This window comes from Mixophyes fleayi, chromosome 12 (assembly GCF_038048845.1).
Source record: "Mixophyes fleayi isolate aMixFle1 chromosome 12, aMixFle1.hap1, whole genome shotgun sequence".
Taxonomy (NCBI): Eukaryota; Metazoa; Chordata; class Amphibia; order Anura; family Limnodynastidae; genus Mixophyes; species Mixophyes fleayi.
Genome location: NC_134413.1, coordinates 75327265 through 75398933, shown reverse-complemented (window position 1 = coordinate 75398933; position 71669 = coordinate 75327265). Strand labels below are relative to the sequence as shown.

Genomic DNA, 71669 nt, shown 5'->3' with positions numbered 1-71669 from the left:
ACTCTTCCACTGAAAGAAAAAACTTTCCCCTACAGGTCATTATGTAGGTTTAAAACCCATAAATCCTAAAGTCAGGTTTGCTAATAAAATGCCCAGTTTGGCTCCTTTTCTCACTTGTCGTCAGGGGGGAAACTGTTTTAAACTTGCAACAGCCGTACACACCCCACCTCCGGGTTATTCGGCCTGGCGTTAATAGCATTGCAAATCCACAGCTTGGAAATCTAAGATGGGATAGGAAATGTCAGGTGTCCCAAGGCTGCTACCTGTCTAATCGGAGGAGGGTGCCAAATTGTAACGCACACCACTCTGCCGTCCCAAAGCTCCCACTAGACTCGCCGACAGGTTTCCTCCCCGACCCTCTCTCTTTCCACTCTAGTAATATGATCTCTCTGTTACATAATGCTGGTATGTTTGTGATTGCTGGCTTACATAACGCTGATATGTGTTAACCCGCCGTACACTGCCAAGCTGCCCTGTAATGCCGTATCCATTCCCCCTGCGCCGGGATTGCTGTATAACACGTGTTTGTGCACTGTGCAATCCTCTGCGTACATCTGTGACTGCAACAGGGAGAGTGATTAAAGCCTAGGAAAATCTGCAGAACTCGTGAGCAGTGTGTGTGTTATAGACACAGGAGGGCTGAATCATTTAAGCCAGGGGGAAAATGAGTCAGAGGCAGTGATAGACGTTCAACTGCAATGTTCTTATGGAAATACATTTCCTACAAGGCTCAGCCGGCAAGTAGCAGACATGAAGGGAAGTAACCCCTCCCGAAATCATGTCTTTTACTCCCAGATCTCTACCAGCACTGCTCAGAGTCCCTTGTCTGATGTTTGACACAATGCAGACGAAGCCGGGGCTACTAAGGATAATTTGCTGGGGAAGTAACATAGGGCCGTCTTGATTGTAATTCCTGGGGCAAGGGCTTGCGCAGTATTGTTGTAACAAAGGAAATACAAATTGTAGTGGTGTCTGCTTATTCCATGGTAGTTAATATAGGGGATGTAAGTGCTCAGACTATTACATTTTTAAACTTTCGATGGCCTGGGCTGAAATCTCGGTCTCACAAGTAGATAGGTTAGAATTGCATTTCATTGGGAGTGAGACTAAATAATGTAGAATCTTGGAACCAGCAGGGAGGATGTGCATCCAGTGACATCAATAATATTGGCTTCCCTTTGGGTACCAGCAGTGATATTTTAGGCACTCTGGGACTTTACTGTATATGTTTTTGGGGTTTTTTGTACCAGAAGTCACACTTAAGTTGCTAAATAAGATTACGAAGACACCACGTGGCAGCTACAAAGATAGAAATCGAGCTGTGCGTTGAATGTGCGGAACTGACGGCTTTTTTTGTTTCCTCATCTTAGGTTGTCGATTCACTCATGGAAGATACAGAGTCCTCCGACTTCTTGTCCTCTTACGACTCCCTCTACTCCGGCAGCAGCGCCACCACTGACCGGGGAGAGAGCTACATAGACTTTGACGTCGTCTTTTCCGATGGCTTGGACGAGGCCAGCAAGGCGGAGGAGGACTTCGAGAACGTGAGCATGATCCCCAATTCTCGGCTGAGCAGCGCCGACCACCCGGTCTTGATACGCCTGGAGAACGAGTACCAAGCCAGGAGGACCTTTTGGCATCAGCGTCCGGGACAGTATTGCCGGTACCTTCAAGAGGTGGAGGGCAGGATTGCTTGCCCGAACCAGAACCTCCTCACCAGCGGGGGGTCTGAGCTCAGTAGCCGAAAGCAAGACAAGCCGCTGGAGCGCTTTGCTTGCACCGAGGACGCTAAGCCGGAGTCCCCTCAAGGGCTGAAACGGCAGCGGACACCTGAGACAGAGTTGTCTGCAAATTGGTGGGTGGAGAACGAGGAGCAGAACCTAGCGGTGTCCGAAGGAGACCGGATATTCGCTCAAAAGGTACGTCTAGCATTGGGTATCTTGTCTGCCGACATTAATATTGTGGCTTACCCATCCTGTCTCACGTAGCAGCTGATTATTATTATTGTATTACTGGCGTTGTGTATACAGAAAGAAAGTGACATATTAGTGGAAATCCTAAGTGCTTTGTATTTATTGCTGCTTGTAGGGCAGTTTCAGTATCGAGGCAAGTCAGTGAGTTGGCAGTGTGCAGTGAGCAACTTCTAAACGAGATGGTTTTTGCACCTCAATTATTACAGCTCCCCCTCCGTTTGTGTCCGCCTCTGGTTTATGATATAATAGACTATGCAATAAACAATGTAAGGCCTGGTGACTGGCTCTCTGTAGATAAATGTCAGCTTTAGTGATAGTCTTGCTGTGACTTGCAGCTGGGTTGTGTCCTTACCTCCCGGTATTATATTAATCCACCAGCCTGATATAACAGCAACGTGTTAGTGATCCTCTGACGTTTTCCATCTAAGCCACGGATGATTCTAATAGAGACCTGCCAACTTTTTTTTTTTTATTATTTTAAAGGTCATTTTATTAATACACTGACTTTTAAGGGTAACACCTAGCAATCAGTTCTGACAAGTGACATCTCTTGTAAGAAACCGTTATGTTTCATTTAGTTATTTTTTTAACTTTTTGCCTAGAAATGGCTATAATGGCTTTGCAGACAGAGACTGCGGAGTTTTGTCGTCGTTACATTAAATAAATTGTTAATAATTTGACTTTAAATTCTGCCTCATTCTTACAGTGTCGTGAACTTCAGGGATTCATAAAACCGCTGACCGAGCTTTTGAACGGACTGAAACGGGGGAGATACGAAAGAGGTAATTATTGACCCATACGTTGTAGATTTGATCCCGACGGGAAATGTTGTTGTTCAATTGATTCCAGGATATGAAATATCTGAATATGCTTATGTAGCTGTCGCCTATACACATCTACCAGGAGATAGGAAAGACGTCATAATGACTATTTGGCACCAATGTGATCCAACAGCTCAAAGGCTGAATGCGATGCAGATGTCAATTCGGCCAATCACATTTGTGGCCGGTTTTGGGACAGATTGTTATTTGTTGATCTGGCCTGACCACCAGGTCTGTGTGTTGGCATCTTACACTACTGACCTAAAGCAACCAATCAAAGGTTCTCCTTTTAGACTCTTGCGCAAAACATGCAACGGAGTCCGCTACGTGCAACGCTGTCTGTTGTACAGGTAAATGTAAAACGGTTTTAATGAACCACCATCGTATCACTAGCTTTTATTTTTGTGTATCGAGGTGACGTCTTTAGTTCTATGTGCAGAAAATGAATAAGCCAATTTTCTCTTTACCAGTACGGGAACGTGTCGCTGTTATAATAACTCTGGGTCTGCATGTCAGCTTTGATATCCGACCCATTTTTATTACCAAAAAAACCAAACAATATAGCGAGTTATTTCCTTGTTCTGCGTCCTGGAACAAGGTCACGTTATACTGCTGATTCCGGCGGGAATTGTATTTCAGAATAGCCCATAATAAAGAGGTTATGTCTAGAGGAGAAGATTTATACACCATGCGGGCGCAGTGTTACATTATTAACGCGGAGGGCTGCGCTACAGAGAGACGGAGAACGCAGTCTGTTCAGCAGATGGGGTGGAAGCTGGAAGTCTCTTCCTGTAGACAAAATTTGTAATATAGAAAACTAAAGAAACTACCCCTAGACAGGCTTTGGTGAGTTTATGGTGCTAAGTAGCATTGTACATACCCCGGGTAGCATGCTAAGCGCTGCCACCACCAACCTCCGCTCTAAATCATACTTTGTGCCAATTCAGACATAGACAGACTCTTGTGACCTCATTACACTCTGAGGTTTAGTTCATAGCTCGCTAGTACCTGGGATGTATATGGTCCTGCTACAAAGCACATCCAGATATTGCAAACTCCTTTCTAAGATGAAATCCCATTTCAGATTTTACTTCTATGAGGTCTGTTGTTATCCCAGTTATTTGTGTAATTAAAGGTTGACGTTTTGGTCATCCAATGTTTTGTCAAATGTGAGATTTCCCTCCTGGTTGTATGGATGCAAAGCTTAGCACATCATCTTACAGGAATTTCTTGTGCTGTGGTTACAGGACTAAGCAGTTTCCAACAGAGTGTAGCGATGGATCGGATACAGAGGATTGTTGGTGTTCTCCAGAAGCCAGAGATGGGGTGAGTGTCTTCAAAAAATAGTACTACACTGTCCTACACTCCATCACATACCTGCCCTCCTCCACCACCTCTACACTGTAGTCCTCGTCACATGCCTGCCCTCCTCCACCACCTCTACACTGTAGTCCTCGTCACATGCCTGCCCTCCTCCACCACCTCTACACTGTCTAGTCCTCGTCACATGCCTGCCCTCCTCCACCACCTCTACACTGTCTAGTCCTCGTCACATGCCTGCCCTCCTCCACCACCTCTACACTGTCTAGTCCTTGTCACATGCCTGCCCTCCTCCACCACCTCTACACTGTCTAGTCCTCGTCACATGCCTGCCCTCCTCCACCACCTCTACACTGTCTAGTCCTCGTCACATGCCTGCCCTCCTCCACCACCTCTACACTGTCTAGTCCTCGTCACATGCCTGCCCTCCTCCACCACCCCTACACTGTCTATATCGACCCCACTCCTCATTACATACCTGCTGCCTACTGTGTCATAAACATCCTAATATGAATTTATTTTATTTCCAGCGAACGATATCTGGGAACTTTGCTGCAAGTGGAAATGATGCTAAAGATTTGGTTCCCTAGTGTCACCAGCTCCTCATCCTCTCCTTCTTCAGATGACGACATGGAAGAACCTCAGAATAAAGTGGCCAAGGTAAGGACAGCAGTTTGAGCTTGGTTGCTACTTGGCCAAACTAGGTGACATTTTAATCCATACTTTTCAGTGGAAATATGGATAGTTCATTGATCGAATCACAGATTCACAAAGATTTTCATAGACTTTTGGGCGTATGTGTTTGATACGTTGGTTATGAAATGAGATTGCAGGTATTTTGTCTTTCATACGATTATTTAAAGAAATAATTATTGTCCCTTTTGTACGCTCTACAGCATTCAGATGTTGGCTCTACAGAGCAGGAAAGCTGCCGATTGAAGGAAACTCCTTTGTCGAGTAACCAGTCGGTCAGTAGACCGTCGGAGGGTCCTGCTGTTGACCCGATGAAAACCGATTGCATCTGTTGCAATGAAAGGATTCAGGTTTTGGCTAAGTTGCCAACCATGAACTTGACCTGGATGCGCACCACCGCCCCCATCTGTAACACTGCCCTCAGCCAGGTGGACCTCAGTCAACTCGGCAGAGCGCTCGACCAGGACTTGCTTGGGCAGAACCCCAGCAGTTGCGGCATCATTTTCTTGGTGCAGAACGGCCAGGCCTCCCGTTCTCAACCTCTGTCTGTAGTGCAGGCGGGAAAACTTGTCGTCCCTCATCCTTGCAAAGAGAGGAAACCGGAGCGTCCCCTTCGCAGCCAGAGCGCACCGGCTGTTGTCCTCTGCGACAGACACCGTCTTGAGACCCAGACCCATTCACGTTCTCTCCCTAACCTCCCAACGTGTACTCAAAGACCCGTAGGAGAGAACACTTAGACTGCCAGAACGGGGTCTCCCAGTCGGTAAGAACACTCTCCGTCAACATCATCCATATACCGCCCAGTCTTGGAAACGGGGAAGGATCCGCTCTTCGAGACGAGGGGGAAAACAGGAGCGCAGGACACGACGCGTTTCGCTGTTTTATGTAAGGCATCTTCCATCGAGGCTCTAACATTTTATCCTGCAACATTGAGGCTCAGAGTTGGATTCCAAAGACATGCTGAAATCGGGATGGCCGATCCTTGTCCAATAAAAATACATCTTGAAGACAAGCAATATTTAATATACCCCTAAGACCTACAGTCTTCACAAGAACATTTCCCTCAACTGTCGTCTAGTTAACGTCGGACAATAATCTGTTTTTATATCTCCTTTGTTTTTTTTAACTGGTAAAAATATTGCTAAATCCTAAGAGGACAGGTTTATAGAAATGACGGAACGCATTCTATTTCACGTCCTATCTCAAACAGAATGTTGAGCCCCACTTTTTTCGGAAAGGGTGGGCTCCCAAAATTCGTAACCCTCCCCATGCACCACTGCATACGTCTAGCCGTGATGGAGCACATATTTAAAGGACTTGGACTAGTTCTATCACGGCGGCTCTTTACCCGTTGCTTGGATCCCTCAGGTGAGGTGGACAACCTAACTCCTGCACAATTCTCCAGAGGCCGAAAGAATAAAAATTTGCTGTTTCTACATATGGCTAATGATTGTTTAACAAGAGAGGGGGCACCGTTAAGTGGGGATCATTCTTTAATGCCCTCATTTCTTGGCCAAGTCGGACGTTCTTTAATAGCAACGATGTGTTTGGTCCTTAGTTGGACGGGTTTGCAGTGTGATATAATTTTTTTATTTTTTTTTTGCTGTTAAGTTTTTCCAGAAACTTTGAGAACGTTTTTTTAATAACATTTTGGTCAATAAATTATCAATTTAAAATAGAAAAATGTTTGTGCGACTGATTATTTTTACCATAAGAATGCTTGTTTGGTTTTTTTTATCACACACGAGAATCTCCTGCCACGATAGGACAGATTATTCATTTCATATTAAAGGACTGTTAAACTCCCAATTTTGGGAAATGTAATCTAAACTTTATAATGCAGCTGCGTTAAACGTTAGAGTATTTCTCACTTCCCATCACGAAAGACAAAAGCCGACTGCCAGTGGTTCCCAGACTGGGTGCCCCGACAATCTCACAGAGGTGCCAGGGCCCGGTGGTAAGCAAGCCGGGGGAATACTTGGTAATTATTTTGGATCACTGGTGCCTTGATCCGAGAAAGTTTGCCTTAATCAATGGCTACAAACCTGCTAATCTAGGGGAGAAAAAAATCTCAAACCGTCAAGCATAGCACAACAGTTAAATGTGCCTGCTGTGGCATCACCCACCCTGAACCTACATATGAATCCACCAATCTGTAGCTTGTATAAAGCAGTTATGTTACCCAGAAGACAGAGCTAATCATTTGCGCTCCCAAGTAAGCCATCACAATACTTCACTATCCTCTTCCAAGGTGGCAGCTGTCAGCAAAGGAATGGGACAGACTGTATATCATACACTTCAAATAATATACCCAAAATAAACGTGGGGTTTTTTTATTTAAAGGGTAACTCCACCCCAAACTGAAAATGTAGTTTTATGTGACGTTAATGAGAAATAAAATGAAAATTATAAACGTGCCCCCACCCCTATCTGTGTGTCCATGAAGGTGTGGGTGGGGGGTGCTTTGTTTTATTTACATTTTTAGTTTTAGGCAGAGCTCTTCTTTCACTTGGTAATACCCGTTGCTTTGATACAACTTCATTTCTAATAGTGGCTTTACGTGCTCTTTACCGTTACATGGTTGCTAATGAAAGGAAACCACAGACTGATAGTTATATAGTGGAAGGAGCAGGGTCGCCCAGCAGCACAGAGTATATCAGGAGATGAGTGATGTGTTAGTGAGGACAGGGCTGCATGTGACAGGGGCAGTGACATGATGTGAGGAGGGGAATGGAGGCAGCAGGAAGCCACATACTGAGTGTTATATAGTGGAAGGAGCAGGGTCCCCAGCAGCACAGAGTATATCAGGAGATGAATGAAGTAGAGATTGCCTTGTGTTTGTATCTGTGGATTATGCTTTACAGTGTACAGTATTATCATTTCTATCCAAAAGCCTGTGACTGTAACATGTTAGTGTACCTTCAGTGGAGGTAGCCATTTTGTAGTTAAATGCACATCACAGGCTTTAAATATCTGAGGTGAGGATGATGTAGGGATAATTATAAAACGTAAGCTATGATGGGGATTATCAAATCAATGTTATGGCTATGCCATTCTTATTAAACATTTATTACGGGTACTTACAGATCGTAAATTATATTATGGGGGCAGTAATGTTTGATTGCTAACGGGCAACACTTATTTCATAATGTGGGCACTACAAGTTCCAGCATAACTGTGGGTGCAAGGAACCCTCTCGCACATTTTTTGACCCCCTCCCCCTGTAATGTCAAAAAATAATTTTGTCCCCATAAGATCATTTTTTATAGTTTTCCCAATCAATGAAAAATGATTGTCTTCATAATTAGTGTATCGTCGGCTGAAAACACTAGTGTGCTAGTGTGTACCCAACTTTAGACCTTTTATTACCTAAATAAAGTAAGATTATTTTGTATTTGTGAACCTCAGACGACAATGGCTACCACTAGGAAGAGATCTAACGGAACCACGTTCTCTGTCCATCTGTTCTGTATCCACAATTGATGCAATTAACCAGAGTACGCACCGAAACTTTTAAACCCTGATGCGTCAATCATAAGGTCCTTATCTCATTCGTCAATAATGTCATTAAATGTTTCCCAAAATTCACTGCTGGGGTAATCCAGTACTCTCCCCCCGCTGTGTCGTTTTATAGCCTCTGATTTCGGGTGTGGGGTGGGTGCATCTCTTTGAAACTCACCACCCAGGTCGTACTAAAATGCGGGTGCAGACATAGTAGCGTGGTACAATCCCCTGATTAAATAAACAGTCATCTGTTTTCTCACGTGTATTTCTTGGTTTCCTTATAAGCACATTTGGTGAGTAATCCCAAGAGCTGACACTCTCTGATTAGTCTGTCTCTCGTTCTCAGTACCAGGGGCAGTCGGCCCACCCTTCTCTAGACCACATTAGCGCAGGTCACCTCTCCGTCCACGCTCTCTTTGCTTTCCACTGGCCGAAGGACTCGTAAACTTCTGTATATCACTCCGCTTAAGCATCCGTGCTCGTGACGCTCAACTACTTTGCCAAGTCGGCCTGACCTCTCGCAGCAATGTCGCGATGGCGGCTGCGCCAGGGAAGAGGGTGGATAGATGGCGACAGAAGGACATATAGAGAGAGGAGAAACAGAGATAGAAATACGATAAATAGAAAAGATAATAGATGAGAGTAAAAAATTGGTGGTGCTAATTGTTTTACTTGTGGACAACTTTTTAAAAGTGATTGAGGGGTGCTCACGTTAACCCCCCCAGTATGACTGAAATTCCATGCATAGATATTAGTGGCTGAGGCAGCATAAATTTTGCGGGTGCAAAGTCACCCAGAGGAAATCCTCCTTTAATGTCGTTCGATATATTTCCTAGTAGGCAGAGAACCCGTCTTAGCTAAGAAGAAAGGCAGGCGGTTGTCTAGTAAAGGTTACGTGTCTGTTGACAGCCAGCTCCGTGCCAAGTTTCTGTACAGCGGCTTGGCGTGTTCTCCGGGAACAGGCTGCCGTTCCACGTGCTTTATGTACAGAACACAAAGTGACAACCACGCATGGAACAGAGGCGTGACGACTGCCACTCACAGCTGTACCTTTCTAAGTCCATGTGAGCCAGCATTCCTCCGTCCTCATAGGACAGCGTTCAGCGCACGGTGCGTTATAAAAATGCCAGAACTCGCTGGTCCACTTTGCAACCTGCATTTGTGCTATACTTTTATGCTCTTTTTTTTTATTTATTTTTTTACGTCTGTGTATTTCGTTGCTACGTCTTGTATCTTTTAAAGGGAAGTGACCCCAATCCGTAGAGGTGGAAAATTAATTTGTGTTCATATGTAGTTTTTATGCGTTAAAGGGCTGAATGCAGCTACGGTCCTGACATGTCAAAAAATGTGAAAAATGTATAGAACATCCTTCAGCTTTATCCTTAATTTACCTGTGTAAACAACCCGTTCGTTATCAGTGAGTTAAAATCTTGACATGTTTTACTGACATTTAAAAGGCATCGCCTTTACTGAAATTTTTGTAAATGTAATTTGCCCACATGTACGGAAAGTACTTCAACCCCCCCACCTCTGTTTATTTGAAGCCAAGAGCCGGCCGCCTTGAACCCGTTCATGTTTACGCAACGCGGCCGCCCATAGCTATCGATAGAGCGCCAAGGACTAAATACAAGACGTCTGTTTATTGTGTTACACAGCACGTTCCAAAAACTGATATATTTTTTCTCTATTTCCAGGTGGGTCTTGCAGTATTATATTATTAAAAGGAACAAACACAGGCAAATCCCCCCCAGCACACTGCTATAGCCAGCAACAGATCTGCTATTTCTACTGTAGATAAAAATGCACCCTCTCATGCACCTGCTATAGCCTATAAATTGATTTGAGCAGCTTCCACTTCTGTATTTGTCTGAGAGGCATGTTGGTGTCAGTAGCTGAGGGGGAGTACTGACATTGGATTGCTATTTGGAGGTCTCTTTGGTAAGTTAGCTCTCAATTTAAAAATACATATGTATGGCCCAAATATATAGATTGTTTAGAGTAGGACCACCCTATTAGCAAAAGCGCTGTGGAGCGGCGGGTGGCTTCAACATACATTTGCAAATGTGTGCAACTGAGACTTTTGCATTTTTATCTACAGTAGAAATAGCAGATCTGTTGCTGGCTATAGCAGTGTGCTGGGGGGATCTCTCTGTGTTTGTTCCTTTTAGGATAACCCCACCCTTTCACACACCTGCTATAGCCTATAAATTGATTTGAGCAGCTTCCACTTCTGTATTTGTCTGAGAGGCATGTTGGTTTCAGTAGCTGAGGGGGAGTGCTGACATTGGATTGCTATTTGGAGGCTTCTGGGGTACCTCTTTGGTAAGTTAGCTCTCAGAGGCATGTTGGTGTAATATTAGTATTATATTGTTCTCAGATCTTATCTAATGTCTGTTTGTTCTCCCCATCTCAATGCTGGCTGAATCCCAACGTTGGTCTCCGAAGCCAGCAGCAGCCGGATGGGTGAGGTGCTCACCTCTCACGGGGCGTGTGTGGAAGGCTGTCATTGTCCCCATGTGTTTCTGTGTACACTGTACAATCACATTGCTCCTGCACAGATTGGTTGTATGATTGTGCTCAGACACCTGAGAGTAGGTGTACAATGTACGGGGCACAAGGATGTGCTGATAGGGCGCTCCCACAACAGGGGCAAGAGAACAAGGTACTCTCATACAATAATGATCATAGCAGGTAGTCTCATGCAGTAATGCTCTTATCCGGTAGTCTCACAAAATAATGTTCATACCAGGTATCTCACACAATAGTGGTCATACCTGGGTACTCTAGCACAATAATGTTCATACCAGGTACTCTTATGGTCGATTCCCAAACCTATCTGTTTGCAGTCCATTTGGTTTTCCATCCACACATACTGTTAGGTTCAATGTCTACAGATAAAAATGGACCCTAGTGTGTGTGTGTGCGTTTGTGTGTGTAGTAGGGAATATAGATTGTAAGCTCCAGTGGGCAGGGACTTATGTGAATGAGTACATTTTCTCTGTACAGAGCTGTGTAGTATGATTAGCGCTATATAAATTATAATAAATACAAAGTACGCACACACCAGGTCACGTTTACAAGGCTTCATAAACATTTGCAGATAAATCCACTCAATAGTAAAAAATAATTGTAGTATGAATCAGAAAAATTAGATTAAAAATTACATTTTGGTTTCAGAGACTTCTATAGATTGGGCTAGTACATTGCCTCTGGGATTAATGAAAAGGCTAAATAACTCATTGTTACACCGGATACTTTAACAAGTAGGTTATTTAAGAGTTAATAATGCTGTGGCAGCTTAAATACCCCATCCCTTAAACTAGGGGGGTTAGACTCATGGGGGTAAATCTATCAAGCTGCAGGTTCGAAAAAGTGGAGATGTTGCCCATAGCAACCAATCAGATTCTAATGATCATTTATCTTGTACATTCTAGAACACGGTAGCTAGAATCTGGTTGCTATGGGCAACACCTCCACTTTTCCTTTTTGGAAAGTTTAGGAGGACCCATTTGGGAGGCTGTTTAATCACAGGAACGTCATTTTCCTGCATTTTACGTCCTTTTTTTCACTTAGAAAAACAATTAAAAAGAATTAGATAATATCCTGTGATAAAAGCAATAACCATACAGACTGTTGTCTTGTAGTTTGTGTTCATTGTTTTATTGGGAAGAATCTGAAACCACATAATATTAATTTTCAAAGTTTTCTGTTAACATGGCAACAAAAAAAAAAAAAGGTTAAAAAAACTGTAGTACCACTTTTAACCACCAGGTGACCTAGAACCTTTTCATTCAAAGGGGCGCATTCAATTAAGGCAGCGACTGCCCATATAAAGTGCCAATACGGTACTTTGCGCTTAATTGAATGTGCCCCAAATAATCTCGTTATTGCCCAATGAAGTTAGTAGACTGTGGTCAGGGGCAAATGCAGGATCTGTAGAGGGGGGTTTCCACACTACGCCACCAGTGGGCGTGACCAGCATACATGGGGGCGTGGCTATAATTTTAGACAGTACTTGGCTGCTCTCCAACTCTTCCTATCCCCATAATATACATGGGCAATGCTGCGTGCACTACTGTTAGGTGCAGCTCTCCCTTTTCAAGCAGAGCCCTGTGAAGCAGGGGCAGGGTCCAGCCACCTCAATTATACAGTGCCCCAGGCTTGGAGGGGGTTGTCCAGGCACTAGGAACCCCCCCCCCCCCCCCCCTGGTTTGCCTATGGTACTAAGATATGATATCTACATACCAAACTAATAGTATATGTATGATATGCATATAGATAACATATTTTTGAAGTGCGCTAAACACATTAAATTAATCTTGAGTATAATCATGAAATAGTGTCTAATTTCAGGGCCTGATTATCCAAAAGACCGCAGCCCAGAATGCAAGGCTTTTTCTTGGGGAGGGGGGGGCGGGGTGCAAACTTGTGATAGGGAGAGGTATAAACTGTAATATATTTTAAACTATTAGAGATTAGTGGTTCTACAAAGTAAAACAGATACATTAAATTATCTCTTACAAGTGTTTATGAAACAATATGTAGCAATCTTTGCTAATCTGCTGCTTTCTTAAGCACAGACAGGGATTTTGTCAGCGGTACCTGTGCTAATTGAAGTCTTGTGTAATTGGAGTCTCCCCCCTGTGTATTTATAGCATGCTTGCATTAAAAATATAAGCAATAGCAGAATTGGTGGGAGCCGTAGTGAAAACTGTTATGTTTTTTTAACACACAGTCAGGAGAGTACTACTGCCCTCTAGTGGTCAACACAAAAACAAGTTGAAACAATGGACCCGATCAACCTTGGAACGCAGTGTGGACGCAACTTGTACTTAAAAGAAACGTCTGTATTCAAAGAGAAGCGTTTCTCGAGATACGTTTCCATTTTAATCTGGGTGTAAGTACGTTACAGACACAGCATGTATGTATGTATGTATGCAGCCACAGTGCGGGAGAATGGCCTGGTCTCCCTGGAGTCCGGAAGACCTACCCGGAATTCTGGTGTATCACAGACAAGTATGAGCATAGCTCAGACATTGAAACAGAAAACTCCTTTGTTAGCTGCTAAGCACCGGATACGTTTTATTGCCTCAATGGAATTAACCACTAGTCATGTTAAAAAAAAACGCCATTATCCAATTTAAAGGGGCGTGGGAACCTTGATAAGAGTCTAACAGCCGACATACCTGTTTAACACATAATATTTACTAACATCATACCCCCCCCCCCCACCCCAGTATGTACCCCACTAGCCTTAAAACCTCTTATGGCCCCCAAAACTCTCCTCACAGAGTCATATTATAGCTGAATAATGATTAGAGACTATGTAATGTAGTTATTTAAAGTACCTGCGTCTACTGAATTGTTATTGGTCAATCCTCAAACAACAAACATTGATTGGCTGGACAGACCCTCCTGTACTAAAATCCCCATCCCATAAGTTTTCCCTTAAAATTCTAAACTAGACCTCTGCCCGAGCCTGTTGGTGATAACGTGGCCAATAGGGGAATTCTCTAACACGTACGATGGACTTGTCCCACGATATCTCTATTCTGCCATAAGGTCGACAGGATCTTAAATTCCTTGGTAAAGGCTTCAATACCTAAGTACCCACAGACTTTTCTCCTCTCTTACTCACTCAGAACCCCCTAATTTAAACATTCCATAAAATTGACGTCGCATATACTAGTAGCGGCAGAGTTGACTATTGCAGCCTACCAGGAGCAATCAAATCCATTGTCTTTTTATGTCCTAAATAGCCCATCCTTTCCATAACGTCCTTGTGCCACCTTCACTAACAACCCGCCACCCCTTGCTGTCCTGCAAACATCCCCCCCAAACCTTTTATTTTACTCATAACATCTGTAGTTTATGTTAGTCACCGCTACTGGCCAAATTCAATGAACCTGTTGTTTGATGCATGCGCATTGATGTTACTAAAATAACCTGGACCAAGTAAGGTTACCCGTTGTCGTTTGTCTCTGTTTAAGACAAATTAAAAAAATTCTAAATAAAAGGTGATTGTATATTATAATAGTCCCTTTCTATTCATCCATCGCGAGCAGGGATTCCAAGTCAGCAGCATGCTTATTGCTATGAATGTAATAGTATATATTACCTTGTGTAATATAGGCAACAACTTCAGGCATCAAAGAAATGTTAATTTTATTACTTTTGGGTTTTTTCTTTTTTTTGGTGGTTATTTTTTTCCTCTCTTTCCCATTTGACCAGTCAATACTGTGGAGCAGAGTCCAGGGTTTCTAAGTTGAGGAATATTGATTTACGTATGAGGTGTTGGAGGGTGACGTGGTTTACGTGATGTATGTACCATGTTTACCTACTACTCCGGTAGACTCCTGAATTTCATGGAGTCTCCCCAGGCTTCCGGGAGAGCAGAAGACCCTCCTGCAAAGCGGGCGGAGCTTGACGCAAATCACTTGCCCCTTGGTACTTCCCTCTGAGATCTCCCAGAGGGGAAGTCTATGAAATAGGCAAGTATTAAACCTCCCAATGTGTCGGTCCCGGGCAACAGGACAGGGGTTATGGCCACTGCGCAATAGGGGCGTGATCAAGCCCACCAGAGGGCTGCCTAGTGCTGTAAAGCCATGCCCATTTTTCCACAACACGCCTGTCATGAACACGCTCCCAGCTGTCTTTTTTTTTTAACATTCAGATTACTACTTACATGAATTGCATTCTGGCCAAGGGCTATAGGCTTGGAAGATGGACAGCTTATCAATGTGAATTGATTTCCCAAAAAGTCTGACCCCTGCCCCTTCCCAACACATGTTTTTTAAGCAAAATCAAATGAGACTGTCTTCACAGGGGCAGGGTAAACGCTAATAGGGGGGCAGGGATGTCCCCTGGGTGTCACTATAGTTTGCCCACAAATATTCCCTAAGTCTTGACCTTTGGTTAATTCTTCACAGATATATCCCAGAGACATAACTCCCCCTTCAATAAACCGGTCATAATCTCCCGCACATTTAAATACCAAACATGATGGAATTATGACAATGTGACAAACCTTTTCCAAAGATGTGTGGTTTTAGCTGTTCCCGGATAATGCCAGTATCTGTCATTCACCACCCTGGTGTGATTTATGCTCCTCAGTATGCAAAGCAAAACAGATTTCCCAAAATATGAACTATGAAGACATTTTCTTTGAAGTTCATATTTCTATATACTTGTATAGGCCTTCACATGCTTTCGTTGGCTGCAAGAATCTCACCTAGGCATATGGCTCTCTCTCTAATTCACACTTAATGGTTTTATGGTGTTTACACTACCTATTGAAAGGAAGTCAATTAGGAAGTGGAATACATGCTAAAACACAAAGGATGTCTGTGATCTACATATCTTAAGCAGGTCTCCTCACAAAAGGGTTTGCTTAACCTAATTACCTCTAACTGGGCTACTTGTTTCCTTTTTAAAAACATTTGGTCAAACATTTATCTGGGTTGAAAATCAGGTTCATTTATGTATCCATGCAATGTTTTATTTGGGCCCTGACATTCATTGTTCTATTTCATCATATCAGATTTACGGTCTCATCCTGACAACACCCATTACTTTGCCCTCTACAAAAATGTCTCCTTTATGACCAACTTGGAATGTTGGCATGTCTATAAAGAGACTGGGGATTGGGCAAAACTCGACTCAGCAGGGCAGATACCCCCCTGCCCCTCAGCCCAGCCTGCCACTGGGCATTAGGCTGGCATGGGCTATGTGTGTTGCTGTATATGGATAATGTTTTTCTTTTTGCAATATCAGACCCCGATAATTTTTAACTTTTTGTTGTACAACGCTACTCCCAATGGGTCAAGACACCCTTCTTTGGATACAATGTGAAATAAAAAAAAAATGCAAAAAAAGTTTAGGAGATTGTTACATGAAAATAAACAGATTACACAATAACTTCTGGAGGAATAACGTTACAAATATAACCGTGATATCGCTAACATTGTCTTTTTAATTGAACACAAGTACGAGGAATTATGTATCAGGAAACGTCTTAAAATCAGTGCAAATTGTTTGATATTCCGAGAGCCTGAAATGTGCAATTGCAATTAAAAAATGGTCATGAAAGCGTGGCAGCGAAGCGCCATATTTAAGTTTAAAGTCAGAGGACAATACCAGCCAATGTATCTCTTCATCGACGATCTTAATAGGAGTAGTTGCACACAGTGACCACAAGAGGTCACCAGAGAGTCATAGCATGTCACTGTACATAACAGTTGTAAAACAACAATACGTTCCCCCTACACTAATCCGTATAGCACATAAAGTGAAGAAAAAAAAAAAAAAGGCCTAATCCAAAACAATCATTGGCAAAATAAGTATGCATAAAATTGATCTCCAGACTTTACTGGTTAGTGCATATCCTACTGCACCTTTTGCTAAACATAAATTTACATAATTAGCGTAAATACAACAGGCAAAAGGGAGCTTTGTGTTGTGTCCTGGGACAAAAAAAAAAATACTAAGGCTATAAAACATACAAAAAAATAAAAACGCAAACACACACACATAGACAGAGGCTGGCAACAGCAATCAATGTATTTAGTAAAAGGGCGAATACGAGTAAATATAGTGTTTATAGCCTGCAGACGTCGCTGTTGCTGTCTAGAGAAAGAATTGATGGCTAAGGGGCTGATTTGCATAAGGGCTTTTGTTCGTTTTAGCTAAAACATCAAAGGGTCACGGCGGCTATCGCCGAAGATAATCTCGGCGTAAATTTCCCTGGAGATAGTTTCCCCAGGAAGAAGTCTATTTAACAACAAGTATCGCGACAGTACAAGTGCCATCGAAATACTTCTTCTGTTATGAACATCTTAGAGTGGAAGTAAGAGATGATTGTTAATTATTAAAAAAATAATAATAATTATGAAAAAAACGTGAGACATGCTGTAAATTAAAGATGTTCTATAAGTTTGTGGATAACTTTTCAATGACGATGGCCGAACCTTTGTTATAAATCAACCTCAACTGTCTGACTTGTGCAAATCCATTTAAAAGAACAATGCAAACCATTTATGTACACAGAAGAATTTATCCGTCTCTCCTATACTGCAAGTCAACTAAAATAAATCCTAATTAAAGAAGATCAGCATTCAAATTTGCAAAGCAAAAAAAAAAATCTATTGATCAGTAAATCAAACTTAATTTCAATAGCAAATTCAAAAGTGCAGAATGATAACAGCCAAATTGAACATCTTGTTTGTAGGCCTTATGGAGGGTTAAGAAGGGAACAAAGTTACATGTATGTGTTCTTCGTACGGCGCCCCGACTTCTGCTTCTAAACAAAGCGTCATGGAGGCAGCTGACGCGGTGAGGACTGAACTCTGCGGAAGGAACAGGATTTGGCAGAGTTGTTTGCAAACTGCATCGTGGTTCGTGCTTAGTCGATCTTACTGTCCATAGTTGATTCAAGAGGCGATGATCGTTTGTTGTGTCAAGTCGAAGAGCGGTTCTGGATTGTAAATTACTCATTTTCCAAATATAAGAAGGATTTCAAATTGGTGAAAGGCCACCAGGGGTATTACGATCATGAGTTGGATCGGCACCGAAGTTGGAACTCTCATTCATCTCTTGACCATGGAATTCCGCAAAGTACGTTTCCCGGTGGCCCGGTTGTCCTCAGTTGTCTCTCAGGCTCCGCTCGCAGTAGAGCGTTGGATGGTGGACTCCTGACGGTTAGATGTTTTGGCAGCAGGCTCTTTTGGTTTCCGTAGCTTGGCCTTGAGATTGGTTTGCGGGAACGTCGCTGGATAAGACCACGGTGCTCTCCTTTGGTACCACTCCTTTGCTCTTCAGAATCTTCTTGTGGATGTCTAGGAAATAAGAAGGGTTAGGTCAACCTTTCAATTTATCAGAGGGCGCACTGACTACGGCGCACTGACGTAATGTCATGCCCGCCACCGATGAAGTCCCAACATCCCTTGCCGTAAGACAATTTCCCCAAGATGTTGCATTGCGAGAGGCTTAGCACACAATTAGATTGACAGGAGGCTCTGGGAGAGGATAAAAGGGGTTCTAGGGAGGCAAAGACCAACAATGGCATCTCTACTGAACGGGGAACTCTGAAAGCGGACACTTAGTAGGCACAAACACATTAACGGTCCTATCTCATTACACGGTTCTCGACTTCTCACCTCTGAGAATGGTTTCAAACGCCAGTTCCACGTTGGTTGAGTCGAGCGCTGACGTTTCCATGAAGAGTAATCCATTAGTGTCTGTAATAGTGAAGGTACAGAAATTCATGAGAAGGAACTGGTTTCCTCATTCAGAATACGGATTAATTCTACTCTCATAGTATGGCCTAGCGACACAGCAAAACGGTGCCTGAGATCTGGTAGGACAACTATGGGATCATTTTGTAACGGTGAAACCCTTAAACTTCACGATGACTGTGATTGTGATGTAGAATCCTAAATTATTTTACAAGTTTAGAGTCCTAAATTGTTCTGTACGCTACGGACAGAGGGAACGCAGAGGATATTACAAGTCTGCCCTCCACCGTCCACGGTGCTAGAATAATTTAGGACTCTAAACTTTATGATCACCCCGCTTAAATAAATATAAAGCACCCGTTGCATACCGTACTCCCAGTATTTCTCTAATGATCGTGTCAGCGCCCCCTAGTGGTTACCTGCATACATCTTGGCTTCATCCGTAGGTACCTCCCGAGCTTCCTCCGTCAAGTCGCACTTGTTTCCAACCAGCATGACGACGATGCTGGCGTCCGCGTGGTCATACAGCTCCTTCAACCACCGGTCCACGCTCTCGTACGACTGGTGCTTGGTGATGTCATAGACCAAGAGAGCGCCAACGGCCCCCCTGTAGTACCTGAAAATAGGGCCCCCAAAGTCGTGAGACGTCTTCTCAGAGCACATGTCACCTACACACATTAGCGGCAGTCATTTCATGGGCTGTATCAAGGTTGGTGAGAAGGATGGCGCTAGCAAGTCTGCTTGCAGAGCTCCCCATGCAGTACAGTGCCATTGCTTGCCTTATTATAGCAGCAATCCTTTTATCTCCTCCCAAAGCTCTGCTGTCAATCAAATTGAGGCGTGATAAGCCTCTCACAGTACAATAGAGCGGGACCGTGGCCTATTGGGAGAGGCAGCAGATAGCTCCATGAGTTTGCTTGCACAAGGGGATAATATATAACTATGTTTAGTATATACTGTACATTATCCTGTACTAGGCTTTATTAGATTCAGAAAATGTTTGATTTTTAGCATTAATGTCCCTTTAACACTTATCAGTAATTGAAGTCAATCTAATCTGGCCAACCAAATTGTTCACAAACAAAAGAATTGGATTGGTTGCTGTTTTGCAGTCACAATTTTAAAACCAATTTTTTTTTTTTTAATAGCCCAGATCAAAATCTTGGTGTGTGAGGGAATTCTAGTCAGCTTCTGGATGAAGTATCTGAACAGAGATTGATTAGATAATTTTAAATGTGTTCATTCCAGGGGTATCGACATTGGTTATCAATCTGATCAGGAAGGTATGGGGGAGGGACATCTTGTATAAATGGTGCCGTGTGATTGGCTAGATGTGGCTTTGGGCCAATCATATCCCACCTCCTCCCAAGGTGTCATGAACCAATTAGAATTTACACTGGGGGGCCGGAGATACTTTTTTTAAAAGTGACAGGTCTGTGTCAAAGACCCAACGCATTCTCTATTTATATTTCAGAATAAAAATGTGTCTTTACAATGAGACTTACGCTGATGTAATGGCTCGATACCGCTCCAATCCGGCTGTGTCCCAAATCTGTGCCTTCACCAAATGACCGTCCAGCATCAGCGTGCGGGTGGAGAACTCCACCCCTATCGTGGTACGACTGTCATGGTTGAACTCGTTCCGGGTAAAGCGGGAGAGGAGGTTGGTTTTACCCACCCCGGATTCTCCGATCTCAACCACTGTGGGGAAAAAAAACACACAAAGTCGGCAGATGGTTAAAAACCACAGAAATCATTAACTGGTGCTATATAAATAACTAATAATAATATAATAATCCTAAACATTGTCAAACCCAACAAAAATATAATTAATTTGACAGTAATTCTGTATGTGACCAGCAGGTAGCACTGTTGACATTTAAACAACCAGGTGTAAGGGAATATGTGCTGTTACCCTTAGCAACCAATCAGATTCTAGCTCACTCGTTTATAGTATACTAGAAAATGAATGCAAACATTTGATTGGTGGGTATGGTTTACAGCAGCTTTTTATAATTGCCCCAGTCTTTGAGCTGTAGACCACACCCATTAGGGTTGCCCATTCCCATGATTGAAGTATTTAGTAATTGCATACAGCAGCAAGTGTTTTATCTGCTTAATGTGCAATAACTGGTGATTATTGTGTTATTTATCCAGCAGATACAGCGTTGTTTTATGTTTAATGGGAATATTCAGACGCTGGTTGAGTCACCTGTGAACCAGCAGGTTATTCATTAATAATCTATATTCTGAAGCCCCACCTGAATCTTGCAGACAATAAGGCAGATATGTGTCATTCTATATAGAGTCTCCCACACAGGTTTAGTTTGTGCTGTGACATGTTTTAAGACACACACACACCCCTCTGTCTTATTCCCTCAATCATCTGTCATGAACCGGGGTAGCCTCCCAACCGGGCCAAGGGAACCTGTGAGGAAGTATGATGTGTGGCAGAAAATGCTGGGATTTGTAGTTCTACATCCGTGGCAGAGCCTCAGGTTAGCTCTTATCTGCTCCCAGCCAAAGCGTGGCTCCCCAGGGCGTTCTGGAACTATGACAAGGCATTCTGGGATATGTAGTCCAACAAACAGCTTCAGAACCTCTGTGTAGCTCTCTGATCCCAACATTTAATTCTTAGTGGCCGATGCAATTCGGCCACGTTAGTGTAGGAATAACGCGGCCCCGAGCATTAAAATGACCCTACTAACGGCGACACTGCGCACTTTTATCGTAGTAACGGTAATGGCGCCAATTGAATCGGCCCCTTACGGTCTGTTCTGATACAGGATGAACTGCGAGTTCGTTTAAAGTGTTTAGAATACGGTGAAACTATATTGCGAGCCGTTCGGGTGCCTTTGAGGGTCAGAGAACCTATTGTGTTCGGTCTTCAAAACTGGTTACACACGGATGAAGCTGGCAGCCCAAATAACTTTATCTGCACTTATCTTTACAGGACAAAGTTTATAGGTAAAGTTGAGTTTGTAGGTAAATTTCGTCAGCAAACTCGGGATTCTGATCACAATCTGGGAGCTGGGAGAGTAGGTCGTGTGTCGCTGTGCCTCATACTGCAGAAAATTATCACTATTTACACTTAAATATAGGAGACCAGAGGGTATATTTACTAAGGCAAAAACCAGATGGGCGTTGTCTTTAATAAAATTGTCATTTTAATAAATGGCGGCAAAGCGCAGAGAAAATTAAATATAGTCCAGGTTTCTATTCTGCAACAGGTACATCGTCTCACGCTACAAACCAGCTCAGGATAGATCTGTTAAATCCAAGATGAAAAAAAAATAATACAACATTTACCTGCAACAACAGAAGGGCTAGGTGTGGCAAATGATCGGCTATTTAATTGTGTGCTTTAGGTGTTTATACAGTTTATCCACTTCTAGACGGGCGTCACATGTGTCCTACTAACCCGGGATACTTGATTGAGTTTACCGAGCATAGTTTTGTTTATAACACACATCTATGCGGCTTTAGGCTTAAAGGGCGAGCAATGAGTCGCAGAGTTCGATTCCCAGCCATGGCCTTATCGGTGTGGAGTTTGTATGTTCTACCCGTGTTTAGATGGGGATGTTATTGTTTCCTCCCACAAAAACATACAAGTAGGTTCATTGACTGCTGACAAAAATTAACCCTAGTCTGTCTGGGTTCGGTTTTATTAAACCACTTTCCGCTCTGTTGTTCCCATAAAGGAAAACGTAACAAAGACTGTTGTAGCTATCACCAGACTTTACGCACATTACCGGTTCAGGACCTCAAATGTTTTATTTCCACGTGCACACAGAAAGCATCCCCAGCTACCGTGCCCTGCGCCATCACAAAGATGGCGTGGAACTAGAAATCCCAGCACGCTAAGGCATATTGTTCCGCAATAGTGTTAGAGAGGCGTGGAAGGGAGGGGAGGGGCGCGGTGTTTGGGCAGTGGCCCATTAAAAATGTCAAACTACACCTCTGCACAGACATGACATCATTGCTCGGTAGTAATGGCTTATGGCTGTTGGTTTAGCAGTCAATCAGGGAACGTGCAGAACAATCAGGGAACTTACAGAACAGACAATTACGGAAAGTGCAGAACGGACAGTCAGAGAACGCGCAGAACGGACAATCAAGGAATGCGCAGAACGGTCAATCAGGAACGAACAGAACGGACAATCGGGAGAAGCACAGAACGGACAATCAGGAACGTACAGAATGGACAATCAGGAACGTACAGAACGGACAATCAGGGAACGAACAGAACGGACAATCAGGAACGAACAGAACGGACAATCAGGGAACGAACAGAACGGACAATCAGGAACGAACAGAACGGACAATCAGGGAACGAACAGAACGGACAATCGAGAGAGCACAGAACGGACAATCAGGGAACGAACAGAACGGACAATCAGGGAACGAACAGAACGGACAATCGAGAGAGCACAGAACGGACAATCAGGGAACGTACAGAACGGACAATCAGGGAACGAACAGAACGGACAATCAGGAACGAACAGAACGGACAATCAGGAACGAACAGAACGGACAATCAGGAACGAACAGAACGGACAATCGAGAGAGCACAGAACGGACAATCAGGGAACGAACAGAACGGACAATCAGGAACGTACAGAACGGACAATCAGGAACGTACAGAACGGACAATCGTGAACGTACAGAACGGACAATCAGGAACGGACAATCGTGAACGTACAGAACGGACAGTCAGGGAACGTACAGAACAGACAATCAGGAACATACAGAACGGACAATCGTGAACGTACAGAACGGACAATCAGGAACATACAGAACGGACAATCGTGAACGTACAGAACGGACATTCAGGGAAGGAACAGAACGGACAATCAGGAACGTACAGAATGGACAATCAGGGAACGCACAGGACGGACAATCAGGGAATGTGCAAAACGGACAATCAGGAACTTGCAGAACGGACAATAAGGAACGTACAGAACGGACAATCAAGGAACGCGCAGAACGTTCAATCAGGAACGCGCAGAACGGTCAATCAGGGAACGCACAAAAAGGACAATCAGGAACTTGCAGAACGGACAATCAGGAACGTACAGAACGGTCAATCAGGAAGGCGCAGAACGGTCAATCAGGGAACGCACAAAAAGGACAATCAGGAACGCGCAGAACGGTCAATCAGGAACACGCAGAACGGTCAATCAGGAACGTACAGAACAGACAGTCAGGAACGTACAGAACGGACAATCAGGAACGCGCAGAACGGTCAATCAGGAACACGCAGAACGGTCAATCAGGAACTTACAGAACAGACAGTCAGGAACGAACAGAACGGACAATCAGAAACGAACAGAACGGACAATCAGGAACGTACAGAACGGACAATCAGGAATGTACAGAACGGTCAATCAGGAATGTACAGAACGGACAATCAGGAACATACAGAACGGACAATCGTGAACGAACAGAACGGACAATCAGGAACGTACAGAACGGACAATCAGGGAACGCACAGAACGGACAATCAGGGAACGCACAGAACGGACAATCAGGGAATGCGCAAAACGGACAATCAGGAACTTGCAGAATGGACAATCAGGAACGTACAGAACGGACAATCAAGGAACGCGCAGAACGGACAATCAGGAACGTACATAACGAACAATCAGGGAACATAGAGAACAGACAATCAGGAACGTACAGAAGGGACAATCGGGGAACGTCCAGAACAGATAATCAGGGAACAGGCAGAACAGGCATTCAGGGTATATTGCCTGGAAACCAACATTCCTAACATTGTAGACCAGTATCCCATCAAAGAAAAAAATAATTCCTAGAGGCTTGATCTAAACTGGATAAAGTTGTTGTTTTTTTTTTCAATGATCTAAACCAGGCCTGGCCAACCTGTGGTGTGAAACTACAAACCCCAGCGGGCTTTGCATGCAGATAGCCAGCCGATATCTGCCAAGGCATGCTGGGACTTGTAGTTTCACAACACCTGGAGAGCCCCCGATTGCCCAGGCCTGGTATAAACACTGAGACTTTGGGCCTGCTGCCACCAATCTCTTCCTGAAGCCCTCGCCAGCAGTGCCCTGGTTATCAGCAGGTGTGTCCCGTGGGGCGGCAGGTGGCCTTACCTTTGAACACCAAGTTATAGTCCTCCTCTTGCGACTTCATGGTTGTTTCCTGCACATCGATCTCTGGTGGATGTCTTGTCCCTCTGCTGCGTCTACCTGTTACCTGGTTAATCCCAGTTATGCGGGGAGCAGCGATCACCCTCCTGCCACTTATCACCGTCCCCGTCCGAGCTGCAGGTGTCAGAGAGGATTCCTGGCATACCTGGGGCACTAACTGGAGGGCAGGTGGAGCCAGGCGTTGTGAAGTGACTCAGTGGGCGTGACGCTGGCTTCCCTGTCAGGCTGCTGAGAGCAATTAGGTGTCACCTTTCAGGCTGAACAGGTAATGCTGACTTCTCTGGGCCTGTGATTACCTGAGTGAAGCACCCGTCAGGCTACACATTAACCACATCCCTGCTAGAACCCACCGCAGTAATGCTGGATATAGGCAGCCAAGCCAGTGGGCGTGACCAGCATGCATGGGGGCGTGGCTATAATTTTAGGCAGTGCTTGGCTGCTCTCCGACTCTTCCTATCCCCATAATATACACGGGCAATGCTGCGTGCACTACTGTTAGGTGCACACAGCTCTCCCTTTTCAAGCAGAGCCGTGTAAAATGGGGGCAGAGTCCAGACACCTCAATTATACAGTGCCCCAGACTTGGAGGGGGTTTCCAGGCACTAGGAAACCCCCCCTTTCCTCGGTTTGCCTATGCCAAGCATTACAAATCAGACAGACTGCTCTGAGGTCACTGGTTGTAGGCTGTGTCCAATGTATAATCACAAGGTTGTATATGTTAATCGAACTAGAGTGCAATCACAGTAGGAACTTTTAGGGGACGCTCACCATTGAGTAAATTAGAGCCGTCCGAAATGCAGACGTAAAACGAGTGTCCCGCGAAACTGGCGCCGTCACTGGTTCATTTCGGCTCGCAAATATGTTAAGGTACGTGCACCTCAAAATAAACGCATAGATGTGTCCGAATGAAGATATGGTTACAGCGCTTTTAACTTTAAGGGCCGGGTTCATCTTCGGTGCCGTATCCTGCGTGAAATATCTCTGCGCACGGTCAGGGACGGGCCATACACCGATGAACGCAACTGCGTTCTATTCATGTCCGAACGCAGTTTACACTTAGCACCGCCTACGAGTTGAACACCGGAACGGGGGGAGGGAAGTTGCGGACGGATGCTGGCGGTGTGCAGCGAAGGATGTGGCTGGTTCAAGTCCTGCGTTTCTCGCAAGTCCCCCTGGTGTCAGCCGTATCATTTGCAACAGCTCCGGGGCAGCCGTCAGTGCTGACTGATAGTGATGACTGACACGGAATAGTCTTTCTTTTTAAAAGCTACACATATGCGTGGCGCTACGTAGCACGGATTATGTGTATGCCACGAAGATAGACCATAAAAACGCCCAGTACGTACTAATATTGCATATTAATGGTTGGCAAAGGAGTGTCTAAAATTGGGATAGAAATACAATTTAGAGTAATCTGTGCTTCCCAAATAACTGAATACGTCTCTCCAGCTTTTGTTTATCACTGGGACAGTTTTTTTTTCTAGTAGAACAACACAAGAAGACTTTTTCACAGTCTTTTCAGCAAAAGAATGTAGTTATCAAGGTGATACCGTCCCCCTACTTCAGCTCAGGACAAATACTTCATCAGCATGCAATATCCTGTGTCACAGTATGACACAAACATGCCGTAGGGACCCTACCTCATAACTACATTAACACCCTTTTCCTCTAAGCAGTAGCAATGTCATAGTTGTACTTAGCATGCTTCTTAAGGAGACCTTAAAAAAAGGCCTAGACAGTTTTAGCTGTCAACGTAATGGTAATAAAAATTTGCCCGGAGCTCAGTAATTGTCAAGGGTGCAGTATTGGATAATAAGAACATATCCATTTTTATTACAACAAAACTCCTTTCTCAGTCCATGTGTTGTATATGAGCAACATACAGTGAAGCCGCTAAGATGGCAAAAGCAGAGAATTTATTTAATCTATGTCCAATGTGGGTTCTGGAATGCCGTTCACTGCATAAAGCCTTGTGTTCTATATATGTATGTGGCTGTGGTGCTGGGGTGTGTTCCCCATAGCTACAAATAAGAGCTTACACTCTAATCCGTTCCCCGGCTGTCCTGTGTTGAACCCAGCATCTCTGTGTCAACGCTCTGCCCGCTGCCCCCCAGTCCTGCCCCAATGTACGCTTTCAGGAGGAACCAGCCATACCGACCACCCAGAATTAATCAGCTTTGAGTGCTGGTGTAGGAGCCCGGTGATGTCAGCGGCTGCTCTCTTACAACAAGAGCGCAGTTGGCGCTCAAAGTCAGTGAGTGTTTGGTGTCTCCGAGAACACCAGTAGGATTGGTCAGTAACAGACGGTTACTGATGGTGAGATGCAGGGTCGCCATCAGGGGGTTAAGGCCAGTACTGCTGTGAGGGGCCCGGACAGACCTCTGTCCAGGCTCCCTGGACTGTCTGGGCCCCTCAGTTTAACCGACCGTGCTGCCCCTTCTTCCCTGCGATGCAGCAGCTCCGCTTCCCAGGCTCTGATAGGCTGGGAGCGTGGCGCGGTGACGTCATCACTGCCCGCCGCGCTCCCAGTGTATCAGTGACCGAGAGCTGCAGCATCGTGGAGGAGAAGGTAAGGTGATTAGGTACTCATTTTTGGGGGGGAGAGAGCCTGGTGGGGAGAGGGGGACATTAACCACGGGGGTGGGGGAGAAAGGGACTGTGGGGGAGGGCATGAACTGTGATTGGGGGGAGGGGAGGGGGACCTTAACTGCGATTGGAGGGGAGAGGGGGACATTAACTGCGATTGGGGGAGGGGAGAGGGGGACCTTAGCTGTGAATAGGGGGGAGAGAGGGGAACCTTAGCTGTGATTAGGGGGGAGAGAGGGGAACCTTAGCTGTGATCAGGGGGGGAAAGAGGGGAACCTTAACTGTGATTGGGGATGGAGAGGGACCCTAACTGTGATTGTGGGGAGGGGAGAGGGGGACATTTACTGTGATGCGGGAGTGGGGGGAACATTTACTGTGATGAGGGATAGGGGGCGCAGGTATGGCGAAGAGGGAGGGGAGCACATGTATGGTGAGGGGGGGGGGGGCCTGCCAGATTAATTAGTACTGGGCCCCACAGTTTCTGATGGCGGCCCTAGTGACAGGGAACCCCCAAATAAACTGCTGAGAGATAAGAGTGGCACAGTAAGCCCATCGCATCACAACATTTAGTAAAAGGTGTTTAGCTGTGTTTTCCTGGTTAGAGTAAACTGACTCAGCTCCCGAGCCCGGCTGCAGTACACTCTCCCAGGACGCTTCCTCGTAAAGCCTCTGTGTCAGCGGAGACGTACGACGGAGCCATCTGGGAGCGAGTGAAGCACATTACGCAACTTGACTCTGCAGCTCAGTCAGGTTATCTTATCTAGCGAACTCCTGGGCAAACGGGGTCATGCACAAGGCTCTATGCGATGTATAAATACAATGGGATCTCGCCGACGGGCTCTCTTTAAATGTATTCAGGCATTCGGTTCCTCCAGGACAGGAAATGGCGCATCCGTGAGTGGTCAAGGTACAATGAACAAATAATGTCTTTCTGGTTTGCGGCCAAAACAAAACTAACACGATGCAAAACGCTGACGACTTTATTTCATCCAGGAGTTATCAGAGGCACAGGGAGCTGACGTATAGTTATACAACGGGTAACATATAGCAATGCCGACAGCAGCGGAGAGGTGATGGCACCTATTGCAACAATGGTCATGATTAGATATCATGGCACCATGCATGTATTGCAGGAAATTAAGACTTTATATCAACTCACTAAAAATAAGTAATAAGGGTAGATTTATCACACCCTCTGAAAGGGAAAAGTGGAGGTGTTGCCCATAGCAACCAATCAGATTCTAGCTGTCAGGTTCTACTACATTCTAGAACAGGATAGCTAGAATCTGATTGGTTGCTATGGGCAACACCTCCTCTTTTCCCTTTCACAAGGTTTGATAAATCTACCCCTTAGCCTGTCAGTTCCCCAGGAACTAATGACATCACTAAAGCATGAGATGAACCGATAGGCTGCCTTATTCTGGACATTGGCTAAGCTCACAAAGCGGCTGACTCCAGCATTGGATGGCAACAGGCACACACTAGGCGTATTAAGTTTTATCGAAAGATACCACCATGCTTTAAATGTTTTATTAAAGGGATTGCAATATTTGCAACTGCCCCTGGTAGTGGGCAGTTATGTTGTAGGATAAGCTAATTATCGTTAGAACGTAGACTATTTAGAACCAGTAACTAAAAATTGTAATACCGGCCACTGAATAGAACAGAACAACCTGAATAGTGTAGATCGAAGGGCATCCTGTAGTCCCAGGATGCTTTGGGAACAACAAACAAGATAATATGTTGGCCGTCTTTGACAGTATTAAGACTTCTTTTAAGACCTGACGAGCCATAATTTCCTCATTTTGACCCAGAAGAAGCTTAGTTTTGCAATCGAGACTCCTATGGGTGCACAAATCAACCAATCACGAGGGTGCGAACTCAACTGTATTTTGTAACCAAGATTCATGACCCACTGGTCTGACGTACAAAATTTTAAAGCGCTATGGAATTTGCTGGCGCTAAATGTTGATGATGATGATGAAAAGCCAGACCTAAGCCTCACATGAACACCTTAATTCCCCCTTTTATTCCTGTTTAAAACCAGAACCCTCTTAAAGCAGAATAGTAATGTATTTAAATAAATAGGGTAGTGGGGAATTAACTCTAGGAGCACCTTCCTAGGCTTTACGATCTTGTTGAACAAAACGGTACACTAGGGGTTTAGGAATGCACCTAAACTTTTTGGAGTATACTATATTTCTGGCGTTCTCACTAGATCCTGGAGACTTTAGTCTTAATGACATTTTCTGTACCCACATGAACTTCGTTTCCTTCTATTCCATCACCATTGTTCTCCTTACTGCATTGACCGAATTATCTTTTTCTTCAAGGTGAAAGAAGAAATATCAGAATACAGCACAGACATCGCTGGCTAGCCGTTTCCTCCAGCAGGGCTTACTGGCAGGCAGACTTGGCATGGAAGCCCCAGAGAGAAAGGTAAGCTTTCAAAATCATCAGCACATCTTACCACCGGGTACTACAACTTGTTTATCATTTATTTTTCTTGTTAACATGCAGACGCTTTCCACCATGGTGTGGCAGAAAGAAATCACACCCTGTTCAGAGTGAACTATTTATTTTAACATTTTGGGGTAGGTATTTTGTTTCCTCCATCTACCACCATAGGGAAGAGAATGACAAATATTCCTCAGCAGCAGGCACACTCAAAGGCTCATTTTGAAATGAAGAGGCGCCTCCTTGTGGCCAGACCAGGTGACTGCAGGGCTGCGAAACTGCAATCGGGAAGCAAAGTTGTCATTGTAAATCTAACAACTCTATCTTTACTCTACTAGAAATCGCTCTGGTTGGTTTTGCGTCATGGGTGGACTTTAAACTTCCTCCATCACACCCCAAGGATACAGCTTGTGATCAACGTTTTATTATATTACAGCTGTTACATGAAACCAATCTAGGCGGATGTGTTAAGAATCCCGACAGACCTTTGCTCCTTGAAAATATTTGTGATATTTGTTCACGACCTTTCACCTTCAGTGAGGTCATTAGAATGAATCCATTCACTAGAACTAGAGATTAGCGAGCTAAGTAAAGCTGGGTACACACTACACACATTACATTTTTTTTTAAATTATATTTTATTATTACACTCTTTATTTTTCAGTATTTTTCGTAGTACTCAGGTGTCATCGTCTCCACCGATAAATCAATGGAAAGGTTTGGGCAGCGACTAAAAGCTCTCCGCAGGCAACAAAGGAAGGGCGTTAGGACAAAACAAGACAATATACAAAACACGACCACTGCGGCGATGAAACGGTCGGCGATGCTCCATCCAAATTTATCATTTGGTTACATAACTTCTTTGTTAATTGACAAATTTAGATGTTCACTGAAATTCAGACTTCGTTTGGTGTAAAACAGAGATAATTTATAACGATATAGCGCTTGTAACATGGGAACCGGAGCAGGATGGAACGGCACTTGCAGAAGCACTTATTCACAACGTTGCATCAGGTGAAAGGGATTGTGGGAGCTCTCGGGGTGTCAACATTGAGTATCTGCAAGCTTGGGTGCGTGTTGGGTGAGCAGTCCACAGTAACAATCCTCGTTCACTTAACACGCGGAGACCTGGTTAAGTGGTTCCTCCAGGTAATGAACTAGAGCTTGGGCCTAGTAAATTAGAAAGAGAACAATTAAACACTGGAAAAAAAACAAAAAACATCGGGGCAGCACGGTGGCTCAGTGGTTAGCACTTCTGCCTCACAGCACCGGGGTCATGAGTTCGATTTACGACCATGGCCTTATCTGTGTGGAGTTTGTATGTTCTCCCCGTGTTTGCGTGGGTTTCCTCCGGGTGCTCCGGTTTCCTCCCACACGCCAAAAACATACTGGTAGGTTAATTGGCTGCTATTAAAATTGACCCTAGTCTCTCTCTCTCTGTCTATGTTAGGAAATTTAGACTGTAAGCTCCAATGGGGCAGGGACTGATGTGAGTGACTTCTCTGTACAGCGCTGCGGAATTAGTGGCGCTATATAAATAAATGGTGATGATGATGTTGGTGATGTTCTGTGCTTTTAAAATGTAGAATAATGGCTCGTCTTGAGTGTTACAAAAAAAAAAACAAACAAAGTAATCGGTCAAGGTAATGTTATATTGATTTGAAAGCACTGTGTCTCTACAAGAACCTGGCATATACATCGGTCAAGCCTCTCCAGGTTATATCTCTTGCTCTATTCGCTCAACAGGGAAAATTTAATCGAGCTTGAAGCCTGGCGTGATATTACAAGCCTAATATCCCGCAGATCACGTGGGGTTCCAACGGGAGTCCGCTAGTAATTGAATTAGCCTTGAGTCTGCCGCAGAAGCTCTCGACTAACCACTGACAATATAGCAAATTGTTCTGGCAGACAATTAATAGTGACGTTGGGGTAAGGTTGAACAGCTATAAACATAATAAAAGCCACTCAACAATTGGTCATGCCAATTAAGGACAGAAAAAAGATAATGTATAAATATTATATTCATATATTTATATCTTTTCTAGGTTTCTCAGAGTTCTCTGGTCCACCGATTATCACCTTTCCTTAAAGGCCGATACAGAGAGGTGACTGTTTAAGCCTGGCCAACCTGTGGCACTTCAGGTGTTGTGAAACTACAAGCCCCAGCATGCTTTGCCAGTCGATAGCTTGCAGGGCATCCTGGGACTTGTTAGTTTCACAACAACTGGAGAGCCACAGGTTGGCCAAGGCCTGGTTTATGGGATAATGCGCCCTCTACTGTAACTTATTGGTATTTCAGATCACTTACCTTTGCCTTCAGCATGCCAAATCCGACAGTCTCTTTGGCATACATACACAGCAGCAGGTTGGACACTCTTGTAATCGCAACGCGGCCTTCCTGCGGGACAGCAACAAGAAAGGTTAACGAGCGTCCAATTAACGTCCTAGAGAGCTGCGCAAAGTATTTAAACATGTAATGCCACGTACGTGATTTTCTCAGGTTACAGAGGGTGGGTGATCAACATCATTGTAACGATAGCTTATGAATTATATTTTAAGCTTTAAAATCTATCCAATAACTGCAAAGGACTTTAGAGTATTGTAGAAAATATAGAAAGACTATTGGTATTAACCATTTCCCCGTGTTTTTTTTTTCTTTTTCAGGCTGATGTTTGTGATTCTGGACACCATGGCAACCACAGTCACATTACATATGATGCAATGAGCAAAGAGGCTTTGGAAAGCCCCTCTGAGCTCTGTCTGTACTGTGACATCCTCCTTTTCCCCTCCTCTGCCATCACATGACTTCCTGAGAGCTGTGAACCTGTGCCTGAGTGATACCTACCATACAGTCCATAAGGATGAATTTAAGATTGTCTTCGTTGAAGGCCTGATGTCCATTTTTATCGTAGGCAGCCCAAATGTTGCTAGCAATAGCAGCTGTAACTCTGGCATCTGTGTCACCATAACCAGAATATGCAAGTAGAGAGCCTTCATTGTTCAGGAGCCTGAGGGGGAGGGAAGAGAAGAGAGAACTGAACAATCATCTCCGGGCACTGTATATTCGCTCCCCGAGACTAGACATCGTCTCTCCGTGCAACACATCAGAAACTAACTATGCAAAATAGCAGTTATTAGATCAATAATTTGCATTTGCTCCCATTACCCAATCTGGTGTAGAGATTTAGCAAAAATGTTTTCATTGCTCCTCCTAAATCTGACCCGCATGGCCCCGGGGGCTCCTGAATCTGCCTCTCCCTCCGTGGCGAAGAGACAAACAGCCATCAGAGTCTAAGGCAGTGCTGGCTAACCTGTGACACTCCAGATGTTTGTGAAACTACAAGTCCCAGCATGCTTTGCCAATATATAGCAGCTTATTGCTGGAAGGGTATGCTGGGACTTGTAGTTTCACAACACCTGGAGTGTCACAGGTTAGCCAACACTGGCCTAAGGACCATCTTCCACAGCTTCTGATGTACTACTGCATTGTAATGGAACGTAAATAATTAGGTGTTACTTCACAGTGCAACAATGGTCAGTTTCTGCTTTTAGCGCTTATTTTTAACATGCAATAAACTGGGCTGAATTAGTTTATTTTAAAGACGACAGTGAGGCCAATTACATAAAACAGCTCTGGTTTGCAGGTAGATAGCTACACTTCTATCTCAGTATCAGCAAGCCCCTTGAGAGACCTCACTCAGATTGAGACCCTCAATGTATAACTTATCACTATACAATTTACACGCATCAGGATCCGGTAGGTTTCATTCCAGTTTAACAGGCTCCTAATAACACCAGATGAACCATTGATATGATCCATTATAGATGAACCATTGATTTGATCCTGGACATTGTGTTTTTAATGCCGGTCTCCGGTTCTTTTGATCCCATTTCTGATTGTAACAGTCCAACTGGGTGTTTCTCAACCTAGTCCTGGGATTGTACCCCTCCAACTCTTAGCCTTAGTAGCAGTAGGACGGTGCCCTGTGGCCCCTCTCACCAACTTTATCCTTAGTAGCAGTAGGCCGGTGCCCTGTGGCCCCTCTCACCCCCCCACTTTATCCTTAGTAGCAGTAGGCCGGTGCCCTGTGGCCCCTCTCACCCCCCCACTTTATCCTTAGTAGCAGTAGGCCGGTGCCCTGTGACCCCTCTCACCAACCCCCCACTGTATCCTTAGTAGCAGTAGGCCGGTGCCCTGTGGCCCCTCTCACCCCCACCCCACACTTTTATCCCTAGTAGCAGTAGGGCGGTGCCCTGTGGCCCCTCTCACCCACACTTTTATCCTTAGTAGCAGTAGGGCGGTGCCCTGTGGCCCCTCTCACCAACCCCCCACTGTATCCTTAGTAGCAGTAGGCCGGTGCCCTGTGGCCCCTCTCACCCCCCCACTTTATCCTTAGTAGCAGTAGGCCGGTGCCCTGTGACCCCTCTCACCAACCCCCCACTGTATCCTTAGTAGCAGTAGGCCGGTGCCCTGTGGCCCCTCTCACCCCCACCCCACACTTTTATCCTTAGTAGCAGTAGGGCGGTGCCCTGTGGCCCCTCTCACCCACACTTTTATCCTTAGTAGCAGTAGGGCGGTGCCCTGTGGCCCCTCTCACCAACCCCCCACTGTATCCTTAGTAGCAGTAAGCCGGTGCCCTGTGGCCCCTCTCACCCCCACCCCACACTTTATCCTTAGTAGCAGTAGGGCGGTGCCCTGTGGCCCCTCTCACCCCCCTCCTCCTCCCCTTTACCCTTACTAGCAGTAGGCCTGTGCTAATCTGTAAGTATCTAACAACAAGTGAGGTTTATATAAGGAAAGGAACTTGGAGAAGCAGATGCAGTGTAACATGGAGCTGCCTGCAGACACCCTGGTAGGGGGAGAGGGGGCCTCATACTCACAGAGTGCTCTGCACACCACCAGTGTTGGCCTGGCTCAGCACCTGGGTCAGAGCTTTGGGCCGCAACATAATAATCCCCCTGCAACAAGTCCACCCGAGCTGCTGCTTCTCCTCCTTCTTCTTCCTGGCTGCCTCATGTGACCTGACTCCGCCCGCGCACAGCATGCCGGGAAATGTAGTCCGTAGCTCGGAAATAAACAAAAACAAACGCGTTATGGGTCAACGCCGTGAATAAATGAAACCAGTTCGTCGCCCTCACGGCAGAGCCTCCTGAGGTTAATATTAAGAAGCCCTGAAATGGTGAATTGCCGTAGTGCGTGATATGCATGAAATGGCCGGAGGCTTGTGTTACCATGGTAACGGACAAGGCCCCATGCGTGTCACGCCTCAGTTCCCATCTGCAGGCGAAGAGCGATTGGTTGTTTTGTGTTACCATGGAGATAGGATCCAGGATGCGTTTCAAGCCTCTACACGGAACTACACGCTGATTGGCGGAGAGAGGTCAGGTGCTGAGGGGAATGACGAGGCAGAGCTGGGCATAGCGTAGCCTGCACTGAGTCATCCGAGCCGCCGGGGGGCGTTGAACTCGAGAGTCGGAGGAGACAAAAGCGCGGAGGTGCCGCTCTCCTCTCAGCCGGCTGAGCTCCTCTTACTGCTCCTTCTCGGAGTGGGCGGTGCAGACAAGATGGCGGAGAGCGGCGCTGACGGTGCGGCCTCCAGTACCCCCGTGCAGGCGCCGGGGAAAGGCCTCATCCGGGTCACAGTCAAGACGCCCAAGGACAAGGAGGAGATCGTGATAGGAGAGACGGCGTGTGTGCGGGAGGTGAGAGCGGGGACTGCACGGGGCATGTGGTGCCAGGGTGATCCCTGGTGGGGGGGCAGGAAGACCCCTCCCCCAGGTGCTATTGTTCTGCCCCCCCCTCCCTCAGGTGCTATTGTCCTGCCCCCCCCCTCCCTCAGGTGCTATTGTTCTGCCCCCCCCCCCTCCCTCAGGTGCTATTGTTCTGCCCCCCCCCCTCCCTCAGGTGCTATTGTTCTGCCCCCCCCCCTCCCTCAGGTGCTATTGTCCTGCCCCCCCCTCCCTCAGGTGCTATTGTTCTGCCCCCCCCCCCCTTCCCTCAGGTGCTATTGTTCTCCCCCCCCCCCCCCCTTCCCTCAGGTGCTATTGTCCTGCCCCCCCCTCCCCCTCAGGTGCTATTGTCCTGCCCCCCCCTCCCCCTCAGGTGCTATTGTTCTGCCCCCCCCCCTCCCTCAGGTGCTATTCCCCCCCCTCCCTCAGGTGCTATTGTCCTGCCCCCCCCTCCTCAGGTGCTATTGTTCTCCCCCCCCCCCCTTCCCTCAGGTGCTATTGTTCTCCCCCCCCCCCTTCCCTCAGGTGCTATTGTTCTCCCCCCCCCCCCCTTCCCTCAGGTGCTATTGTCCTGCCCCCCCCCTCCCCCTCAGGTGCTATTGTTCTGCCCCCCCCTCCCTCCCTCAGGTGCTATTGTTCTGCCCCCCCCTCCCTCCCTCAGGTGCTATTGTTCTGCCCCCCCCTCCCTCCCTCAGGTGCTATTGTTCTGCCCCCCCTCCCTCAGGTGCTATTGTTCTGCCCCCCCTCCCTCAGGTGCTATTGTTCTGCCCCCCCTCCCTCAGGTGCTATTGTTCTGCCCCCCCTCCCTCAGGTGCTATTGTTCTGCCCCCCCTCCCTCAGGTGCTATTGTTCTGCCCCCCCCCTCCCTCAGGTGCTATTGTTCTGCCCCCCCTCCCTCAGGTGCTATTGTTCTGCCCCCCCCCTCCCTCAGGTGCTATTGTTCTGCCCCCCCCCCCTCCCTCAGGTGCTATTGTTCTGCCCCCCCATCTCCCTCAGGTGCTATTGTTCTGCCCCCCCATCTCCCTCAGGTGCTATTGTTCTGCCCCCCCATCTCCCTCAGGTGCTATTGTTCTGCCCCCCCATCTCCCTCAGGTGCTATACTGCCCCCCCCATCTCCCTCAGGTGCTATACTGCCCCCCCCCCTCCCTCAGGTGCTATTGTTCTGCCCCCCCCCCCTCCCTCAGGTGCTATTGTTCTGCCCCCCCCCCTCCCTCAGGTGCTATTGTTCTGCCCCCCCCCCCTCCCTCAGGTGCTATTGTTCTGCCCCCCCCCCTCCCTCAGGTGCTATTGTTCTGCTCCCCCCCCCTCCCTCAGGTGCTATTGTTCTGCCCCCCCCCTCCCTCAGGTGCTATTGTTCTGCCCCCCCCCCCTCCCTCAGGTGCTATTGTTCTCCCCCCCCCCCCTCCCTCAGGTGCTATTGTTCTCCCCCCCCCCCTCCCTCAGGTGCTATTGTTCTGCCCCCCCCCCCCTCCCTCAGGTGCTATTGTTCTGCCCACCCCCCCCCCCTCCCTCAGGTGCTATTGTTCTGCCTTTCTCTGCCCTCCCTCAGGTGCTATTGTTCTGAGCTCCTTCCCCCTCTTTGAGGTGCCAGGGTGCCAATGTTTGCTGCCCACCCTTCTCAGGTGCCATTGGTCTGCCCCCCCATAGATTGGAAGGACTGGTACGAGCTTCTTCATGTCATGTGTTGGGCATGGTAGTTATTTTCAATCTTCTGTAGTTGATCAGACTGGGAGGGCAAGGTGACAGGAATTGGTATAAATGGGATGGGGTGGTTGGGATGTTTCATGTGGTAACTTTGGATAGTGTCTTGGGGGGGCAGCAGCATTTATTAGTAGATAAAACAGTGTTGGGCAATCTACATTCCAGTTCTTGCTAAACATGTAGCTCCCATGATCATCAGGAAGACTGGTCGTGAGTGTTATAGTTTTGCAGAACTGGGTCACCAAGCACTAAGCTTGGTTTAAAATGGAATAAAAAGACTTTGCACTAAGCTGCTAATGATGATGCAATGATGAGTAACTGTTGTTCATTGTTAGGGATCTTTGAAAATAAGAGCCCGTTTCTGGGAGCAGTAACTAACCTGATATATAAGTAGTTTTATGCTCTACAAATGAGTCAAATATTCTATTATAACGAACCATTCTAACACATTGTGGTTAAGAATCGGCAGTGATGTAATTACACTTTTATATACAATAACGCATCGGCCTGTTCCATTACAGTTTATCTAATGGGATGTGCATTTCTGGAGACCTGGATACGGTGACAAGCAGTTTGCGTCAGTCTATAGTACACCTAGGCTGTTGATAGATGTGGGAGACTTTTGCAGTGTGACTCAGACACGAGACTATACAATATTGTTGCTTAGTTCCTCTCCCAGGGGATATTTTGGCACAGAGTGAAGTGATGATGTAAATATTGCATGTTATAATATACAGGATTTGACAGCAGACAGAAAGCACTTGGCCCATCTAGTCCCCCCCCCCCCCCCCCTTCTTTTATCCCTGATAACCTCAGACCTTATCTGACCTTTTTTTGTTTGCATTCAGGATAGAAATCCCCACCTTATCATGCCATACCACCTCTGCTGGGAGGCTAGTCCATCTATCCACTACAATTGTTAGATAAATTACATTTCCTCTAAACCTGCTGCCACTTAGTCTCAGGGCATGATCTCTTGTCTAATATTACTTTCAGTGAAGAGAGTTTCTCTCCTCATCCTTATTAAAGCTCTTGATGTTTTTGAAAGCTTCTACCATATCCCCCTCGGTCTCCTCTGCTCCAAGCTGTTCATGTCCTTTAATTTTTCTTGGTTTGTGATTTAGACCATGTATCATTGTATGTCCTTTTATTTGTACAAGCTGTAATTGTATGCATGTCATCCAGGACCAATATTCTAGGTGGGTTCTTCCCAATGTCTTCACCACCTCTCTACAACAAATTCCTCTCCCTATGCAGCCTAGCATTGAATTTGATTTATTTATTGTTTTGTTACATTGCCTAACTTAGTTGCCTGAAATAGTGGCTCACAGGTCCGTTTCCTCCCCAGTAGTTGATATCTTAATGGGGGCCTGGCCAACCTGTGGCTCTCCAGATGTTGTCAAACTACAAGCCCCAGCATGCTTTGCCAGCCGATAGCTGCTGGGACTTGTAGTTTCTCAACACTTGGAGAGCCACAGGTTGGCAAGGGCTGTACTCAGTCTGTGTTTTTGAGACCCAAGTGCATGATTTTGCATTTTTGGGCATTAAACTGTTGTTGCCACAGTCTTGATCATCTAATCTACCTAGATCATTAATTGACCCTGCACAGATTTTTCCTTTCAATACCATTAGTAATGTCACCGATATATTAAATATATTATATTTAAAAAAAAAAAAAAAAAGTAAAATGTTGGCACTAAATTTGCTTTTCCCCTCCAGTCCTTTGGGATTGAATAACAAGTTGACTCTTCTAGTATCCTTGGGTGTGTCCTGTCTGGCTCCACTCACTTGACCCCTTCAATATTTGAGACATGGCACTGTATCTATCTCCTCTTTATTCTTCTTTTGTCCTCTCTTTCCTGATCACCATCTTTTTTTGCTTTCACAACACTTGTTACTACTTAGGAGAACCAAATTGGCTCGATACAAAGTGAGTCCTCCTAAATCCAACGCCTTTGTTTTTGTGTGGCGTCTCCTGCTCCGCCTTTATTCTAAAGTGCTGTGAGGGTCACTGGTTCCTCCGTTCTCATCCACAATTACCTCTGATACTGCCCAGTACAAGTAGAGTCTAATGATGCTTTCTGGCAAGTGGGCTCCCTCACCAATTGCTTGTGAGATTCTACTCTTTAGAGAGTGGGTCTCCCTATTTGTGGTGGAAATTGCGAAATACCCCCCAGATCGCATTGGTTCAAGTCTACAGTGATCGCTCTCGTGTGGTATGGTCACTGCATGGCCGCAGTAACAACATTCACGGTCAAAGTTCAGATCTTGGTGCTGGATTCTTTAATACCCAAGTCCGTTATATCTGGGATGAGCAACTTGATGCACTTCAAGATTGTGTATGCGGCAGCCTAATAACATAGCAGCAATTTAATGTACGACAAACACGTGTTATATAGAACAGACAAATCTGACTATTCAACGTGGTTTCTGGTGTTCCACCACTATTTAAAAGTTAGGTGGAAGTTCGCAACAAGCACAATGCAATTTTGCAATGAGGTTTCAATGGATCAACCTGCTGTGTTTGATATTTGTAATGCGGCCCACGATAGTGTCTACTTTTGGTTCCAAGAACTGGTACGTACCAGGACTTGCCTGAAATGTCCTTTCCTTTTAATGTAGTGACCAGGAATCCAGCAGCTCAACATATCTATACAATTCTATGCTGCTTACGACATCCATTTCATTACGCTATTACCACATTTTTATATATTTATCTACATCTTTCCTTGGATTTACCCATTCATGTTTTCGGTGGCATATCGTATTTAAAACCTGATCCCAAGAAATCCTTTATCTGGGATCTGGTGTTCACACGATCTCCCCCCTCAACGTCTTGCAGTACTGATGACAGTTATTTTCACGTAAACTTCAGGCCTTGATCTATGGAGCTGGCTGGACAAGTCCAAAAGCAGCCGCCCAATCAAGATCCTTTGGCAGGGTTACCTATGGAAACTGTTACGACTATAACTACCACTAGATGATCAAGTTTGATCGTCCTCTTGGCGCTCGGAAATGGTGATAATCTTTAAACCCTGGAGTTAACGTCCATGGTTCGCCCAGCTGTCTATATAAGTAGTTCCCAAACCTTGGTGGGCATGAGCATTCTACTAGTTGGGAGTTTCTTAGGGAACCCTGATTAATGCCCAGTATATTTGTTAGTGGGCGCAGTAATGCTGCTTTTTGTTTTCTGTACTGTTGTTCAACGATGGGGGCTCTCGTACTCTTTGCAGACCCGCCGTCGCTGTCTATCCGCAGTCAGATCTGTAAAAGTAGCATTTTGTGTTAGTTTGGCAGCGCCAGTCCCTGTAGAGTGTGCTAGTCAGCCTCTGACACAGCTGAAACATGGGCCCCTCTCGTGCTTTGTCGCAATCTTACCGTCCTGTTAAAGCAGCTGAGTTTTCCCAGAGCTGTGAAACGCGTGGGTAGCGCTGGGGGTTCAGTAATTGGTCTCTCGACGATTGTAGGATGGTTTTCTGAACAGACGCAAGAGTTTATCCTCCTGAGTAGGTTTCCCTTAGTGCTGATATTACCTACGCACAATGGTGGCAGTTCTTTTGTAAGCTGAAGAAATAGCCAGGAAAATACAATTGATCCGTTCACTGTGAACTACTGACATGAGGCACTTCTGTATGGATGCCCACTGGTGAATAGTTTGTACGATCCTGGGAGTGGGAGTACACTTGTTTAAGCCACCAACAAAGTTTAAAAGGCTCACTCTGTTTCAGCAGAATGTCCTCTTTTCACTGTTTTATATTTACAAAGCAAAAATAGCTATTGTTGTAATACTTAGGTGGATGACCTCTTTAAATGATGGACAAATTCTGGGTTCTAATGTTTTCAGATGCGTTTGAATAGTGTCGGCACATTATTGTATTCAATTTTCATTTGATTATTCATGTATCCAAGATTCTAAGTGGACGCAGATTGTCAGAATATTCACACAGCAGGAGTGTACTGATCCTGACCTGTCAACACGTGTGACTAAATAAGGACAGTGATGTGAGGAGAGGAATAGAGGCAGCAGGAAGCCACAGACTGAGAGTTGTATACTAGAAGGAGCAGTGTCATCCAGCAGCACAGAGTATATCAGAAGATGAGTGATGTTTCAGTGAGGACAGGGCTGCATGTGACAGGGGCAGTGACATGATGTGAGGAGGGGAATGGAGGCAGCAGGAAGCCACAGACTGAGAGTTGTATAGTGGAAGGAGCAGGGTCCCCCAGCAGTAGTTATGTTATGCTACAGTTACACAGATATGGGAAGACTGTTATTAAACTGATGTCTGTATGAAAGTTCATACATGTAACTTGTTTATGTGTATATTTCATATGTATCAAACTGCTTCAGAAGCTGCCAACTAAACTAACTCCAACACATTGAAGGTAAATGGTCTCTTGGTTCTCATTGTGTGAATGTCACCAGGTCACCAGCGCTGGGGAGACAGGAGCTGTGTGTAAGACATCATCTAGAGTTTAGGTTACAACAGTCTTCTGTTAACGGTAATCTAGGCCATAATACACCCTTCTTCCCACATCCGGTGGTTCGAGGCTCCATCTGTGATGGAGATTTACTGACCCATTCGGTTAGACCAGGCCTGTCCAACCTGCGGCCCTCCAGGTGTTGTGAAACTACAAGCCCCAGCATGCTTTGCCAGTAGACAACCTGTTGATAGCTGGAAGGGCATGCTGGGACTTGTAGTTTCACAACATCTGGAGGGCCGCAGGTTGGACAGGCCTGGGTTAGATGGTCGTAGACTAAGCGTAGGGCGTTCCTTGTGTGGCTACAGGACTCCACCAGAGGATTTCTACATGTTCTCCCTCCCCCTCTCCTGGTCAAAAGGCGGAGGAGGGAAACTGCTTTCCAACCTGGTCACCCCTTGCACGCTCCACTGTCTATCCAAGCTGGGCCTCTTCGTACTGTGGGGAAACAGCCTTCACGAGAGGGGGTGGGGTGCATTTATGGTAGTACGGGACAGGAGGCTACTACTGGGCTTCATCATGAACTCCATTGCCATCCCTCAACATATGTGACTCGTGCTTATCTGCGATGTCACAGCAGTGTCCCTCTCATGAATCTGCAGTCTGTATTTGTTATCTAGGAGACTGCAGACTACAAAAGTGATAATATAAGAAGTATAGATTAGCAGTGTCAGCTTGGTCTCTATTTGAGGAAATGTTTGTGAATTCCCCATATAGGCAAGGGTACAGGACAGATCCCTTGGTGTTAAAGGGATATGTGGTCTGAACCTTGCTAATATATAAAGCTTTGCACCCTGTCTCTGCGGTATAAGGGTTACGTGTGATGAGATCTGCTCCCTGGCATTGAGCGACTGACTCTATATTTTTCTTTTCATTGCAGTTTAAGGAGGAGATTTCCAGGCGGTTCAAAGCCAAACGAGATCAGCTGGTACTGATCTTTGCCGGGAAGATTTTGAAAGACGGAGACACGCTGAACCAGCACGGCATCAAAGATGGGCTCACCGTACATCTAGTGATCAAGACGGCACAGAAGTGAGTCGTGTAATACAGAGAGGGCTGGGATTTTGGGCTACCACATTCTTTCAGTCTCTTGCTTAACCCAGGTAACGATGGGGCAGTGCCAGCGTGATTTGGTTCATCGTGTATAGGTCCACATTCCACGGTCTCTGGAGGAGAGCGCCAGAAATATGGTGGCCACTTGTCTAGATCTGGCATTGTGTAGCCGAGGGGAGCGGACTGGTTTTTAGATTTAATATTGGGAGTATGAAGCCATTGTCTGGCAGCCGAGGAGTTAGCCCTATTTGGTTTACACAAGACATCACTAGTCCAGGATCCCACAGCAAACACAGGAGCAATGCTGGCGTATGTGCAGCGTAATGTAGACAACGTGTCATCTTTGCACTGCTGGAATTGTTACCTGCGCTTTGTAAGTCGAACGCAAGTATCAGAACGGATGGTGATGTCGGCATTCAACTTTCAGAATAAGAGATCATTTTTATTTTTTTGCAGGGAGACAGATGGCAGCGATCATACACATTTTTATATGCCTAAAAAAATAATTGCACACATTGCACATGTCCATATACAATCTTACAGGGCTTAGAAGTTACTTACGTCTTAATTCCTGGGTAGCACTACCCTATGCCACGATTGAAACGTAAGAGCGATGTTTTGTTTTCCTCTAAGCAAAGAGAACTAGCTGGGTAACGTCCAATGTTTTACTATCACTGCATTGCTTTATAGAATTATAAGAGATAGCGAAGCCTTGCGTCCACATTATGAAAGTTATTCTGTCTTGCAGTTGTTAAAACAGCTAGCACTAGTAGTATAGCCTGTGACACAGCCTAATTGCTATGTACAGTTATTAGTGCGCATAACATTATTTTGAACAATCTCTATAGACCTGGGCCTTTCCCTCTGTCATAAATGCCTTGGGCACTATTCAATCTGGCTGTTCGTGTGGTCGAAAGTTCTGTGACCCTGACATCATGTGATCATTCAGAGCCAATTTCCTGATAGCTGCGAACCTGATGATGTCATGGGGTGTTTCTGTGGAACACACTGCCAGTACTTGGGCTGTTCCCACTCTCATTAATACCTGTGGACTTTCCAAGATGGCTGACGTTGCGCCAACATGTAGTAATGTGAATGTAGGAGACACTGTACAGCTGTAACAGAGGTAACTTGTTAATGACACTGTAATGTCTGTTACGTTTCAGGTCTCAGGACCCGTCGGCCTTGTCTCCATCAGCTGCTGCTACCGCTGCCGCCGTCGCGGCCTCTACTGCCTCTATTGCCTCCTCTTCTCCTACAGGAAATGCCTCCTCCCCTCCGCAGCCCAACTCCTCAGGCCCCGAAACACCCGACAGCCCTGCAGGCACCACGAGGGGGAGCCCAGGCAACGGCACCGCCCCTCCAGACAGCGCTTCAACTCCCAACATCCTGTGTAAGTAGGCGCCATGTTGTCGGAGACCATCTGCTGGGACCTGTCTACAGTCGGTAATGATGTTCCCTGTTTTTCTTCCCAGCTGGGTTTGGAGGCCTGTCTGGGCTAGGTAACCTGGGCATGGGCTCTGCCAACTTCATGGAGCTCCAGCAGCAGATGCAGCGCCAGCTCATGTCCAACCCGGAGATGTTGTCTCAGATCATGGAGAACCCGTTGGTGCAGAACATGATGTCCAACCCCGACCTCATGAGGCAGATGATCATGGCCAACCCTCAGATGCAGCAGCTGATGGAGAGGAACCCAGAGATCAGCCACATGCTGAACAATCCTGAGCTCATGAGGCAGGTACGTCAGCGCCCGCAGTGCTGGTTATGTAGGACGGAGCAATACCTAGATGTAGTGGTCATCGTTCCGGACATAACCAATGACGTCGGACCGGTCACCAGGCCGCACCCCTCTGCTCTTGTACCGTGAGCGGGTCATCGTACATGAATGTTACGCACAGGATTGGGGTAGATAGCATAATTATTGAATAAAACTACAGAGAACTGAAACCATGTCTGCTAAACTCTTCAATCAGATCTAGGACATCATTATAGGAGCTACAACAACTCCTGCAACTTGAATATTATAAACTCATCTACAATATTTACACTTTAGAAATGTGAAAGGAGGAAAAGTTAGTGTGTAATTCATTTCTACATATATTAGGTTTATAGCTTAGCTCGCAACTGGTTAATCACTCTTTGTTTAATAAGTTAAAGTCAGTTGTAGCTCTGATAAGGGAATGTCCTCAACGCACATGGCTTATGATGGTGGGTAGATTAGCTTCTAGTTGGAGATAAATAGCAACGTTCACCATCAACGGCGCCAGCAAATTCTGTAGCGTTTTACAATTGGGAACAGAGGTAAGACCCTCATCATTGTCCATTCAATGTTTCAGACGATGGAGCTTGCCCGCAATCCCGCCATGATGCAGGAGATGATGAGGAACCAGGACCGAGCCCTGAGCAACCTGGAGAGCATCCCCGGGGGATACAACGCCTTACGCCGGATGTACACGGACATCCAGGAGCCCATGTTCAGTGCGGCCAGAGAGCAGGTAACGGCTGGGTGCACCTCCGCCTTCTCACCAGCGGAGGGCAGCGGCGCACTAGTCCTCATTCTAATGAGCGATCTGTAATCAATGCATTATGAGCACCGTGGGTTTACATGCACTCCATTTGTTTAATTACTAGTCAGTAGGCAGCTAATTATGCTTAATAAAAGTATACTCAAAGGATGAAACCAGTAAGTGATCCATATTATGAGGAGTCGTGTTTTTTCAAATCTGGACGTAATGAGAACGTGACTTTGTGTTTTTGCAAAATGACAGCATGTGACTAATTCAGACGTTACCCACACAAGCTAGGTAAAGGGGTTGTATTGGTGAATATACTTTACTGTGTTGGAGGGGGGGGGTTTATATGAAAACCAGATGTGTATTTTAAACACTAAGCAGTGTAGTTTGTTTACTTGTCTCACTGCAGATTGCTCTAGGAGCAATAGCCAACCAATCAGATGCCGGCTTCCGTTGCCTGTGCAGCTCTAGACAGATGAAAGCTAACATCTTATTGGTCGCTGTGGTGTTACAGCAGTTTAATTACAACCTCGCTCAATCTTTTTTCCGCCTCCTTGTTTTCTTGTCAATGTGACATGTCGTTCTTGCGTTCTAACCATGTTCCATGTCTTTTGTTTCCTTTAGTTTGGGAATAACCCATTTTCCTCAGCTGGCGGCTCTGACGGTTCCGCCTCGCAGCCGTTGCGCACGGAGAACCGCGAGCCCCTACCGAACCCCTGGAATCCTTCCTCTCCTTCCCCTCAAAGTCAGCCACCTGCCAGCGAGGGGAACAACGGCTCCACGACCAGCCAGACCGCTCCCACTGTGTCAAACCCGTTCGGCATCAATGCCGCTAGCCTTGGAACAGGTAAGCGCTCACGTTGTAGACCTGCGGCTGTGGAGGACGGTAGCTGCTTTTATGGGATGTTCGCCTTGAGGAGAGGGGGACAGTCATTGTTTTGAAGTCTTTAATGGTTCCACCACCATGGTGTCAACGGACAACCTGGTACGTCTTCCACGCTGTCCATGGTACTGGAACGAGCTAGAGGAGACAATGTGTGCGTGTTTGGACGTCTCCGAATCCCCAGTGTGTTCCTTTAGTAATAAGTTTGATGCCCGACGTTTGCTTCTTATTTAAAGGAAAACGTTGACGTTTGTTTCTCTTCCTCCTCCCAGGCATGTTCAGCAACCCAGAAATGCAGGGTCTTCTGCAGCAGATCTCCGAGAACCCCCAGCTAATGCAGAGCATGATCTCGGCCCCCTACATGCGCAGCATGATGCAGTCCCTCTCCCAGAACCCAGACTTCGCGGCTCAGGTTTGTGTCTCTCTTGAGCATTAAGGAAGAAACCATTGTTAGTTTGGGTGATTCTGGCAATATCTTTATATAAATGGTAAATGTCACTTTTAGGTGCATCTTATTTTCACTGTATTTGACTTCAGTGTTGTACTTCTGCATTAGTTAGATAAGTCCACCTTTAACTTTTTTGTCACGGATGGATAAACCTGCTTTTTAGACATCTGTTGGTTACATACACTCTTGAGTAGAGTATCTAACTGTCTTACGGCCTAGTCTTCCTGGCCATTACCACCGAGTGAAGATGGGGTTTAAATTGCAAATATAAACCCTTTAGACACTTATCCATGAAAACCACAAATGTTATCATCTTGTGTGATCTGCAATATTCCTTTCTTGCAAAAAACTAAATATTGGCTGAAGTCTAGAGAGGTAATGGCCAATTATTGATGGAAACGGTGGTGTTTTGGACAAGGTGTTTTTAGTAAAAATTACCTTTCTCAAGATAGATCGTATGAAACGATGTCCTAGTACTGCCCCAGCCTAGTGCGCTGTGATAACGTATATGCGATATGAGGTCAGTCTGATGTCTCTCTCTCCCCCCTCCAGATGATGGGCAACATTCCAATCTTCGCTGGTAACCCTCAGTTACAGGAGCAGCTCAGGCTCCAGCTCCCGGTCTTTCTCCAGCAGGTAAGAAGCTTCACCTCTGTACTATAAAAGGTCACTTCTCCAGGGTGACAAATGGCTGGAGCTGCGACAAACTTCACCTTTTGCCCGAAAAGCCACATTTGGAGAGGTCTGGTGCAGCCAGGGCACAAAGGGCCCATGTTCTGTTGGCAGTGACTCTGCACGGTGCTGATAGTGTTTGACTTCCTATGTTTGCAGACAGGCTTAGTTGATTGCAATCCCGATTTGGTCAGATGGGTGCAGTCAGTTCTGTGCCCACTTGTGCTCGGGTAGATTGGTTTTCAAAACGTCCCCTTTAAAATCTAGTAGTTTTTATGTGGTCTGAAAAGTACAGAGATCATTGAGGACCCTGACATCATGTCCCCTCCGTCCCCGTCCCCCCACTCACTAATGTATGATTAAATAAACTTGGTTCTCCTTCTGTATAATGACAGCCGTGCTCCCACATTATACCACCAGGTATATTCTTTATAGAAAGGTCCATTGGCATACATACCGTTACACGTTGTCCTCTTTACAATTACACGTGAGCAGTACCCACAGTTTGTCTGGTCAGGTGGTACGAAGAGGGGGCACTGTATTGTTTTCAGATCCTATTGACTGATACTGTGAAGGCTGCTTGAAAGCTGGGTACACACCTATGCAACTATAACGCAGATCACACGATTCACAAACGTTTGTTCAGATACCAAGAGTGTGTACACTCCCTACGATTGTTGTATCCTAGCAAAACACATCACATCTGTTGATTTGGTTTTATAAACTTCCTAAAAAAATAAATAAAAATGGAACAATGTCGTTCCAATCCTGCAGTGTCTAAGCACTCGGGACCGGCAGTGTCCATAGATCTCTATGGAGTCTGCACAGTCGCCATCTTTTCAGCCGACAGTTATTACAGATGAAGAGCACAGATCTGACGGTAAATCGTGTAGGTGTGTACACAGGAATCTGCATTTTCTTCGGGACTCTCAATCGTTGGTGAAATTGTTGCAAAAATCACATCTGAATTAAGATTGTTTAGGTGTATGCCCAGCTTTACTTCTAGTAAATTTGGCCTTTTCTAAAGAGGATTTACAACCTACGGGTTAGTGATGTCCAGAAACCTGATTTGTGTGGCCCCAATAATACATAGCGTGGTACTGATATAAATACACAGCTGACGTGCGATCAAGACAGCCAGACCAGATCAAGCAACGAATTAAGTAAATGTTGCCAGAAGGTGTGTACAAAGCAATAATATAAAGTCATCAGGCGATGGACATCCCTTTATAAGACTATATAGCTGTTGGACGTCTTGTCTCTTGCTGCAAAGGAATAAATTGTGGATCTATTAGAAATGCATTGGTGGCGGCACTTTGTGTCTGCATTCGCTGACCATTGATAACCTGCGATGATTTACAGATGCAGAATCCTGAATCGCTCTCGGTAATGACCAATCCCCGGGCAATGCAGGCTCTGCTCCAGATACAGCAAGGGCTCCAGACTCTGCAGACGGAGGCTCCCGGCCTGATATCCAGGTGAGATGACGGCCGGTCCATACAGGAGATCTCTGGCCTTACTGCTCCAAACAGTCGCATCCCCTGTGTGTAAATCAAACCTGTGTCAGTACAGCAAGTTTGGCAGGCTGTCAGTCACTCTGCCTGCTGTGTGTGTGAGAAGCCCCTCCCTCCTCACATGGCAACTGCTGCAGAGGCGTGGCAGACAGGGTGGTGACTTTATATCTGCATAAACAAGCCAGTTATTTAATGCCTTATTAAGCTTGGCCTTCCATGCATTATAAGGCTAAACACAGGCTGTAAGTATTACAGTGAGGTGTGTGTGGCATTAAAATAACTGTGCGCTAACGACTCTTCCTTTCCAGTCTGGGTTCCTTTGGTGGAGTTCCCGGGATGCCCCCTGCATCCAGCGGAAGCACAGCCCCCGACATCCCCACCCCCGCCACACCGACAAGTGCCTCCTCCCCCGCAGGGGACAGCAGCAATCCTCAGCAGCAGATGATGATGCAGCAGATGATCCAGCTTCTAGCAGGAGGAGGAAGCTCTCCGGTACGTTGCTGGTCACCCTCTCTCCCACTAGAGGGAGCGCTGTCCTCTGGCATTGTCCGTCATTTAAAGCAACGCAAACTCAACCTTTTTTATGTTAATATTAATCACTTTCTCTAATTTTAATTATGTTCCTAGCTGTGCGTGGCACACTTCTAATTTGCTTTGTTTTCCATTATTTTTCCTTAAATGTCATGTGCTTAGGTCCTTTTTTCATTAATAGCCTTCACTGAAGCGCTGTTATGTTACTTGATTATAGGTAACGGCCGAGTAACATGGCTGCCTCCATTTTGTCCCACCGCGTTGCCATTAGTGAATTCACAATACATTTTTCCATAGTGTACCCTTAATTTCACAGGCTTCTCTACGAACCTTCTTTTTTGTTTACGTATAAAGCATCTACACACGGCTGGTTAGAACTTAACCTATTTTCTGTTTACAGGGACAGACCCCTGAAGTTCGTTTCCAGTCCCAATTGGACCAGTTAAACGCGATGGGTTTTATCAACCGCGAAGCCAACCTCCAAGCGCTCATAGCGACCGGCGGAGACATCAACGCAGCCATTGAGAGACTGTTGGGCTCTCAGCCCTCCTAATAACGAGAGATCTGCCCATCACCGGGAATCACAGGAACACGCAAACCCTCAAGCGTACCATCCAGGCCCCTTGTACTTGCCCCCCCGCCCCTTACCGCCAAGCATCATGGGAAGTGGCCATACGCTCCTGCTGACAAGTTAACACCTTGGCGTTGGACAGCTCCGGTATTCCTGACTAACGAGGACTTTCTGAGGATTGGGCATCTACCTTTATCATCTCTGCGAGCTGTCGATTTCGTTCCCAAATTTCAGCTCTTTCTCGGCACCGCTTTAACCCCGTGGCAGCGGCTCGCTGTTGGCACACAGGACAAGCCCGTAAAGCCTGCTATTAGCCCTGATTGCTCATAACTATTTAACTCACTAATCTACGGATAACCTCGCTCAGCGGATATTGTGATGAAGAGTCTCAAACATGTAGGATTTTATTTTTCCCCCCCCTGACTTTCTTATAAGTTTAACCCCCCCCCCCCCATCACCCTAACTACGTGGAGTCTTATTTTCATTAGATTTGATTTTAACAATAAACCAAATGTTTTATTTTTCCTGAACTCACGCCCAGACGTCCGACTATGCCCGGTTCCTACCCCCGGCGTGGTTGTGTCTAGAGATGTGTGAACCCGTTCCCTGCGGCAGAAATGGTCTTTTGGGACTGGGGAATCCGTCAAAGTTTCTGAAGCGTGTTCTCTAGTTTTTGTTAAAATGGAATGGTTTGCGTATGTGTTTCTTCTGCGCGCAAGATCAGGGTTACTAAAACCATCTTAGCAAAAAAAACAGCGTGTGTGTCTGTCTCTGGGGTTGCCAAGGTCTGTCGATCAGCTGTTTTAGCTCTTGTGTGAGCATATATTTTAAAAGGCAATTTCACTTTTTAGTAGATATCACATTTTTATATATCGCCATGCATGCTGCAGTGCTGTACAGAGTATTTGTCACTCACATCAGTTCCTGCCTCATTAGAGTTTGCAGTAATTTCCTAACACAGACTAGGGTCAATTTTGGCAGCAGCCAGTTACCTTACCAGATGTTTTTGGAGTGAGTGGAAACCAGAGAGCACTGGCACAAACTCGGGGAGAACAATCCACACAGATATGGTCTTGATAAGGAATCGAGCTCATGACCCCCAGTGCTGTAAGGCAGATGTGCTAACCACTGCATCGTCACTACGTGCTTTACACAGCAGCTGTAGTAATGTGATGCTGTTACCCATGGATGCTGGATATTGCTGCTCTGCAGGTTTGTTGTGTCCTTTCATGGAGGGGGGGGGGAGGGGGCGGCCATGGTAGGGATAAGGGGAAGGGGGCGGCCATGGTAGGGATAAGGGGAGGGGGGCGGCCATGGTAGGGGCTTAAGGTAAGTAATTAAGTTTGTCAAAAGTGTACTAGAGACCAGCACTGTACCTGTTATTGCACCTCTTACAGGGATTACATTAATTCCAATGAAACCACTGTGATCTCTAGTGTATAATGTGAGACAATCGGGTGTACCAGAAGCCAACGTAATTGGTATTGTCAATAGGAAAGAATAAACCGAACACTATAACATAAACCACTTAGCTAGAATTGGTTTCTTTGTGTCAGTGTAGAAACCTAAGTTACACACAGTTTTGTTCTAGTGCAGAACCTGGAAATTAACGTTCAGTAATTTATTTTAAACTACAGAGCAAGAATTGGTTAACTTGTCATTTTATGTAGTATGTTTGTGTCAACCTTCGTAAGACCCTGCAGCTGTTGCTGTGGGTGGTGCACAGGACTCAGACCATCTGATCCAAAAGGTCTTCACAGCGTCCATCTCTCTGTCCCAGTACTTGAGAACGGTCGTATTGCTGAGTCTATATGGCAAACGGAACGATCATAATTAAGAGCGCTTTGTGTTGTGCGGCCTCCAAATCCCAAGTGTGTCATATTTACATAATGCTGTGTACAAATTGTTCGACAATAGAGTCGTCTTTTTAATAAGATTGTGCTATAAATATTCATAAAATCTTCCGTGTGTGGGCAGCTGGTGGTTGGATGTAGCTCACTGGCCTTCCTGTAACAATCTAATCCTCTTGTCCCTGGTTCCTCTTTGTGCAGGGTTGTCTTGCTTCTCACCCAACATTTGGTGATGGGCTAACCTATATCAGGTTAGTGTGATGATGTTGCAGAATAACACCCAGTAGCTTCTTGTGTGTATTGTTGTTTAGCTGCTGTGGTCAGACTGCACCGAAATGTTTGTCTCGCACCCATTATCCAGACTCAATACCGTATTCTTCCTCTACCTTGTGTCCTAACTCCTATGATGTTAGAGGCATCAACGTAACGTTGCGTACCTCTTCTTTTCCAGCTTAATGGGTTTTGGTTTTTTTGGGTGTGCTTGGTTGGTGAATTCATCTTTAAATTTAGTTTTATTTTTTGCTCTCCCTTTCCACCCAACTATAATGCAAATTAAATTACTTTTAGGGGTCGGTTGCACAAATAATTTTAATTAACTAGTGTGAACTTTTTTCCCTCCCTCGTCATGCACGTGCAATTTGAACTGAGCTCCGTAGGACCCCAGTTAGGAGTCTGTACTGTGATGGGCTTGAAAAGGACTAAACAAACTAAGGGGCTTTGAGCTGAGGAGTTCTGAAAAGCAATGTGAGATAGGGCCATAGCACATGCTGGTAATGCGTTTCTATAGACCGGGTGCAGACGGGGAGCTCAGCACCAGTGACAGAAGATTGAGGGAACGGTTGGCTGTAACATAGCTAATAATGGATTACCAGCATAGAGGTAACAAGGGTTCCTTGGGTGTAGTGTGAATACAGGTTGCTAGCTTTTGGGAAGGGCAGTTTGATAGTAATTGGTCTTGGCCTAGTGCTTGTATGGCTAAAACTGGGTACACACTACAGGTTTTTCATCCAGTTTTCATGTCAATCGTGCGACCGTTAGGTCCACTTTTGCATTAGTGTGTACGCTCCCACGATCATTTTTTATCGTTCCAAAGCACACTATAGTTTGATTTTTATAAATGCACTAAAAATCTCTATAGACAATAGAAAGATGTCTGGAAAATCCTGCAGTGTGTATGTACTCAGGACTGGCAGTGTCCATAGATCTCTATAGAGTGTGCAGAGTCACCATGTTTTCAGATGATGGTTATGACAGATGAAGATCACAGATCTGAAGGTAAGTGGTGTATAGTGTGTACACATGAATCGGCTGCTGATCGGGACTTTCAGGCGTTGGTAAAAGCGTTAACGATGTCGTATCTGTAGTGTGTACCCAGCTTCACCCTTCAGAGTATGACATTGCAAAGCAAAGAGCAGAATTTAAAAGCAAGAAACACAACAATCTGCCGATATTACTTTTATTTATATACACAATATAAATCTCCAAGCGTAAAAATTGTATAAAAATGTTTTATTACAGCAGTCATGGCTACAAGCCGGTATGTCAGCCTATAACAGACGGGTAATAAAAGGTTTGTATTACAAACTGCTACAGTCCCTTGGGCGTTAACAAACCTCTCCTTTACATTTTTAATGACCATGTTTTATAACTTCATTCGTCTGAGATTTAAACTAAGCCAAGCACTAACCGGCGCCCTAAACCTTTCTCGTGCGTCTGTCCGCCATCTTGTATCCCGTCACAAAGACGATTTTCCGGGGGCGGTGCGGAGACTAAGATTTGCTGTTTGCCTATATATCAGAAACAACAAAATCACTAGTCTTCCAGACCGACCGAGAAACTCCCGTAGGGTTGCGTGAAATCGTAGTCGTTCGATCCAGGATTAACGAACGTGGCGGGATTGTAATGTCTTCTGTCTCGAAGTAACCAATGAGCATCATGAATAGAAGAAAAAAAAGCGTTTTGGGTCTGGCCAAATCTTTAAGGAGTTTTTTGTTTTTTAAACTTGTGTTTAACAAGAAATAACACTTTACATTATTACAGGTGTTATAAGTTACCTCAGAATTTCTTCTTTTTTTTTTAATACAGTCACAAAACTTTGTGACTTATAAGTATATGAGACTCTCCAGCAGGGGGCACTATATTCTATATAATATATATATATGAGCGGAGAATCTTCAGGGTTGTGATACATAAAACGTGTGCCCCCCGAGACATTGAACTGAATACCCCCCCAAGTGTCCAAACCAAATCTATCCGACCCTTGTTTTATACAGCAAGTTGAAATTTTGGTCTGCTGCCATCATTTCCTATTTCACGTTATACAGAGTCAGGGCCTGATCAACCACTAGGCTGACAAGGCTGTAGCCTGGGGCGCTGGGTCCCGGGGGGCGCGGCGCTGTGGGTATTTTTTTTTTATTTTTTTTTCTTCATTTTTTTTTTTCGGGGTGGGGTGCTCGAAGATCAAAAGCATTGGTGGTCAGTGGTTAGCAACACACAGCCAATCGCCAGGCTGCCTGTTGCTGTGCAGCAGAAAGGAAGCAGGACGTCTTCACTTCCTATCTGCTGATCTGAGGAGAGGAGCGACGCTGGCACAACTACAGGTAAGTGAAGGGGGGAACTGCCCTGCATATCTATAGGGAGGGGGGGGGGAACTGCCCTGCATATCTATAGGGAGGGGGGGGGAACTGCCCTGCATGTCTATAGGGAGGGGGGGGGAACTGCCCTGCATATCTATAGGGAGAGGGGGGGGGGAACTGCCCTGCATATCTATAGGGAGGGAGGGAATTGCCCTGCATATCTATAAGGAGGGGGGGGGACTGCCCTGCATATCTATAGGGAGGGGGAGAACTGCCCTGCATATCTATAGGGAGGGGGAACTGCCCTGCATATCTATAGGAAGGGGGTGGGGGAACTACCCTGCATATCTATAGGGAGGGGGGGGAACTACCCTGCATATCTATAGGGAGGGGGGGGGGACTACCCTGCATATCTATAGGGAGGGAGGGGGGGGACTACCCTGCATATCTATAGGGAGGGAGAGGGGGGACTGTCATGCATATGTATAGGGAGGGAGAGGAGGACTGTCATACAAATCTATAGGGTGGGAGGGCTGCCATGAAAATCTATAGGGAGGGAGAGAGGTTGATATGTATGAAGGAGGGCAGAGGAGGGGGGCTGATATATGTGACTGGGGGAGTTTTGATGTGACGGGGGGGGATAGCTAGCTAGCAGAGTGGAGGTAAGGAAAATAGCTGCAAGGGGGATGGATGCAGGGTGGGAGGTAAAGAAAATGGCTGCAGCAGGGGTTAAGGAAAATGGCTGGGGGGGGGGTTTGTGGTTAAGGAAAATGGCTGCAGGGGGTATTTAAAAAATAGAGCAGCTTTGGGGGGCAGAATCTCATGATTGTGTGGTGGTCACATGGGTGGTCTCAGCAATCACTAGAATACTAAATATTAGTGAGATGGGGCTGGTAGAGGTTTGTATTTGATTGACAACAAATATTCAGATATTGCTTATATATGCCTGTCCAATGGGGTACTTTTAGCTGGCCATAATGGAGTGTTTTGTTTGAACTAAAGGGCCTAATCATTCAGGGTTTGCATTATAATACATTTTTGCATTTTCAAAACAGGACGCCAACTTTCCAGAAGCCAGCGAGAGGATAACAAAGTTGCAAGAGAGAAGAGCAAGGACAGGTAAGAGACAATGGCACAATCTGTCTAAATTTGAATGCTGGAGAATACACCTGAACATTCCTATTCAGGAGTGTTCCTATACACCTATATATTCGGAGGAGAGGGGGGGGGGGGGGGGGCGCTGCGGCCGTATTAGCCTAGGGCGGCCAGAACCCTTAATCAGGCCCTGTACAGAGGGGTCCATATGTGTGGATACACTTTTAAAATGGACTTGAGTAAGGAAATATCAATCCAGTGTTTACACACATATGACCTGGGTGTGGTGGAAAACTTTTTAGGGTATGTGGCCAGTATGGCGGCCATCTTGGATGCAACTCTTCATTTAAAAGGATGTTTCCACACTTATGGACCACCCTGTACAATAGTGACCACGTGCACTATCAGGGGTTTAATAGCTTCATGCTATCCGCACCTTGGCTTCGATCAGGATTCCCTTATAGCAAACTACGAAGCAGCAATATTTATACGTACTCCATTAGTATCTGAGTCGTTACGCTCACCAATTGTAAAAGAGAGAATTTACTTCTTGGAAAAATGAATGAAGAAGAAATGTTAATATAAAAATAAAAGAAAATCACATACTATCAAAATGCAGGATTCTTACTCAGGACTATGATAAAACCAGTTTAATCAGTAAGTTCCTGGGGCTATGTGATAATGATTAGATTACAGCCTGGGGCTGACTGCACAAGATCAATGAGCTGGGAATATCCCTGGTGGTATAAACCTAATATGACATGTACAGTAACATATATATATATATATATATATAGGAATATATTGTAATATAATAGAGAACTAGGGTTTTTGGGGGTGGGTTACGACTGTGCGTTTCCCCATAGTCCAGCGATGAGGTGTGCAGGAAGCCGCAGACTGATTGCTGAACTGTGAGGGCTAGTTGTGCTCTCCGAGTAGAGTGTTAGCTCCTAGTCCTTTCCATATATGCATGCCTGACATTGGCATTCTATGTCAACCTTTCAGCAGCTTTCCATTCTCTAATAAACAAGAAATACGGCTTACACTGTACCCGGCCGTCACACGGTGCTCTGTTCCTCTGGGAATATTGCACAGATGCAACACAATTTAACAATTCCCCAAACAAATGTACAAGACGGAAGGAATATGGACTTTTTTCTGCAAACTCTGGACTGTCGGGAGACAATGGGGTAGATTTTCTAAGCATTCTAAAAAGGAACAGTAGGGGTGTTGCCCATAGCAACCAAGGAGATTCTAGCTACCGTGTTCTAGAACCTACTCGATAAATGATCGCTAGAATCTGATTTGTTGCTATGGGCAACATCTCCACCCCATGGATTTCCATTAATTTTCAAAAAACAAAATGGGTTTAAAACATTGAAAAGAGTAATGCCCCAGGTACATAGATGAGTCCATATGAACCATGGTGCTCTCTGCTCAAAACGTTTTCTATGGTGACCCATACTGCCTAATTGGCTTTGCAAAGGGATCCATTTTAGATGAATACTGGCGCACAGTAAATCTGGGTTAGTCCTTATTTTAGCTGTCATTTTTTTTTGCAGAACAGGTTAGAAAATTCACAGTTTTTCCTGCAAACTAATTCCACATACTTCCCAGCATGGAAGAGGGAGCGTGACCACGTGGTCAAATTTTGACATTAATATTTTGAACCAGGTTTCAAACACATATACATCATTCTTATCAACTTTTTTTTTTTTTACTTCCCCCGGGGGGCGGGGCCAAAATGACCCAATTCGCGACCAATCGCACGGAGGTCTTCATCCCGCCCACTTCACCAAGAAGTTGGCAAGACGCGGGAGAATGCCCTCCTCTCCCGGGAGTCCGGGAGACCTACACGGAATTCGGAAGCCTCACAGACATTTCAAGTACGTTGCACATGTTGTTGTCTAAATGTTGGTGCTAACATAATATATGCGATAATGCACCCCCTACTGTAAATTATATGGATATTAAAAGTCATGAGGAGTTTTGTGACCATATAACTTTTATACAGGACACAGAATTCGATGGTGTAATAATATAATGGTATATCTGTAATAATATACAGTAGGGGATAGATTATTCCTTACAATACACACATTTTTATAATGAACATAGACGTGATGACATCAGAATGCGCCGCTTGTACAAATGTTGGTGCAGAAGTTTAAGCTTATTTTCACTTGTGTATTATAAGCTTATAACAGTATAGAACGCTTGCTGACCAGAATACAGGAGCTATGATCGATTTTTTTTATTTTTATTTTTTTAAACAAAACTTTATTCATTAAGGTGAAACAAGCCTTCTACCTGCGGCGTGAGAAGCCTAACACCCAATATATTTGTGCGCACGTAATGTGTATTTACTCACAATGAAAAAGGAACAAAGCAGAAAGCACAATGAATATACAGAGATTAAGTCAGCCAGCCGATTCCTCCATTTTGTCAGCTACCAATGGGCAATAATTGCTGTGCGATTTTTTTTTTTTTTTTTTTTTGTGTAAGGTCGTCACCTCCGCGTTGCTAAGAGCCCGCAGCTTTCAATACGGTATCTCTCACTTCATCCTAAAATGACAGACCTTTCTTACAGCAGCCCCCAAAAAAAAAAGAAAATATGTCTCCTTTTGTTGAGATAATGGATCAGAGACACTTATAGCTCACAATAGCCTGGCTAGGAGAATAAAAATGCATTTAAATGCCATTAATAAAGAAAAAATAATATAAAAAACAGTTCCAGGGCTAGAAAAATGGTATTAATTAGGCTTTGTCGTCTGTTTCCTTCAGGAAAAAGCTAAATAGATCATCTGAACGCTTCATAATTTTGTTGTTTTACAAACTGCACGACATCCAGCAATGCCTCCTTTATCTTATTTTTCTCTACAAGCCTTTTCATTTGCGCAAATAATGCGGGCATCATAAAGACAGGAAAATTGAGGCTTTTGTTATCCTGCAGATAATGAAGAGCTTTTTGTTATAACAATTATTGGGGGGGGATGAGGGTATAATAGTTCAACAGATTCCACTTAAACAAGTAATTCAGTGAAGTGTATGCATTTGGTTCAAAACATGTCTTACGGGCCTATTGATCCGAACGAGAGAAGCGGTATCTTCGTCGAAAAACGGGGAACGGCTGGAGTGGAGAATTGATTCGCTAAGCATCAACACTGGCCTGGTGAAACAGAGAAGTCTGACAGGAACTGGTTATCCTTTATTAATAAATTGTGGTGATAATTGATTGTCAGAATGGCATGCATCTCAACAGCCCCAATTTTACGGCTGTTTACGCAGGTGGGAATTTGGGGAAAAGGGAGGTGTGTGCCCACGGCCCGGGACAGACATGTTAGGAGGTACAGAATGACAAACGGGTCTGTATATGTGAATAAAATAGTGATTGTTCAATCCCTTTCAATATATCTTTATAAGGTATTATTGTATAGTATTATGACTGCCGGATTTACATAACTTGTGCCTATAGGCACGCAACGCTTGGCCCCCTTAGGCCCAAAAATTGACTAGCCACGTTGTTTTTTTTATTTTTTTAACAAAGGTCAATATCCAAGTCCAGCTGTCTAGTCACAAAGCGCAATATCGTGGTATCTTCAGATAAACCATAATTGTAAAAGCAATTTCGGTGCAAAAAAAAACCACACCCCAATCTGCCCAAACCCCACCCAGATTCACAAGCCCACACCCACTATCCTATCAGACCACGCCTCTCAGGGTTTGAAAATCGCAGCGTATGGCGTCATTTTGGCCCAGCAACGCGATTGCAGGGCCAAAATGAGGCAATTTTTCGTTTGAAAATCTACCCCCCAACCTGGATTTTGGGCTCCTCTTTTCGATAGGCTCCTGGCTAAGGTCTACTTAACAGGCCTGGGTGCTGGCTTCAGTCTCCAGAACATGCTTCAACAAGAACACATTGCGTAGAGACACGGATAATTAATGGGGCTCAGCCCTGTTAATTAATAAACGGAGCTTTAATCGTATCTAAAACATTCTGGGCCTGATTTATCAAGGGGAGATTTTCCGCGTATAGTCCGCAAAATCAATCTACGCATGCGTACGACCGGACCGTGCGCCACGCAACGCAGCCAACGCTCAAATCAGCCTCCAGCACAAAGGACACTAACTGCAGCCTACGATTTTAGGGAGGGGAGTTTGCCCTTATCAGTGTACATGAAGGGTGCGCCAATCACGAGCGGACGCAGCAGCATGATCCAAGCTCTGGGTATCTCCCAGGTATTTGTTTTTTTAGCCACAAACGCGTAGTCTCCATCCTTAAATTTCTTGGCTGAACAACACAACAACAAAAAAGCACGTTTTTTTTAATTTTTCTATGTTTTATCATTAATGACTCTATTATTAACAGGTGACATTAATTGAATCGTTTTCTTTCTGTACGTTCTTTATGCGATTTTATATTCCACACAGGTATTGGATGTATACTGCCGTGACTTGTCTAGTAGATCAGACCTAGACTGTATTCATCACCACACGTATCTTCACATCCGCTCCTTGTTGAATTCGGGTGTACGTACACCCGATTTATGGGTGTCCCTTGGTGAATCCTGCCCTCTGTAGGTAATGGTTGGCCGCCTGTCTGCCGAGCTGTTATAGAAATATACAGATGCTCAGGCTCGGTTCTTTGAGAACCGAACACACCCGAACTTAGGGGATCCGAGTACCGAGCCAGCTGTCGTGCGCCCTCGGAATTGAAAACGAGGCAAAATGTCATCGTGACGTTGTCTGATCTCGGATCTCGCAAGTTTTGGATTCCTTTTTAAGATCCAGCACAGCGGGGGATGAGAGGGATGGCGGACCCCCATTTTTCTTTTCTGCCACTGCTGTGTACCAATGTGTCCTAGATGTGCTAGGAACTGCCGTGTGTTTGTGTCATTGCTCTGTCGCTTACCATCCAGCCAGGTCGCTGCAGTATTTGTCCCAAAGTGTATGAAAATAATATTGTGACCTGTGAGGTGGTCAAAATTGACTGCAAATGACTTGAAATTAGTGTTATTGAGGTTAATAATAATGTAGGAACAAAAAAAGAGCAAAATGATGTGATTTTAGCAATTTTTCTAAAAAATCCAAAACCAAAACACACGAGGGCGGTTTTGTCAAAACCAAAACACAAAGCTAATCCAGATCCAAGACCAAAACCAGTTCACGGGGGTCAGTGAGCATCTCTATAGCAATATAGGCTTTGCTGATACATAGAGGATATATTTTCCATTTACAGGAACGTGGAAGCGACTGACAATTAATTCAGCAGCAAGCACACGTCTCTGCGCCAGCTACCTGCTATTCTGTGTAATTAGGGGGTCATTAAGGATGCATCTCTCTTGGTGTGTAGAGGGTTAAGCCAGCAGCGACCACGTATTATCTCTCGAGTTCAAGGTAAGGGAGCAATTAGCTGCCCAGCTGAGCCGTACAGCTCCGGTGGCCAGTTGAAGCCACCGGCAATCGGCTTTCACACAAAGCTTTTTTTGAAAATTGGCCTCGATTCAGCCTCGCCCCCTCCAGAATGAAATAGCAGGGACGAAGGAGCGAATAATTAAATGCACATATTCCGTACGAGAGGTGGAATGAGAGGCACGTTAAAAGCCTGGGAACAAAAGGATGCCGTATCATTTGGGGAACCTTTGTGTGCGGTAGAACAAAGGGCTAGAATGGCAGTCTTCTGTCTCCCGATACCGCTGTTCCAATCTGTCCTTTCAGGCCGGAATTTCCTATGCAGCTTTAAAAAAAATAAAGTAAAAATGTCAGACATGAAATGGTAACGGTCTCTCAGCCTCTCTCTGATTATCCGGCATTTGAAGTTCCTTTCGGAGTACGATGTGTGTTTTGTTGTGCGGGCTCACAGATGGAGTGGGGGCTCAGGGGGGATGTCTCCGTGAGTGGATTGGAGGGAGTGTGAGGAGACACTTTCAAGAGGGCTTTTTTTGTGTGTGTGTGTAAAGTTCAGACTGTAAAATTTGAAAGGCTGAAGAGAACCTCTACAGAACACACTTGGAATTCGTCCTGAGGTCCTCCAGGCTGCAGTCCGTCATTTCAACAGATCCATCGAAAACAGAGCCTTGGAATTATGTAAAAGATCATTATTCGGGTTAGCTGAGATTGGGTACAAACCTTATCATATTATATATATAGCAAAGCATAATAAATTAAGACCTTTTTGGGGGTGGTTTAAAATTCACAAGGACAACAGCAGGGACTAGTGTTAGAGTCGCTGGGGGCATTTGGCTACATCGCCATTTTTTTATGATCAGACAGAAAACATGTCTGTGCGTGAGGTAAAATGGGTTTACTATGACCCTGCATTAACTCTTAAAATGTCCTCAGAATGTTGTGCATCGTGTAGCAATATCTCTGGCTAATGTTGAACATTATCCACTTCCTGTTCACTGCAACGTATGGTCATATACTTGAAAACAAACGTGTAACATACTTGCCCGCTTTTATTACTAAGACAACTGGCAATTACGTGAAAGGGGTGGGGCATGGCAACGCGATGGCGTCACTGTAAAAGCGAGAAATTGCGGCGCAAAAGTTAATGGCACAAATATACTTGTTTTACAGAGGAGCGTAATGCTGGGAGTGTGATACTTAGCTGTGATGTTGCTACGGTCCCTCAGGCTTTGCATAGGTTGTTGGTAGGGGAAAAAAAATGCATAGGTAAAAAGTAAATATAGTTAATATAAAAAAACATTTCCATCCATAAATCCGTACCTCGCATCATTGCAAAAACAAAACTGATACAAAACAAGTCCTACCCAATCGCCACCCAAATCCCACCCAACGATCAACCAAATTCAAAGTTTCACCCATGCACCAATAAATTATGCCCGTTTGAGTAACAAACATTGGGACAGTATCACAAAAATCGGGACTATCTGGAGAAAGGTTACTCAGAATTAACCTCACAATTGTATAAACACAATCACCCTTCTCGGTAACATCTTAAATGAAAAATGTCCTGACAGAAATCCTTGTTTAAACCACGATTTAATACATGCCAGCATTTATAATGGTGGACTCTATAGGATTCATTTAGAGTCGTACGTGCATCTGTTTTTTTCGTGCAGAAGATACGCATTTTTGTACTGCGCTTGCACAGCGAAATGCGTAAACATCATCCATACCAATTTCTTTCTATCCTTGCATCTAACAAGTAACCAATCACAAGCTCGGATTGGGTAGTATCAGTGAGGTTTGTGAATTCGATTTATGAATGAGCCTCATTGATAACAATGACGTTTCTTCATCACCCACCCTGATTAACTATCCAGGATTACAAAACATTTCTCTTTTCAATCTATTTGACGCCTCGCAACCACTTCCTCACCGGTGGGGTTACTAAAACCACAAGCCAAAATGCCATGTAAATTCCCCTCCAAGGGTTACTCCTCTCCACCCCTCCAAAATATTTATTCCAAAACACTGACAAAGCCTATGTTGCATGAAAAGGCCAATATGAAAGTCATTATGTTATCCTAAGTAAAGGAAAAACCGTAATCCACAGTTTAAATCCGCAATCCCATGAGGCAGACTATAAGAAGACAGTTGATAATTACTAATTACCCTTAGTTTGCTTCTTCAGGCTGCTATTAATGGTTTATTCTCACCTCTTTGTCTGTTTTACCCAGTTTGTTTATTAGTTTATTATGTTTGTCCCCAATTGTATAGCGCTACGGAATATGTTGGCGCTATATAAATAAATGATGATGATGATGATCATTCCATTCAGTGTCGCGTGACTGTCATGGCAACCGAAGTCACATGGCACATGATGTAGCTGTAGAGAGGCTTTGGAAAGCCACTCTGAGCTTTGTCTGCCTTCCCTTCCTTCTGCCATGCTATGTGTAGCAGGTTGACTGTGTGTGCGCGTGTCAGGCCTGTCTGCCCTCCAGAGAGATTTTGAAAAGGAGATAAAGCGTTGTACAAGAACAGCTAAGAAAAATAATGCATGCTTAAAAGTTATTTAACTTGCTATTTAAAGGTAAAACAGGTATGTGGTGTTGCTGCTTTATATTAAAAAAAACTTAAATAATGTAAAATTGCACTTTGATGCCTTTTAAAATAAAAATCTGGAACAGGTCCTTCGTAGAACCAAGTCTAAGGGGTATATTTACTAAACTGCAGGTTTGAAAAAGTGGAGATGTTGCCTATAGTAACCAATCAGATTCTAGCTGTCATTTTGTAGAATGCACCAAATAAATGATAACTAGAATCTGATTGGTTGTGCCCAATCATTGCCACCTTAAGTGGTCGATCAGGGCTAAAAAACAAACAAGGTCACTGAAACGCGTTGTCTCCACTTGAAACGCGTAGTCTCCATCCTTAAATTTCATTGGACAATATTATATATATTATATACAATATTATGCACGCAACTGCAAAAAAACTTGATGCATCAGAACACAACAGAAATAGTGTTCGACATAATTGTAAATAATTAAATTTTCGGGTTTTCTTGGATAAACAGAATTCAAAGACCTCAACGATGTTGATTTCAATTTTGCTCAATGTCTGTGTAATATATAATGTACTGAGACACTTCCAGCATGTTTGAGTCATTTTTCTTCCAGGAATGAGCTCATTAACAATCGGGAACTGTGTTACTAATTAGCAGTTAGATATATTTATAACAAAATCATTCGCAGTGAGACGGACTTATAAATAAATAATTTGCCATAAGTTGGTTGTATTCCTCGTTAATTAGCAGCTGGGTGTCATGTAAATGCGGGGACGTCGCCCTCACACGTGTGGTTTGCGTGTGTTAATGTGACCATTCTCCTGATAATGTGAAGCCGTGTAATGTGTGTGTTACTGCGGGGAGGTGGGTGATATGGGAGTATGGGGGCAGGTAAGTGGGAGGTCAATAAATGACATAAAGACATGAAGGTGAGATGAGGGGATGTAGGAAATGATGATGTTGGGTAGTGTGATTGGGTAAAATTACAGAACAGGATAAAGTGAGATACAACAAATCCAATATTGGGGTATGGTGAGTACTGAAGGGTATGATGACATAGGGGGTATAGTGAGTACTGAAGGGTATGATGACATAGGGGGTATGGTGAGTACTGAAGGATATGATGACATAGGGGGTATGGTGAGTACTGAAGGGTATGATGACATAGGGGGTATGATGAGTACTGAAGGGTATGATGACATATGGGGTATGGTGAGTACTGAAGGGTATGATGACATAGGGGGTATGGTGAGTACTGAAGGGTATGATGACATAGGGGGTATGATGCGTACTGAAGGGTATGATGACATATTGTGTATGGTGAGTACTGAAGGGTATGATGACATATTGTGTATGGTGAGTACTGAAGGGTATGATGACATAGGGGGTATGGTGAGTACTGAAGGGTATGATGACATAGGGGACATGGTGAGTACTGAAGGGTATGATGACATAGGGAACATGGTGAGTACTGAAGGGTATGATGACATAGGGGGTATTATGAGTACTGAAGGGTATGATGATATATTGTGTATGGTGAGTACTGAAGAGTATGATGACATAGGGGGTATGGTGAGTAGTGAAGGGTATGATGACATACGGGGTATGGTGAGTACTGAAGGGTATGATGACATAGGGGGTATGGTAAGTACTGAAGGGTATGATGACATAGGGGGTATGGTGAGTACTGAAGGGTATGATGACATAGGGGGTATGGTGAGTAGTGAATGGTATGATGACATATGGGGTATGGTGAGTACTGAAGGGTATGATGACATATTGGGTATGGTGAGTACTGAAGGGTATGATGACATAGGGGGTATGATTAGTACTGAAGGGTATGATGACATAGGGGGTATTATGAGTACTGAAGGGTATGATGATATATTGTGTATGGTGAGTACTGAAGAGTATGATGACATAGGGGGTATGGTGAGTAGTGAAGGGTATGATGACATACGGGGTATGGTGAGTACTGAAGGGTATGATGACATAGGGGGTATGGTAAGTACTGAAGGGTATGATGACATAGGGGGTATGGTGAGTAGTGAATGGTATGATGACATATGGGGTATGGTGAGTACTGAAGGGTATGATGACATATTGGGTATGGTGAGTACTGAAGGGTATGATGACATATGGGGTATGATTAGTACTGAAGGGTATGATGACATAGGGGGTATGATGAGTACTGAAGGTTATGATGACATAGGGGGTATGGTGAGTACTGAAGGGTATGATGACATAGGGGGTATGGTGAGTACTGAAGGGTATGATGACATAGGGGGTATGGTGAGTACTGAAGGGTATGATGACATGGGGGTATGGTGAGTACTGAAGGGTATGATGACATAGGGGGTATGATGAGTACTGAAGGGTATGATGACATAGGAGGTATGGTGAGTACTGAAGGGTATGAGATGGGGATATGGTGACTACTGAAGGGTATGATGACATAGGGGTTATGGTGAGTACTAAAGGGTATGATGACATATGGGGTATGGTGAGTACTGAAGGGTATGATGACATAGGGGGTATAGTGAGTAGTGAAGGGTATGATGACATATTGGGTATGGTGAGTAGTGAAGGGTATGATGACATATTGGGTATGGTGAGTAATGAAGGTATGATTACATGGGGGTATGGTGAGTAATGAAGGGTATGATTACATGGGGGTATGGTGAGTAATGAAGGGTATGATTACATGGGGGTATGGTGAGTAATGAAGGGTATGATTACATGGGGGTATGGTGAGTACTGAAGGGTATGATGACATAGGGGGTATGATGAGTACTGAAGGGTATGATGACATAGGGGGTATGATGAGTACTGAAGGGTATGATGACATATGGGGTATGGTGAGTACTGAAGGGTATGATGACATAGGGGGTATGATGAGTACTGAAGGTTATGATGACATAGGGGGTATGGTGAGTACTGAAGGGTATGATGACATAGGGGGTATGGTGAGTACTGAAGGGTATGATGACATGGGGGTATGGTGAGTACTGAAGGGTATGATGACATAGGGGGTATGATGAGTACTGAAGGGTATGATGACATAGGAGGTATGGTGAGTACTGAAGGGTATGAGATGGGGATATGGTGACTACTGAAGGGTATGATGACATAGGGGGTATGATGAGTACTGAAGGGTATGATGACATAGGGGGTATGATGAGTACTGAAGGGTATGATGACATAGGAGGTATGGTGAGTACTGAAGGGTATGAGATGGGGATATGGTGACTACTGAAGGGTATGATGACATAGGGGGTATGGTGAGTACTGAAGGGTATGATGACATAGGGGGTATGGTGAGTACTGAAGGGTATGATGACATAGGGGGTATGGTGAGTACTGAAGGGTATGATGACATAGGGGTATGGTGAGTACTGATGGGTATGATGACATGGGGGTATGGTGAGTACTGAAGGGTATGATGACATGGGGGTATGGTGAGTACTGAAGGGTATGATGACATAGGGGTATGGTGAGTACTGAAGGGTATGATGACATGGGGAGGTTTTAGACAATTTAGAGAGAAAAGTGAGTTTGGGTAGTATGAAAGATTTGTGGGCTATGATGATATGAAGATAGGGTGATGAAAAGTTGGGAGTGTGTAATATGGGTGGGGAACGCGTTTGGAGGCAGGGGGTGTTATATAAGGGCTAATGTAAGAAGATTCGGAGGGTGTGATGGTATGGGATACAATGAGGAGTGTATGACACCATTGTCTGTTATACAGAACGCTGGACTGTCTGACTATCAGGGCACAGGTAAATTGTATCGGTCCTTTCATACCGTGTCCGCGGCCATATTGTGAACTGGACCAATATTCCTGAAATCTAAATCTATCAACTCATTTTGGAACTTGTGACATCATCAGTGAGGTCTGGAGCACTAGTGACATCATTATATGATATCTAAAATGCATCACAGATGAAATGCAAAGGTCAGGTGGTCAACAGCGGAATTCTTACCCATGTATTGTAATAATATATTGTAAAAAACATAATCAAAGTTTTCAAGAATTCCACCACAATTAAGATGTCTCTTAAATGAATATTAAAATATTAACAAGAAAAAAATTACATTATTGAATAAACCATGTTTATTCAATAAATTATATTATATTTCTCTATAATGTTTGCAGCTAGATCCTCTTCAGAATATGAATGTTTAATAAGTATATAATTACAAGTTTATTTTGTATTTAGGGCAATTTTTCTAATCATTTCTGTTTAAACAGAATTTCAAAACAGTCTTGTACTTTTGTTTTATATTTTTTCCTTTAATAACATTTAGATATATATGAAAAATGTATTTATTTTCTTCCTATTCACATTTATTTTATTAAAGGAAAAACTTTCACCGTAAAAAAAAAATATTGACTATATAATGAAGTTCTGCATTGGAAAAATAATATTTATTTTATTATTATTATTATTTTTATTATTATTAATATTAACAGTGTATTGACAAATAAACATATTTTCTTTTGTGAAAATAACAAAATGAAGTAGAATTTTAACCCTTTTTAACTGTTAAAAACAACATATAGAATGTGTATGTGTGGGGTAGTGTTACTAAACCTTTTGAAAATGACAAGTGGAGGTGTTGCCCATAGCAACCAATCAGATTTTAGTTACCGTGTTCTAGAATGCACTCAATATATGATAGCTAGAATCTGATTGGTTGCTATGGGCAACACCTCCACTTTTTATAATATTTTGTTAAAACTACCCCTTAGTGCTATGTTAACGTGATGTAGGGTGATAAGTTAAGGGTATGATGTCATGGGTGAATATGAGGAGTCAGTCTATTTTAATATACAGGCAAAAGAGGAGATTATCCAAGGTTCATCCAACGCAGGGGTCCGCAACTAGGCTCCCTATTATTGGTGTTTGGATATAGAATTAGTAACAAAAGATGTTATCTCAGCCCTATGATGTCATAGAAATTCAAGAAACACCCTATTTTAAAGAGAATACATTTTTCATTTTAACATGGGGTCACTTGTTAATGCTTGAAAAAGTAATATAACGAGTGCTATCCTCAACCCAATCCAAGGGCTAGTCTGAATATCGTCCAACTTGGCCACGGTATTGGCCACTGAACCAAGTTTTAAAGGACATATAGAATCCTCTTTCCTTGTGCCCCAAACACAAAATAACCCATGCACTAATAACACATATGTAAATAAAAATACTCTAAAGCAAAAAATGTAGCTAGTTCACTGGTTCACGCACTAACCCCCATTGCCCGTATAGTGTTTCCACATTCAAAGGCGTCAGAAAGGGGGTGGGGTTTCAGAAATTCTTTGTCATCCACCTTCTTTCAGTTCCTCCCAGTAAACAGTCACTATATGTTACTGAGCATGCTCTCCAAAGTTCTCCAGTCTTTCTCTGTAATGATTGCATGGAGTCTACGACGGCATTGGGTCATATGGGCGAGATTTTTGTGCCAAATTAAATCCCCCATTGCGTTATTTTAGGGGAAGTGTGTGAGAGATTTAATAGATATTTTTATTTGCCTAATTAGCAGCAAGATATATTCACGTTTAATTAATCGTCAGCGGGAGATATTTATCAGTTATGAACACTGAATATTGTTTGCATCTTATTAATTAGCAGTGAGAGATTATATTCCTGTAACAGTGAAAAATATTTACATGTAACTAGATAGCATTGAGAGGTCTTTATATCTACTCAGTAGCAGCGAGACGTATTGGGCTTTAAATATCAGATATATAATCAATTGACAATGAAATGGTTATATTTAATTAAATGGCAGTCATAAATACATACAGCAAATTAAATATTAGTCAGATTAATTCCTTAATTAGCGGTGAGAAATAATTTGATGGAGAGAGATTAATCTGTTTTAGTAGTGAGACGGGTGACATCTGAGCCCATGTTTCTCTCTGGCATATTCAGTACTGTATTAAAAGCACAAAGGATCCATTTACGGAACAAGTGCATAGAGGGGCGGGAGACCGAAAATCTCTAATTAGGCGCTTTATTGCTGTTTCCTTATGTGGTCTTTACATTGAGGTATAAACACAATAATCCTGATTCATTAAGGAACGTGTCCATTTACGTCAGCATGAGGAATTTGTTGAAAGGGGAGAAAATTTTAATGACCAATCAGTGTTTTATTTTCAGTCTAATAGAGCAAATAAAAACAGTTACATTTACCAAGAATTAATATTAATATTTATTGACTTTCAATTATATTACAACAACCTATTAGTCATTCACTTTATTCCCCACCCCAGCGGAGTTTACAGTCAAAATTATCTTCCACGCACACACTAACATAAACCCATAGCTCCTAACATTATCCTGGAGCCAATTGTGGTCATGTGATGTGGGCGGGACATTACCATCAGAGAAGGGGGCCCCCGGCTGTGAGCTCAGGATTCGACGACCCTCTCTGCTCTTCTAGGAATGCTCGGGGGCGGTACTTATGCAGTATGCATGGGCCGGCCCCCAGACATGCTTAGAAATGCAGAGCTTGGCATCCAGTGTGGTAAGTAGATATGCACCAAATTCTGCCATGGGGCACTGTGGCTGCGAGTTACGCCTCTGTCTGAGGCTCTTAAATTGGGGTGACCAGTCAGATTAGTGGACATGGTTCTCGTCATGTGATCGCTGCAATTACACTAAAAGTTTGTTTACAGAAACAAGCTTTTACAATCTTGACCACCTTCTTCGCCCGTACAGAGAGGCACAAGCTAATTTTGACTGTAACCAAAAAAAAAATACAAAAAAATGATATATACTGTATATATACATACAATTATTCTCTTGTATACCTTTGTCTGTTCCCAAATGAACCTCTTGCATGCCCATTAAACAGAATTCTTTTTTTTAGATGATAGATTTATTGTTATGTCGTTAGTATCTAAAAAAAAATAATTTAATCAATATTGTCGTTACATTTTGTGAAGTTACAATGCACTTATTATTATCTGTTTGTAATTTGCTGAAATTCAATAAATGATATCCTTGCAAAAAACAATGAATGTACCTTGTGTCCCTATACTTGAAGGATTATGTGGCAAAATTTTGAGGTCATTTTCTACGGTCTAAAAGTAACTATGCAAAGAATTTAAGAAAACTGTCATTTTCTTGCCCAAAAAATAACATTTTAAAATAAATATTCTATATGCTACCAAATAAAAGCTCTATCGTTTCTGAAACAAACACTATAAAATACGCTTAGTTATACCTAGAACTAAAAATAAGGTATTCCCGGGGAACGCAGAATGAAAATCCATCCAGTTGTTCCGGATATTATGGTGAAAACTAATTCCGATGAGTCTGAACTCACCTGTCCATCATCAACTAGCGGACTTCCAGGCTCCACCATGGCTTACTAAATTCATTAAAGGCCCGGGAGCAGAAGCAAAAGGACAAGATTTATGGCCTATAACACGTTCATTAAACCACCAACTTTGCGTTTTGGAAGTCAAAAGGGTATGGTTTTCAGCAAAATAGGTTTGGCATGATTTAGGGGAGGATTGAGTCATTGCCTAATTTGCCCGGCTTTTCCCGTCAGGAATGTCACAAGGTACGAAAGATAGGCAACATTCCGCATCATCACTTTTGGTGCCAGAGCAACTTGACCCAACCCAACCACAGATTGTGGTGTCAAGAAAAGAATTTATCTTGGTGAACATCACTTGACGGACGTACAGGCTTTAATTGCAAGAAAATAGCTGAAACAGGGAGTTTCACTGGGTCCTACAGTATATACTGAAATGTTTCAAGGAACGTGGTCATAATGGGGACTGTCCTGGGTACTCAGGACTAGTTTAATAAAGGAGTATTTGCCCTTAACCCACCCTAGACGTTCTAGTAATGGCACCTAGATATAAGAGGTCCTCAAGAGCTTTTTCCTCAGTCTCCTTTCCACGGTATCCCATTAAGACTAGAGGCCCATTGTTGTAAAGACAAGGGTCTTCTCTTCCAGTTAAGTAGGTTGACAAAGGAGATCTTAATGTTTCCTGGGTCAAAGAGAAGATCGAGATGAAAGAACCCAATCAGAGGTCAACAGAGATCAGTGGTCTTTCCATACCCAATTGAACAACTGGTATGAGCACCGAAAATATAGAATGGCCCCATAGATTTCAGAACTCAATCTAATGAACTGCAAGAAAAAGATTCCGAGAGCGGAAAGGAGGTGCGCGCCGTCATGTGTGATCAGCGAGGCGTGGTGGAGCAAAGCCGCGGCGCATTTCAGTTCCATAGATGATCTTCTAAGTGTTTACAGAGTAGACGTAGGACTGTCTTTTTCAGGGGTGTCATTCGT

General features: G+C 44.5%; 4 protein-coding genes across 4 annotated transcripts in view; 2 read left to right on the top strand and 2 right to left on the bottom strand.

Moving 5' to 3' along the window:
• The window catches only part of CIART (circadian associated repressor of transcription), a 20156-nt gene extending 13665 nt beyond the window's left edge, over positions 1 to 6491 (top strand). Inside the window, exons 3-7 of the mRNA XM_075191999.1 lie at positions 1371 to 1919; positions 2680 to 2755; positions 4042 to 4120; positions 4645 to 4774; positions 5011 to 6491. Of these exons, the coding sequence (XP_075048100.1) occupies positions 1371 to 1919; positions 2680 to 2755; positions 4042 to 4120; positions 4645 to 4774; positions 5011 to 5544 (1368 nt within the window). The 3' untranslated portion in view covers positions 5545 to 6491. The remainder of the gene's footprint in view (positions 1 to 1370; positions 1920 to 2679; positions 2756 to 4041; positions 4121 to 4644; positions 4775 to 5010) is intronic.
• A 9772-nt stretch (positions 6492 to 16263) lies between these two features.
• RAB25 (RAB25, member RAS oncogene family) lies at positions 16264 to 25035 on the bottom strand. The gene is made up of 5 exons (XM_075193147.1): positions 24660 to 25035; positions 20049 to 20244; positions 18963 to 19159; positions 18466 to 18546; positions 16264 to 18144 (listed from the first exon to the last, which is right to left on the bottom strand). The coding sequence occupies exons 1-5, from the start codon at positions 24697 to 24699 to the stop codon at positions 18008 to 18010; spliced, it is 651 nt and encodes a 216-aa protein (XP_075049248.1). The 5' UTR covers positions 24700 to 25035; the 3' UTR covers positions 16264 to 18007.
• A 5343-nt stretch (positions 25036 to 30378) lies between these two features.
• On the bottom strand, positions 30379 to 34911 carry LAMTOR2 (late endosomal/lysosomal adaptor, MAPK and MTOR activator 2). Its single transcript, XM_075192660.1, has 4 exons — positions 34641 to 34911; positions 32605 to 32767; positions 32068 to 32157; positions 30379 to 30929 (listed from the first exon to the last, which is right to left on the bottom strand). The coding sequence occupies exons 1-4, from the start codon at positions 34802 to 34804 to the stop codon at positions 30873 to 30875; spliced, it is 474 nt and encodes a 157-aa protein (XP_075048761.1). The 5' UTR covers positions 34805 to 34911; the 3' UTR covers positions 30379 to 30872.
• Positions 34912 to 35248: 337 nt separating this feature from the next.
• On the top strand, positions 35249 to 50384 carry UBQLN4 (ubiquilin 4). The gene is made up of 11 exons (XM_075192659.1): positions 35249 to 35462; positions 42550 to 42701; positions 43889 to 44115; positions 44198 to 44460; positions 45059 to 45217; positions 45860 to 46082; positions 46391 to 46530; positions 47119 to 47202; positions 48601 to 48716; positions 49061 to 49244; positions 49684 to 50384. The coding sequence occupies exons 1-11, from the start codon at positions 35325 to 35327 to the stop codon at positions 49834 to 49836; spliced, it is 1839 nt and encodes a 612-aa protein (XP_075048760.1). The 5' UTR covers positions 35249 to 35324; the 3' UTR covers positions 49837 to 50384.
• The last annotated feature ends 21285 nt before the right edge of the window (positions 50385 to 71669 follow it).

Coding starts and splice junctions, on each gene's coding strand:
- RAB25 (XM_075193147.1), bottom strand. CDS start 24,699: ATGAAGTCGCAAGAGGAGGACTATAACTTGGTGTTCAAAG. Junction 20,245..24,659: donor CTATAACTTGGTGTTCAAAG/GTAAGGCCACCT, acceptor TTTTCCCCACAG/TGGTTGAGATCGGAGAATCC. Junction 18,547..18,962: donor TGAAGCCAAGATGTATGCAG/GTAACCACTAGG, acceptor TCACTATTACAG/ACACTAATGGATTACTCTTC.
- LAMTOR2 (XM_075192660.1), bottom strand. CDS start 34,804: ATGCTGTGCGCGGGCGGAGTCAGGTCACATGAGGCAGCCAGGAAGAAG. Junction 32,768..34,640: donor GGTGGTGTGCAGAGCACTCT/GTGAGTATGAGG, acceptor CCTCCCCCTCAG/GCTCCTGAACAATGAAGGCT. Junction 32,158..32,604: donor TCATCCTTATGGACTGTATG/GTAGGTATCACT, acceptor GCTGTCCCGCAG/GAAGGCCGCGTTGCGATTAC.
- UBQLN4 (XM_075192659.1), top strand. CDS start 35,325: ATGGCGGAGAGCGGCGCTGACGGTGCGGCCTCCAGTACCCCCGTGCAG. Junction 35,463..42,549: donor AGACGGCGTGTGTGCGGGAG/GTGAGAGCGGGG, acceptor TTTTCATTGCAG/TTTAAGGAGGAGATTTCCAG. Junction 49,245..49,683: donor CAGGAGGAGGAAGCTCTCCG/GTACGTTGCTGG, acceptor TTCTGTTTACAG/GGACAGACCCCTGAAGTTCG.